The sequence below is a fragment of the Amphiprion ocellaris genome, chromosome 10 (assembly GCF_022539595.1).
Source record: "Amphiprion ocellaris isolate individual 3 ecotype Okinawa chromosome 10, ASM2253959v1, whole genome shotgun sequence".
Taxonomy (NCBI): Eukaryota; Metazoa; Chordata; class Actinopteri; family Pomacentridae; genus Amphiprion; species Amphiprion ocellaris.
In genome coordinates this window covers 28906190-28978044 of record NC_072775.1, presented here as the reverse complement: position 1 = coordinate 28978044, position 71855 = coordinate 28906190, and the positions used below count along the sequence as shown (strand labels likewise).

Sequence of the window (71855 nt, the reverse complement as noted above, 5' to 3'; positions counted from 1 at the left end):
CAATAACAAAAATAACAAAGTGCATAGTATTGTACAGAATAGAACTGCAACATAGCAGTGCATGGCATTTGATCAAGGCAATGTATTTCAAACTGCAGCACTCAGTTCAGGTGAGCCAAATCAGTTGTTTAGAATTTAATTAATTGAACTGGCAAACAACTTCATAGTGCACAAACAAATATAAAACAAAACTGCACATTATGCCCCTGAATAGAATTATAACAACATAATGGTGAAAGATACTTTATCAAGGCAAAATGCTTCAAAGTACATTTAACGATAATCACTTCATCCATTTTAAGACAGAAAAATCACTGTCATCTGTCACCAACAAGCTGATGCGCGTCAAATCCAAGTTGTTCTCCTCAAGGAACGAAGCAATTTTAGTGAAAAGAATCTCACCAGTAGTGTGCCCCTCCATAGGAATTAGTCCAAGGAGATCCTCACGAAAAACTTTCCCATCAACAAATCGCCCATAAAGGCACAGCTGTGCAACATCACTGTTATCTGTTGACTCGTCCACAGCGAAAAACATCACCTTGGTGTTCCTCAGCTTGTCCAAAAGCGTCTCGAAAATGTCCGATGCAAGGGACTGCACTCCCCTCATATCTGATGTGTCAGGTATTGGATTTTGCTTGATGGAATCAGTAATGCTTTTTCGGGTTTTCTCATCTGCTACCACCTCTTCAATGGATGCTAGCATACACTCCTGGACGGTCCCTGAGTCTATAAACAGCCTTTTCTTTTTACTCAGTATCCATGCGACTCGTAAAGATGCCGCCGTTGTTCTCTCTTGATCCGTACAGGCGCGAAAGAAAATGCGATGTCTTTGCTCATAACAAGATGTAAGGCCTGATAGCTTGTGCCTCCTAGCAGCAGAGCCCGGTGGGAAAGTAGCATCAAAGTTAGCATGCGTTGTCGTGAAATGCCGTCTTAAATTGTATTCTTTACACACCGCGACACACTCGTTGCAGATTAAACACACTGGATTCTTTTCCACTGCAATAAACGCATATTTTTCTTTCCTTTCATTGTTGAACTGCCTTTTTTTTAAGGTAGAGACAGACATCTTGTCTTCGTAGCGCAGCTTCAAAGAGATGAGTCAGAAGGTCAGAGTGCAGCACCAGAGCACGGATGGGCAACTTTGATTGGTCATGTGTTGTCCCTCAAAATATATGTCCGGCCAAAACAGGTAGTTGTATTACCTGTTTTGGCATTATGGCTTAAACAGGTGCATACCATGAGAGAATGTAATCCACTGTATGAGACTACCCTTATATAATAATATTTACACTACATTCTGAGGGCCGGTAAAAAATCACTCGGGGGCGGGACCCGGCCCGGGGACCGCCAGTTGAATAGCCTTGATGTATTATATTAAGAACTCTTCTTACATTGTGGAATCCCTGACAACTTTGAACAAAGCCATTTTGGTCCAAATGTATAATGGTTGGTTGGACTATCTCATAGCTAGAGCCTTGGCTAAAATTTTTGCATCCGAGTTCAAGAGTGATTGGATCTGTAAGAACCACGCTCAGTTGGCAATTTACCTGGCTTCAAAATAAGAGTGATCAGAGCACTTGGTAGTGAATTGGGGAGAGAACCCATTTTAAATGACTCCACATATACATCTAACAGTGCACCTATTAATTTTTCTTTAAATAATTTATAAATGTCTATTGGTCGGCTGTCAGGTCCAGATGCCTTACCACCTTTCATGCTAGTAATTGCATTAGAAAAATCAACTAAATCTAGTTCCTTGTCTAGTTCAATCTTTTATCCTCAGAAATATAGGGAATGTCCAGTCTGTCCAGAAAATTGTTTTGGTTTTCCAGATTTAGTGGGAAGTTTGAATTGTAAAGGGTTTGTAGTACGAAACTAAAATATTATTAATTTCTTTGGGATCTGTAGTTAATTGTCCCTGTTCATTCCTAATTATGTTTATGGCTCTTTTTGAGTCAAAAGTCAAGCTTCTTTATTTGTCAGGCAAGTAATTTGCTCAGCTTTTTACCCTGATCATAAAAAGTTAGCTTCAGTCTTGTTAGACTGTCTTCAGCTTTTATTGTGGAAAGCTCCTCATATTCTGCTTTAAGTAAAGTCCAAGTAGCGCTTGTTTTGTTTGATTTGAATTATCAAGAAGAGCCGCTTTCTCTAATTTCCTGATTTTGGAGTCTAAGTCATTCTATGTTTAACTTTGTAAATTTGGAACTAGTAAAACTAATCATTTGCCCTCGAATGTATGCTTTAAATGCCCCCCGTCTAATGGCTGCAGTTGTCTGATTAGTGTTTAAAGAGAAGTAGACGTCAATGTGTTCACTTACAATTTTTATGAAATCAGAATTATGTAACCATTTAGGAAGCAGGCGCCAATTAGGAGAACATCTGTTTAATTGAAAATCATTGTAAAATAGCGAAGTTGGTGCATGAGTCAACAAAACAATGCTATCATATACGCAATTATTTATATTTGGTAACAGAAAGAATAAAATTAAAAAGTAGTCTATTTGGGAGTGTGTATTAAGTGAAGAGTGACATGAATATTCATTTTTGCTTGGATTCTGAATCCTCCATGGGTCACAGAGGTTCAGGTCCTTTATATATTGATGTATTTTCTTTCTGGTTTGTAAATGACAGTTGTCCAACCCTGATGAACAATCTAGCTTTGGATCTAAAGTACAGTTGAATTTTCCTGCCATTATTATTTTACCTGGGAGGGTGGCTACCAGCAAAAACAAATTTTCAAAAAATGATGGATTGTCGTCGTTGGGGCCATATATATTAACCACATTAATATTTTCTCTTAAAAGTGTTCCCTGAACTACCAAAAATCTACCGGATGTATCATGGATAGTGTTATTAACTTGGAATGGCACAGAGTTGTGAATCAACATCATTACCCCACCTAGAGTGGGAAGACAAACATGAAGCCACCAAGTAAGTAAATGCAACTCCTGAATAAAAACTATAGATGACTCAAGTTGCTTAATCCTAGTAATAACCTGTTTTAACTTACTACTTACTTTTAACTAATTTAAGCATCCCCCTCACATCATGATTTTTAAATTTTTATTTGAAATAATCTTAAACTAATGTTGAGCTAGATTGTACACTTATTATCATTTTGAGGCATAGCAGTACAAGATATGATAATATGAGGAATACACAAAAGCAAACATAAAACCTGCCATAACTAACTGTCATCCTGAACAGGAGAACAAACTCTTGTTTCCTTCCCCCTCCCACTGACCGTGGGGTGAAGTTAAGTGCACACACTGATCCAATGTGACCAAGGGAACAGTTAAACTAGACTAAGTACTCAAAGTAATAATATCCTCGACAAAAACAAAAACTAACCAGACACGAGTCTCCTGGCGAACACATGAATTCAACACGCACAAGCATTTATAACATGATACAAATCGTCTCTATTGCAGTGAAGTACTCTTCTAGAAAAGCCTACAGAATAGTCAATGTCCACTTCTCAAATATACAAAGGTAGGCCTGCTTTTAACAGGGCAAAAGAGTGTCACCTTCCATTATAACTAAATTAATATCAGCAATTCTGAGAACATTGAAGGAGTGATTTATAGATACACCAGGAAAGAGAAAATAGGAGGGAAAAATGAGCTAGGAGGTGAAAATGTGTCCTTTTCAGCATGTATGATTACTTATTGCCCAGCATATCGAGTGATAACAAAACTTACATGGTGCAGGATTGCAATCAAAATTCAAGTAGTTCATATTAGTTACTCTGTGAGTCCTCCGTGCGTTGGATTTTTTGGACAAACTTTTCAGCATCTGATGAAGATACAAACTCCTTTGTTTGTATATCAATTGTCACCCTAAGCTTGGCCGGGTAAACTATTCCGTAGCGGATATTCAGCTATCTCAGCTGTTGTTTTACCTCATCAAAGCACCTCCTCCGCCGGTGAAGCTCCGTTGATATGTCTGAGAAGAACATCACCTCTTGCCCACCGCACAATACTTTGCCTTTGGCCCTGGCTACTCGCATTACTCGGACTTTATCTTGGAAGTTTAAAAACTTCACGATGAGAACTCTTGGTGTGGGGGGGCCTATTGGGCTGTGATCGGCCGGTGTTCAAGATTAACTAGGGTTCCTATCAACTGGTGATACTAGCGTTTCTGAGACAGATGTTTCGTAGGCGTGGTTTTTCAGGACCCCTTTACCTACTGACCAGGAAATAAACAACGGAACAACTTCGTCTATAAAATGAGATTTCTGCTGTTCTATCCATTTCGGGCAATCTATAAACAGGGACGTAAACCTGATGCTGCAGCCTGGGTTCAACTCCAGCTCATGGATTTTTGCTGCAGGTCTTCTCCCTACTTTTCTGTCTACCTCTCTACTAACCTGTCAAATAAAGCCAATAAAAAGGCCAAAAAACATAGTATAGTCTTTTTTTTAGACTGAGAGGGATTCTGCAGATGGAACTTAGTGTCGAACAATTCAGCAAGATGATCTTATTTGGTCTGTTTTTTTTCATTCTTATTTTATGGTTTTGCATGTCTTGAATTGTGAGATTGTGTTTCTTGTCTGAAACAGCAGCTGGCCATCTAGTTCAAGGGTGGGCTAATTAGGGTTTAGTAACATAAATGATAATAATAATAGTAGTAGTAGTAGTAACAATAATAATAATAATAATAATAATAATAATAATAATAATAATAATAATAATAATAATAATAATAAATTTTATTTGTAAGCGCCTTTCTTGACACCCAAGATCACTTTACAGGTAAAACAAATACAGCAGAACAGATAAAAACCATAAAAAAGATTTTTTTAAATACATAGAGATAAAAAAACATATATAAAGAAAGAGGCAGCTAGAGTGAATAAATAATATCCTCATCTATTTACTATTGTTCTACGTGTTTAGAAATATAAATAGGCTACCATTAATTTTGTATTCTATAGAATCAGTGCATTGAATTTACAATGCATTGATTCTATAGAATGCAATGTTCATTAACTTGCAATGTCCCAGTAAAATAAATAAATCCAGAATAAGGAGGGAAAATGAGATGAAGCATATCGACGTTCTGAAGTGAGTAATGAGAAGTCGCTAGTTAAGATGTGGTCAGATGTTTTATAGAATGTTGTTGTTTTACTTAAAATGTGCATAAAAGTAAAACAACTCAGATCCAACTTTAACTGCAGTACTCTTTGAAAACAGTAGCAGTATTTCTCTTGCTGTTTCTGTCTGACCATCGGACTGAAGCCACAGACTGTCACAAGTTAATCTGGTGTAGATCATCACACTCTACCGCCGCGAAGTGATATTTCCATTCAGTTCGGTGAAAGTCCTCATTAAACTGAGTATTTTACTGGTAGACTGAACAGCCGTGAGTCCGAACAGAGCAATAACGATATGTGGAACCAATGTTAAAACTGACCAGAAGAACATTTCGGAACAGTTTATTGACATCTGCGTGGCATCGGTACAGTCACCTATGATCTATATTGCCTTTGTAACAGCTGCCTCGCTCACTGAATATCACCAGTTAATCGAAGCACCAGTTAATCTTGAACGCCGGGCAGCCTGTGCACTCTCTCGATGATAGGTGGTGCCGGGAATGTTGCGGAACCCAGAGCATCAGGTAGCCACTTCTCAAGGAAAGTGATTGCATCGTTCTCTTCCACTTTCCACTGCATGTTAACCAGTCAGAGATTGGATCATCGAGACCGATTTTTGAGGTCATCAAGCTTGTCCGTGAGGAGTTACTTGTTTAACTAAGGCATCAGTTTTGCCTTTCTCTGCATTAACTGTGTCTTCGACATTGCTGATACGCTCTTCTGCTTCATGCATGCGACCCAAGAAGTCTCATGTATCTCTCTTAACATCTTGAATTGCCTTCAGGACCCCTTCAATCTTGGTGGCAAAATCATTTCTGATCACGTCGAGTGTCTGAATAACATCCATGTTATGAGCCCTTTCAGCCTCCGTGACCTTTGACCGAGGCTTGGGGCTAGCATCACCTGTTGAGCTAGCTAGGCTGCTAACATCCGTATCGTCGTCCTCCTCGTGCATGAAAGAGCTGGTTTTAGATGTGGTCTTTACCTTTTTTGGTGACATGATATCGCAGGTGTACACTGCAAAGTTGCCACAGAAGTTTAGTATTCTTGTCCGTGGTGTTAAAGGATAATTTACAGGAGTTTAATTAGATATCACCAGCAGCTACTAAGAATAAGTGTGTCTAGTTCAGCACCATAACCACCCCTGTGCTACCTGCATTTTTAATTTGTTTCTATACTTATTTTCTATCTCCTCTGTGTAAACACTGCCTGCAGTTCAGCCTAGTACACTAAAAAAGTCCCTGAATTTTTGTCACATGATTGTTGGTTACAGCTGAGTCACTAATGGGTTGCTGGATGCACAGGACAGTGCAGAATTTTTTGTTTTTTACAGAATCTGGTTAGAATAAATGACTTATATTTACCAATTTTTTTTCCCAATAGGTAAGTTAACACCTCACAGATTATTAGTTGAAGGACCATGATGTGATGATTTTCTTTTTTTCCTTTTTAAATTTTTTTTTTGACAGTTTGTAGCTCTGAAAATGGTGTAATTTGGACATAAAACAATAACAAATCTTTTAAACTTGCCAGCAGGTTTGGGGGTTCAGAGGTTAAAAATTTCCCTTTGCGTTGTGACTTTGTGAAGATTTACAATATCAGAAAGAAACACACAAGGAAAAAAAATGCTATTATCACATACAATTCCACATTGGTGAATATAACACTACTTATAAAGACAGTTACTTATTTATGGTCTCTATTGAAGGGTCAGTGAATATCCAGAGCTCAAAACGATTCCAGTTCAGTGATGCTTCTCAAAAGGTCTCTTTAAAGGAAAGCTTTCAGACAGATTGCTTTACCAGAAATCTGTAAACAAATATCCTCCTGAAACTGCCACAACAGCAGAAGTATGTGCTGTTTTTTTCCCATTCCTGCCTTTTGTCTATAGTCTCTGAGTGCAACATTTGATCAAACTACAATTTAATATAAAGCGAGTATTATATAAGTTACAATGTGTGATATGAATCTTAAAAAGGGAAACACCAGAACGCTCTCAAATCACAAAAAGAAGCAGAAAAATAGCAATAAATCCACTACTTCAATTTGAGTTTGAAGGCTAGAATGAGCGAGAGAGCGTGTGGGGGTGAAATAGATTGAAATGAGAGGGAGAGAGACGGAGGGGGAGTAAAATTTTGTACCTTTCAGCGTCAATTATCCAATTGTGTGGTGCCGACATGACAGAAATCAGAGCTTTTAGAAAGCCTCAGCCCCCCGCTGCACTGGCAGAGAGCTCAGAGCGTATAATGTGATACGACATTATAGTCTCGGCTTAATGCAGAGACACAGGGACTTATAAAATATGGAATATAATGCTGTGTGTATGTGTGTTCATAAAGGAGGCAATGAGAGATTGAGAAAGAGGGACAGAAATACAGACAGAGGTGGTGCAATATAGTTACTGTGAAGACGAGCAATAAAGAAAAAGATTCAGACGGGAAGAGATGCATTATGCAAGACTGTCAGAGGAAAAATTTAAAAAGCAGAAGGTTTGGGACTCTTTGAAATTTGTCCCTCTCTGAGTCTTGATTGCCTTTTTATTTTTTCAAGCCAGGTTAAAAGGTAGATTAGCCCAACATAAGGGTGTATGTATATTTGATACCGTCATGCTCCATATTTAATACCCTCCAAATTCCACCTCAGCAGATTTTAAGTAGAAAAACCTGCTCGAGTTTTTATCACTCATGTACACTTGCTGCACCGTGCGTGTGTCTCATCTGACTTATTTATGAAGAATTTATTTCTTCGCCAGCCTGAAAAGTTGCCTCACAGATTCTAATTAGGCATCTTCTGCAACAGGAGAAGAAACAAAAGCCGAGATGTGTGAATATAATTCGTTTTGCCCTTTAGTCTCTTTAGTCTCTTTCAACCTCTCTTAACACCAGCCCATCTGTTTGCTGAATGTTCCTTCTTGACTACTTCTTGAGCCTGTTGTGGTTAATGCTAAATAAGATAAGACAAAGTGAAATTAGCATTATTGATCCCTGAGGTTAAATCGGATGATTGCGGCAGTAACGAGAGGAGTTTAGATAAAAATCAAACACACTGGAGACTCAGGTCTTCATCACAGTAATGGGAAGCCCCGATCAGCTGTGTTGATTAGGAGCAGATTTATGAATTCACAGATGTTTCGCCACAGATGCATCATCTTAACTTCATCTCCAACTCAAGTGCACCTGCTTTTCTGCAGACTACAAATTGTTTTACTATTTGTGTTAAGAGGTGCAACTTGTACCTCGCTCTCAGGATGAAGACTAAACGTCAGACTTTCTGTTTCAGGTTTGGGCGTGGAAGGAGAACGTCTGGGAGAAAGAGAAAGGCACCCTGATGGAGAGGTACACCGTGGAGCAGAGCAAACCTCCGTCACAGGGCGGGGCGGTGCTCTCCACCCTCACAATCAACAACGTCATGGAGTCCGACTTCCACTCTCCGTACAACTGCACAGCCTGGAACTCCTTCGGACCCGGAACCATGATCATCACGCTGGAGGAGACAGGTATAAGGGAGGGAAAAGAGGGAAATACGCTATCAGTTCAACCTTAATACAGGAGATCAATCATCCAGCATTGTCTGAAAGATCATTAATATTGTGAGTCAACCAATTATCAGAATGGTTGACTGATATTTAACAACTTCATGATTTTTGTGATTTTTTTTAAACTGACTCCTGATGTGATAAATGTATCTAACAATGCACTCCTTTAGCTCTGATACAGCTGTCTCCATCAATACTCACTCTGGTGTCTGATTATTATTATTATTTACAGTAACGTTGAAAAGTTTGACGTCACTTAGAAATGTTTTATTTTTGAAAGAAAAGCAGTTTTTTCAATAAAGATAGCATTAAATTAATCAGAAATCCAGTCTAGACATTACTACTGTGGGAAATGACTATTCTAGCTGGAAATGGCAGATTTTTAATGGAATATCTACATCGGGGTACAGAGGAACATTTCCAGCAACCATCACTCCTGTGTTCTAATGATACATTGTGTTAGCTAATGGTGCTGGAAGGCTAATTGATGATTAGAAAACCCTTTTGCAATAATGTTAGCACATGGATAAAAATTTGAGTTTTCATGTAAAACATGAAATCGTCTGGATGACCCCAAACTTTGTACGGTAGTGTATGTATCACAAGAAATAGCCAATCAGCACTAAAAGATAAATGTTGAAAAATGTTCTCTTTTAATTATTAGAATTATTAAATTTGCATTATTTTAGAATATTGTCAACAAAGTTTTATCTTGGAGTTTGTATAATTTAAAATTTTGTCACGAAAGATTTTTTTTTACTAAATATTGTTGCTTCAGAGCGAATTGTTTGTATTATAATGTTAAACCAAAGAAGGGACATACAACTATGTTTGGGTTTGTGACCTGATGAATAACATTTGGTAACATGTCTTAAAACATGCGACAACTAAAGAATGCCAAATTTTAAGACCATGAACAATAGTGGTTTGAAAAAGTTTTTAATTTTGCAAGTATTTTATCGAAAAAAATAGAAAATACAGTTAAAGTTCCTCTCTGGTCATTGATTAAATCCCTTGTCTCATCTGTGAATGAATATGAATATAATCATTTCCTACTTTTAAAATGGCTGAAATTTAAATCTACATCATTGCTATGTGCAGATTTATAAAGTCTCTGCCTCTTTTTACTTCCCATCCGCTGCAGCTGAAGCACATCAGCTCACCTACAACTCTGTATTCACCAGCTCTACTACACTGTAAAACTTCTGATGACTACAGAATTTCACATATTAAAACTCTTGTTAAAGCTGGAAACTAATTCAAATGAAGAAAAATGATACACAAAGCTCCACCCTGCAAGGTGACAGGATTGATTCTTTAGGTTTGTGACATATGAAACCTCAGAAAATCTAAATCAATGTTTTTTAAACTATCATTGGCAGTTCCAGACAGAGCGTTGGCTATTTATTTCATTCATGATATGTCTTTAAAAACATTATATAGGCACAATAACAAGCTTACAAAACTTCTCCAGAGGGGGTCTTTAAAATATTTGTTATGGATTATATATTTGCTGCATTTTCATAAGCCACTCCCTGTTTTGTTTTTATTCAATTCTCTACTAGTATGTACAAGGATGCAGGAATACTGGTGCCAGCAGTTTCATGCCACTCTGCTGTTTCATGTGTGGTTGCAGTAATGCATACAGAAACACATGAATGTGCCAGAAAAAAGCAGAGAATGCGACAAAAGCAACATGAAGCTAAACATGAATATCTTTTGCAAGCACTGAGTACATGAATAAAATGGTGCCAGAAACCTGTTTAGGATATGATTGCTGCAAATTCTACAGTACTATTTCATGCTCATGAATGAACTGTAAGTGTGATGTTTATTTTTTATGAGTTACTACTGTCAAAATTGGCACAAGATGCAATAATATTATGCTGCAAATAATCATGCCGCAAGTTTCAAAATTGGCATTGCAGATGCTTTAATAGGAAGGAATTCAACTCATCACATGGGCTTTAAAGGCATTAAAACTTATTTTCTGGATAAGTTTCTTCCTGAGATTCTGCATGGATGCAACAGTTTTGGTCATTTCATGTTAGAGATTTCAGTATTTTTCCATTTGCTTGTGCTCTTCTTGCTGTTCTGTAAGTGTAAATAGGTGATGCAATGTACTTTCATGCAGAAATGAACGTCTTAAATCAGAAATTAATGAGAATTAGTGGGTTGTTCGGTCACTGTCAGTCAAATGTGATGGAACCATGAAGATTATTAGCTCAGTTTTTAAGCACTAAACCCCAGTTTGTTTACAATAAAAAAATCCAGAGGGGACGTTTAATGTCCCCAAATAAGATGCTTTTCTCTTTGTTAAGAACTGAAGTGCCCTTGAGCAAGATTACTACACAGAGGCCTCAGCTGGAGGACAGATAGATTGTGATGTTAGTCTCCTCTGGATGGTTCCATGTTTTATTATGAGAGCTTGGTATGTCACATTACCTTGAGAAAATGGTTTCTCCATGCTCTGTCAGTCTTATCTTGCTCTTTTTCTTTCAGCTGTCAGATTTTGCCGGCTTCAGAAAATCTACCAAAACATCTTTCGAAGGAGAGAGAGAGAGAGCTTGGATTTGTCCTTACATGTTCACTAAAGGCATTTTTTTTTATCCCTTGTCTGACTAGCAGGCCTTATCAACAAAACCAGCCCTCAGAGATTCAATATTAAGCCCAGTACACAAGAGGATTTGTGCTTAAACGACGCAGGTTTCCGCAACAATGAGGCAGCAGCTGTCCCTCAACCTCAGCCCTCTCTTTTTTCTGCCTGTGTTTGTTTCAGATATTGTTCCGGTGGGAATTATCGCCGGTGGTACGGTGGGCTCCTCCATTCTGCTGCTTATGTTTCTACTGGCGCTCGCCTTCTTCCTCTACCGCCAACGCAAAGGCAGTGAGTGCTCTCAGTGGTTCCCTTTAATGTGTTTGTGTAGGGCCATGCACACACTCACTGTACATGTCCATCAGTCTTACTTTCATCCACTCACTGCTATCTGTCATTCTGCTTTTTCCACGAAGAAAGGTACATATGCCGACTGTATAGCATTTTATTCAAATTAGATTAATGAATATTCATAAAATATGGCAGACTGCCTTCAAACGCCTACTGTACGTTTCCCCTTTTCATTCTACTGACATGGAATTGTGTTATTATTTTTTTAAATAATGTATTTATACGCCACTTGTTAAAGTGCATAAATAAGAAAGGTGCAGCATATGTAAATGATAAATTCCTATATGTTATTTCTACAGCCTGCGGCAATCCAATTAGTATTTATGAACACAAACTGTGCTCCTACAAAAAGCAGAGAGCTAAAAAAAACATATGGTGTCTTCCAGTTGTTACATTCTGAGCTGCTCCACAGCAAATAAAGAATTGGGAAAGACAGTGAAGGTGACTGGCAGACTCCCCAGAGGGATTTTCTGGGGATAAGAGTATATTTTCTGGTGCGGAGCTGATAACACCATTACAGAAAAGATATCGTTTGGAAATAGAAACTCAAACAAACATCGCTGTGGCTTCAGATAAACAGTCTCTCATTTGCTGTGTATGAAGCAGCTCAAGACTTCACAGATTTAAATCTTTACTTTTAAGGTTTCTGGTTGGGGGAGTGAGCTGTTCATGTCGACAAACATTGACTGTTCTGGGGACACATTAAGCTGAGCATTTCAAATTGCACAAGGTAGTGTTTAGCATAGAAATACACTTTTTTTGTTGCCCTACAAACTACATTTTTGCAGCGATGCAGATGACAGTCTTGTCCCGGCTAAGTAAAGCCCTTTGCACACAAAATGCATTTAATTTCAGCCTCTTTATACTTAACTCTGAGATTCTTTAACCTTTATGTTACTGAAAACATCAAAGTCATGCTTGTGTCATGTGGGAAATGTTGGTTAATGCCATAGACTGTATATAAAGATGTACAAACCCTCTGCAACGTCACCCATAGATTTCCTGAGCAGTGATTTCAAAGTGGCCACACCCTTAAGTATGCATAACTTTAAGCCTTAATACAATTTAAACAAATGAGTTTTATAATAATATACTCCTTGTACAGTTGTCAGGAACAGGAAATTTAAATGTAGACACCAAAATCATTTTTGTATCAGGATGTAAGCATGTTTTTCTCTGCTTTGAAGTTCAGCTTTTAAACATGGAGTTCTATGGGGACTGACTCACTTTTAGAGCCCGCCTCTAGTGGCCATTCGAGGAACTGCAGTTTTTGGCACTGTTGATTTAATTTTTTAGTCCTGGAAGTTGCTGCTTGGTTAATATATAAATGGGACTAGATCAGTGAGTCATTTCAGGCTTTCTGTTCTCTAAATATGTAGATAATATAATTATGAAGGGTTTCTCATGTTAACCTGCTGTACATGTTGACCTTTAAGTTGTTGATGGCAATGTTGGGGAGGAGAAGAAGTCAGAAAAATGGCACTTGTCCTCTGAGTTTAACCAATCAGCAATAATACCCACACGGCAGTTTTTTAGGGCTGCTCACAAGTACTTTTATCTACAGCCCTCGAAGACCTTCCACAAATCAATTTTTTGCAGTCGGAACATGCGCAAAAAGAACAGGCTAAAACAACCTGCAAGTTCCTGCAGGGGAAAAATAACCTATAGCATCAGAAAATCTTATCTAGACATGAATACACATTTAAATACTCTTATTTACAACAAGAATCAGGATCAGCTAAAGCTCCCGACTACCTTCTGGCCCACCAGAAACACCACTATCAAGAAATTTCTAAATATTAAGTTTATTGACATCCGAATGTGGTGTATCATCATTGCATAATGAGGTTTGCAGACATATTCTCCTGGTATTTGACACAAAACTGCCGAACAAAGCTTTCAAGCCCCTATATTTAGATTCTTTCACATGATTATAATTTTTTTCAGTTTGTTCTGATGGTACAAGTTTACAAACAGCGATAGCAAGGAGCTGCTGAAGTCACAAATCTAAAAATCCCAAATTAGGACTTTAAACTGTGCATGATTTAATGAAGAGTGTAAATAATGTAAAAAAAAAATACATTATCTGTTCTGAGATCTACAGGGAGAGAGATGTACTAAAGACTTTTATCTTTCTCATCATTTTTACCCGCAATTCCTAATAAATTTAAATCAATGCAATTCAATTTTGATCATATAGCAATAAATCATAACATATGCCATCTCAGAACACTCTGCATAGCTCAAGACTTTACCATATACACAGAAAAATCCAGTAATTACCACTTAAGCAGCACTTGTTGACAGGAAGAACTCAAATTTAGGATTCTGTTTTAATGTCTCGAAATTAACACCAAAGGAATGTGACTTTTTCCCGCATCTTGCTTCATTATGGTTAAAACTCCAACAAGTCGAGTTGTTTTTGTTGTCTTTCTAACCAGACTGATAAATAAATCGGTAATTTATCTTGACATTGGCCCAGAATATAACCAGATTTTCGGCATTTCTTCCTTTTCAGGTCGCCGGGGTGTCACCCTCGGTAAGCCAGACATCAAGGTAGAAACGGTCAACAAAGACACCCACAGCCTGGAGGAGGAGGCGGCCAACGTCTCCACAGCAACTCGTATGGTCAAGGCCATGTACTCCGTGAGTAGACGCCCATCTGAGTCAGCGAGGGCCGCGGAGAGGAGGCGTATGGGTCAATGGCCTTAAATGTACAGATGCACCGACACTGAGGGTGACACGGCAGCAACGGCCAACACGCAGTCATGCAGGGAAACGGAGATACATGCACAAGCCCTCGGATGTACAAAAAATACATCAAAAATATATGCGCAAGAACACACACTGGAATCCAGATCAATAAAGTGCCTATTGTATGTACAATACAATACATGCGCACACATATAAAGAGGAACAAAAATGGACATTAAAGGTGCAGTTTAAGCTACCCATACATATTTGTGCACATGAAAAAACACAAAAAAACACACATACTCGTTTTAATGATGTGTTCCTTTTAGAAAACCTCCTGGAAGTCCTGGAGAACCTAATCGACGAAGCCCCTTTGAGGTGGTTTTAAAGCTCGGAGGGCCAAAACCCTCGTTTTTTTTTTTCTCCGACAGCTAACTCGTTTCTCGTCTACCAGTCTCTTGGGATGAAAAAGCTGAAACTCTTCTTTTCCTCTCCCCTCCCTCTCTCTTCCTTCTCCTTTCCTTTCTCACCCTCCCTCTTTCCGTGTGTGTGTTTCGTTGTTTGATGGTTTAGTTTCTGCCCTCTGTTTCCCTTTCTCCCTCCACTCAGCCATTCAAAGACGACATGGACCTGAAGCAGGACGTCAGGAGCGAGAGCGACACCCGCGAGGAGTACGAGCTCAAGGTGAGATGACTCAGCAGAGACGCTTTGGCATGCTGACACTGGCTTTCTCAGGAAAACACTTATCTGCTGCATCTCTGACATTGTGTCCTGCATGGTGCATGAGCTTTGTGATCCTGTTCATCTCTCAGGTCCTGGTAGGTGTTCTTTTTTCCTCAGGTCCTGCATTTACACTGCGGTTAAAAGCATCTTTTCTTCATTGTTGGTGTCATGTAGCTTTATGCAAAATGAGCATTGTGGTTGCTTTACTCTAAAGTCCACTGGGATAATCTTCCACTATTTGTAGCTTGTTTCAGTCAGGTTTCTCTGGGAAGAAGCCCTGCCTTTTTTAGGCATCATGGTGCCGTCGCTGAGTGCCACACCCACCTAAAAACCCTCTGAACCACAAAATCTGAACCACAAAATCTGTCAGTGGGTTTCAAGGGAATGTTACCTTTAAAGAAATCACCAAAATTACACCATTTATCGTAGGGTTTTCAACATTTTTCTTAAACTACTCATCTGTGACGTGGGAAAATTAACCAAATCTAAGCTTGAAATCATAAAATTTTTGCAACATTACTTTATTTTACGTCTCATTTAAAAATCTGGCAAAAATAAAGTATTCTCTTTAACCAGATTCTGTAAAAGCCTAAAAATTTTACACTTCTTGGCACAATGGTAAGGCCATAAGTAGCTCAGCTGCAATATGTCACAAAAATTCTTGGACTTTTTGCCTGAACTGGGTTCAGTTGCAAGCTGTGATTACCCAAAGCAGATGGAAGACAAGTATGTAAACAAATATGAAATGTGTTTGGATTGTAGACTCTTGGAGATATCTTCCACATGTTGATTGCAGGTTTGTTTTTAATGACATTACTGCAGTGTAATACTACACAGAAGACATTTTTCAGTTTTCTCTACTTCTAGCTATTGTTTTGCTGTTTTCATAGAGGTGCAGGATTTTATATCGAAGTTATTTAAGAGTTTTAGTCCAGGTAAGGCCTGAAAGAATAAAGGTTTGTCTTAGTAAAATGAAATTATTGTATCATAAGCTTTCATGGTCATACATGTACTGTGTGCTGCATCACTCGTACACCATTACATTCTTGTACATAGCATGAAACAATAGTAGAGCATCAACATTTCAACCTGCTATGAACCAGTTTTCTCTTCTCAAAACTACTTTTCTAAGATTGCTACATCTGATTTTATGTGAGATTTTTTGTTTGTTATACTGAAGTTTTCATATGTTTTAGAATCTTTTTAGTTCCTATTTTATTGATTTGCCTTATTTTGTTAATTTTACCTGTAAGTTTTTCTTGTTGAAACATATAAAACACACTAGAGTGCCTCATCTTTTTTGTAATCTGCACCATTCTACAGCTATTTAAACCCCAAACCTGAAACAAACCACTTTTGCTAACTTCAGACTAAGCTAACCCAAGCACAAAATAGATCACACATGATACACATCTTTCTATATGTCTGAATGGTTTTTATTATTGTTCCTCATATACAGGGTGGGCCAAAAGTAGGCTTGCAATTATCAACCACCAAACCTGTGCTTTCAAATTTATTTCTTATGTGATAAATTGCGTGGTGTGAAGGTAGGGGAGCGTTAAAGGCTCCTTGCCATGATGTGCACACCTGCTCTGCATTTTCACACTTCCATACTGCTTTAGTGTCCACTTTCTTTGCTCTTGATTTAATTTGTTTGCGATTGCTCACAATCCCTGTAATAAAAATTTTCAAAAACATAAAAATCGAAACTAAAATTGGAAGAAATAGCTTAATAAAATTTCCAAAACATGAATAAGGGATATGGAATACCGGTTTGGAATTATGGTTTGGATAAATTAGATCTAAAACATGAAACAAATAATGAAGCAACTGTAAGCCTACTTTTGGCCCACCCTGTACATTAAAAGAAATAACCAGACTAACTGACTAATATTCTCCCATCTGATCACAGGATCCAACCAACGGCTACTACAATGTCCGAGCCACCACCCACGACGAGGCGCGCCCCCAGTCCCGCATCATCCACTACCAGGGAGAGTTCCGCTCTCCGAACCTCAACAGTGGACCGGCCGGAGCTACGTCCAGCGGACCTCCAGCTGCCGCCAGCGGTGCCGTTCCCCCCAGCCAAGTGCCGGGCTCCAGAGCGGGCTGCTACGACCCCCGCCCGCCCTCCAGGATTTCGCACACCACCTATGCCCAGTTCAACACCTTCACCAGGGCGGCACAGAGCCAACAAGCGCCTCCTAATCCTGCCCTCCAGTCACCCGGAGATTACCCCGGAGACTGCGGCCTGCTGGACAGCACAACCCAACTGGCTTATGACAACTACGGATACCCTTCCCAGTATCCCAGCTATCCCAGAATGGGATTTGCTCCACCCATAGAGGAAGGGCCGTCGTATGAGATGTACCCAACAGGACAAGGGATCGGGCCTGGGCCAGGACCCGGACCAGGACCAGGACCCGGACCAGGACAGCAAAGTCCTGAAACAGGGCTGGGGAAGTATGGAAGCTCTACTCGCTTTTCATATTCATCTCCACCTTCTGACTATTCCAGCAGACACACACAACGGATGCAGACTCATGTGTGAGAAACATACTTATACATAAACACAAAAATACTTTGGAAAAGGCTTAAAAAAAAAAAAAAAAAAAAAAAAAAATCCCACCTTTGTATACATGAGCAGGAATCCTTTTTCCATAGCGACCACTGCATGGAATTTCAGTTCATTTTTCGCCCAGCAGTTACCAGCATCACATGTAATACAGTTAGCAACAGCGAGAGCCACAATCAAGAGGAAAGAACAGTCGAGCACTTTGAATACAGGAAGAAGAGGAGCTCAAGGAGGCACAGAGGAAGTTTTCTCCACCTGAAGTCCTCATCTTGCTGTCAGATCATCTCCCTGCATCTCCCACCTCATCTCTCTGTAAATATGCGCATATGGAGATTTGGGTCATATTAAAGTTACTTCCTTGTACAAAGAATGCAATGCAGTACGGTGAGCTACAGAAAAGCTCTGTTAGCCACACTTTTTTTTGCATTTTCTGACTCTTACATATTGCAAAACACACACAAATCTTTGAAAACGTATTTGTTTCTATGTGTTGCAGCAACGGGGCAGCTTGGACGATGAATTTATCTGGCACTTTTTGATCCTTCTTTTTCCTCAAGAAAACTTGCCCAATGGCCATTTCTTACAAGACCTACCTTGATATAAGTGGGACAAAGCTTCTTAAGGTGGTGCAGTGACTGAACCGGAGTGCCAATGCTTATGTGCCAACACACACAAACTATTGTGTCTTCTTTTTGTAAAGCGTGGACAATGAGGTGCTCTGGACGACGAGATTTTTGTACACGCCGCACCGAAAGCGGAAAGGAGCGGTAGCAAGCATCTCTGTGCTCCTTTTCCGCCTCCTCATTTTCCCATTTTTATCATCATGATGCATTTCTATACTTCATATTTCACTCGATGCTAAAAACAAAACAAAAAAAAGCGGTATTTGTGAAACGAGGTGCGATGGGAGCGCTTTTTTTCATCCCGGCGAAGTTTTCTGCAATTTGTACAAAAAGGTACCTCCCCTACCCTCAAGTGTGAAAAAATGTATTTGTTTCTCTCACTTGCACAGTAGAATAGATTTTTTTCCCATATTTATACGGAAACGTATGAAGAACTTGGCATTCAGAAGCATTTTATAGTATTTTTATAAGGAGTTGTGGACCAAAGGTTCAGCGTTTTGAGGGGGCACTTTTAACGTGTATATGGCTACGTGATCGTTGCTAGAAACCTTTTGAAAAAAGAGACGGATGGCGTTTTTAAAAGTGGATGTTGAATTAGAAAACTTGAAGAGCTTCACTCCAAAATGATGAATATCCAGCACGAGCGACTGTTTCCCTTTTGATGGATGTCTTTGTTTGGCATGAAACTCTTTCTTTAACTTCCAGTCTTGTGACTGGACTGCCTTTCTCTCAAACGTTGACGACGTTCGAAGTGATGGATGGAGAATAAGCAGCTGCTCCCTTTGAGCCACACTGCAAACTTTGTAAGCAATGGGAACATTCAAATGTGGTCTAACATATCAAACGCGAAGGTACAGAGGGTTCTATCTAGCTCATACGGTACTTTGTACTACATTTAAAGTGTGTGTAATGTGTGGCGGTTTCCTCACTGCGATAAGAAATATTTTGGTGGTATTTTGTGTCTGAGATTTTTCCGTTTTGTTGTGTCAGCTTTTGGTGTGTGTGATTGGCTTTTAACTCCACAGGTTTGTAATGATGTGCATTTAAAAGGCTGCTTCTCTTAAACCAAATTGGTGAAGAGCAGTCGAAATCATTTATGTTTGCACACTGACATCTCAAAAACTTCACCTTTCACAGTGACAATCATTTTGTTGATTTGACTACAAAGCAGCAGCATCAATCTTTACTATATCCTGACCTCAAAGTTGTAAGGTTCCACTTCTAATCGCTTTTTTCCCCTGTTTTTATTTCTTAAGGAAGATAATAAATGTTTTTTGCATCCACTTTTACCTTTTTTAAGTGCTCATCCTGTAACGGTTTACTGGACAGTCAAAGTTAAGAGCAACAGAAAGCAATAAGGAAGTCACCCACTTGTAACTTTACATGTTCAAGCAGTTAAAAACGAGAGCAGATGACGACGACACTTTAAATAAAACCTGCAGGCTGCAAAAAAGTGAAGCCAGAAATCTCTGCGCCTCCGGAGGTAATCATTGAGCATTTGTATTTATCAGCCACACTATCAATCCCTCACGGTATATTATGGTAATTGCGTGCAAAGGGGCAGTAAAAAGGAAAAAAAAAATTCATTGCCTCTGTTTAGAATAAACAGTGAGAAAGGAAACCACAAGCCATGCCGTTTCCATATATCAGATGGAACCTCGTAGCTCCAAGGTCACTATATAAAGCGTCTCAGTGGTTATGGAGGAAAGAATGGCAGATGGAGCACCCTTTTAAATTTATATGGTTATCACAGCCTTGGTATTGCATTCTATTACGTCTTTACAACCTTTTTACAGAGTTGTAGCTGCGCAGTATTTTGCATCTGACTTGCAATGTCGTTATGACCTTGTGTAGAAGGAGTAAATTTGACACACAGGAGGTACTGAGGCCACAAAAACAACCCCACATTGCAGGACCACCCAGGTATTTAATCAGTACCTCTTAAATATTTGTTGACAGTGGAAACGTATAAATATGTAAAAGACACCACAGATGCCAAAAAAAAAATATGCTAGATTTGGTTCCACAGTGAAAAAAATAGGGATTTGGAAGGAAATTTAGAGGAATCTTTCTTTTTCCACCTTATTTCCATCTCCACAATGTGTGCTGATGCTCCTTTGCTCTCTCTCCTGTGTCACATTATTACCAGTTTCCAAATTTAAAGGTTGAATCTGTCTCTTCAAGAAAAAAGAAGTCTTTTCTGAACTTTCCTTCAAGATTACAACATATGGGGCTTGTATATGTATCTAACTTGCATAAACGCATCTATGTTGAGGGGCTGGTTGTCTTTTTTCAGACAATATATTATGTTCACAGGCCTCTGACATCCATTTAGGTTATTTATTTCACAGTCTTTTCTTCTTTATTTTAAGTAAATCAGTATTTTAAATATTATTTTCTTTGCATTGCTTTGTTGCGTTCCTTCGAAGAGTGCAAAAGTGTGTGTGTTTAAACTTTTGAAGACATGTTTTATTTTGTATGCTTCTGGAGGTTCTAATTAATCAAAAAATAAATAAAAAAGAAACAGAGAGAGAGGGGGCATTTGTGGCCAGAAAAAACGACAGCGCAGCCAGGCCACAAATAGCCAAAACTTCGTCTCAACTAGGCCAACCCAGGCTAGAAGCAGGCCAGACCCGCAGCTAAACGCCCTGTTCCATGCTGTGCTGTGCCATGCGATCCTTGGCCAACTGAAGCGACTCGGTGTCCATTTTTACCTTTCAGAGTTTGTCGGTGGGTGCCAAAAGACTGAGCAAAAAATCCCCCGCCCCCCAAGAAAGAACTGAGCAGCCCAACAAATGCAGCAGCCATTTCTGTTCATTGTGTTTCTCACGAGTGACAGTGTGTGCATGTGTGTGTGTGTGTGTGTGTGTGTGTGTGTGTGTGTGTGTGTGTGTGTGTGTGTGTGCGCGTGTGTCCATACAAACACATGTACTGGATGCATCCATCTGTGAATGTACATGTGTGTGTGTGTCTGTTGGCAACATGTAACCCAAATGTGTTTTCATGTTTCTGGAAATGTGCTGACTTGCAGAAAGTTGGGTTTGACTGATGCTTTCAGAAAATGTCACGTCACCTGCTGGGTATGATGGAGGTGACTCCTGACCGCAGTTAAAAAAAACCTAGAATTGTATGGTTTTAAATTTGATTTTCTTCACAAATTGTGTATTTTATAGTTTGATTGTCTTTGTTGTGCAAATATAATTGATTTAAATGCAATATTGTCCACTGATCATGCTCAAAATTAGAATTTCTTAGTATGACACCTCATTTTTAGGAGTTAATGTGCTTTAACCCTTTGAATCTCATGCAGTTTATGCTGTTTTTGCTCCTGTCACATTTTTCCTCACTGTGGGCTCACGTTTCACTGCAATATAAGTCCTACATCTTTATGAAAACAGCACAGCCATGGCTAAAAGTAGAGAGCTCAAAGATGTCTTCTATGCAGTATAACAAAAATGATTAAATCATAAAGACGACAAAACAAAAATTCTTTTTAAAAAAAAAAAAAAATTATTTACAAAAATTGCAAAAAATAAAAACTGGACTCAGCATGTACAACATTCTTCCAAGTATCCAAAAATATTGCATTTAATTATCTAGTATTGATATTTTACTGCTTGATTTTTAATTTGTTTCAGTATTTTCCAGCTATTTACTCTGTGTAATCACAGCCTGCAGTTCAGCTAACAGGTCCCTGAATTTTAGTTATGTGACTGTTGGTTGCAGCTGAGTCACTAAGGGCTTCCCAGATGTGTGGATTAGCACAGATTTTTTTGGTTTTTTACAGAATCTGGTTACAGCAGGAATGTATTTTTTGAGAATTTTTAAATGAGACGTAGAATAAAATGAATTTGACAAAATATAACAATTTAAAGCCTAAATTTGGTTAATTTTCCCAGCAGAACAACTTAGAACACATAATGCACTCAAGTATTGTTGAAACGTTAAAAATCCAGCGAAGTAGTTCCTACTGTGACAAATGATAGAATTTTGGCTATTTTTCAAACATAACTTGCCCTTCAAATCCGCAAGCAGGTTTTGGGGTTCAAAGAGATTAATTCTATATCATAATTTGCCTTTATAGTAGCTTTAAACTCATGGGCAGATTTAAATGTGTCAGAAACAGTCCTATAATCACAGTTTTGTGCTTTTGAAGGAAATGACATTACACTTGTTGGTTAGGACTAAATGGAACAAAATGAAGCAGCTTCCAAACAGATATTAGCCACTATTGAAACAGAATACTAAAACCTTCAGAGCTAAGCAATCGTAATTAGTCCGGCTGTAGGAAGAGCGATACTCAGCTTCCAAAGAAGTGACTTTTCTGTCTTTCAGAAACAAAAGGAAAACAGTGCAAGTTGCTCAACTGCTCTAACTTCAGTCGAGGGTAGTTTACAAGCTTAAAACCTACAGTAGCAACCTAATACAGTGTTACTTCAAGTCAAGGCGTTTTGTGGAGCTACAGGTTATGCTAAGAAACAGATGGTTAGCAAAACGTTAGTGGCTCCTTCCTGCTCTTTCCTGGGTTTTAGGACATCTGCGCTTCAGCAACCTGAGCTAAACTTTCGTCTACCTCCGTCTGAAGTGTCCAAAGTTGCCCCTGACACCATTTAAAGTTGCCCCGTTAGAGGAGGAGGAGTCCAACAAACTTTGCTGCTAAAAAATCTGAAGGTTTAAAAATCTAAACTGCTGAAACGAGGCGCTCCATTACAGTACTGTGTCTGTATCTTGTATTCCCACGATGCTTTAAAGATTAGGAGGGAATAATGAGGGCTACATGTGGCATTTTGGAGTAACTTTCCAAAACTGTACATCAGTCAAACCCTAGCAGGAAGCAGGACAGCTGGTGAGACAGAGTGAAGGAGACGTCACGTGGCTTCAGGTCATGACTAAATCCAGCTGCTGAGCCGGAACAGCTGCACGAGTGAACAACATCAATCAATTGTTGTGAGCATATAATGACAACAATCAGTACATGAGAGAAGGAATCCATATTGCACTCAAAAAAAAAAGTGGGGCCACGCATCACGACAAAGAGAGGATCAGTGTGTGTGTTCGAACAAGCATATATATTCTCCATTTAAGTCCTTATTTTTATCCCTATATATTGCTCACGTGTGTTATGTTCTTGTTGGGTTCCTTTTTGTTCGTGGGAAAAAAAATGTACAAAACATGCAAGATATTACTGAAAATTTTCTTTTTTTCCTGTTTTTTGGTTTATTTCTGTTGGCTTTTTTTTTTCAAATTCTATGTAATTATTTTTTCACAGTGTTAGAGACAATAAAAGAAGACACAGTTTCATAAGAACACTGGCAGAAGCTTTTTTCATTTCACCTGCACACACCTGAACTTGAGAGTTGGTTTTGTTTCATGTAAATGAGACTCTAGAATGTGGCTAAAAGTATGTAGATTTTATTGAAATGCAGTTTGTGCAGCTCACGCTGCTGTTTATTTAGGTCAAACCATGAATGACTGCAGTCAAACAGTGGTTGTGACAGTTTCTCATGTCAACATGGAAAGTGAGTCTATGTTTAGCAACACAAGAATATATGTAACTGAATGTGAAACGGTGGAGCTCAAAACAAACATCTGCAGTCGATCCCTTTTTAAAAAATTAATTTCTCCTCCTCTTCTCCTGACTCTTATTCTGTTTTTCTCATCTTCTTCTACTATATATATTGTAGTTTTAAACTGTCTTGCTCCCGCTGTCATGAAAGAGCTACTTTCATTTCCTCCTATAAGGGTGTGTTGTTACAGCAAATAGATATTTGCTGTAACAGTATTTTTTTAAATCATTAAATAGCTGATTTTAAGACAGTAATGCAGTGAAACTTTAAAGTCATACATTCAAAAAATGAATGATGTTTTTATTTATTACTTTCAGTCCTTCACATATATACATTTTCTTTCAAATAATAGCAAATATCTGTTAAAAAAAGATTTTTTTTTGTTAAAAAAAGTCTCAAAATAGTGTAATTTTACAATCCAAGAACACATTTTTATCAAAAGTAGAACAAATCTGTAAAAAACCCCAAAAACTTTACATTTTTTATATAATAAATAAATATAAAAACAAATAATATATTGATCTACATTTTCTTCCAAATATGGGAAAAACAATGATATTTTTGCTGATTTAAATACAATAAAATACTGTAATTCTACAGTAAAAATATTGTAAAAGAACAATTTATCATTTGTAACAAAGATTTTTGATGTGCGCATTATTTACAATTTTGGTTTGTTTTATTCTTCTTATTTTTAGGGTTAACATGTTAATATATACTTTTTCTTTTTAACTAGTTCTATAATTCAGAAAACAGGGCAAAAATATGTCAAAATAACAGCAAATTGTTCAAAAATTAGAGCTAAATCTATTTTAAAACCTAGCTTTTTAAAGCAGACTTCCATTCTTCTCTCCTTCGTCTTGTCACTTCTGTTCACATGTAACTTTCTCCTCATTTCTCTCAACATCCTTCCTTTCTCTCATCCTTCATCACTCTCTCCTCAAACCATTTAGTTTTTCTCTGTTAGGTTCGCAAAAGCCATCGCGCAGGCAACACAAGGGCAGTAGATGACATGGGAAGGAGTGGAAAAGAGGAAGATCTCTTGACGAGGTGTGGGATACGGAGATGTTTAGAGCAAGCTTCACCATCAAAGTGGTCTATGATGTCCTTCCGTCACCCAAGAACCTCAACCAATGGTATGGTGAAGACCCTACATGCTCACTCTGCCCGACTCCAGCTACACTCAAACACATCTTAGTGGGCTACAAGACCAGCCTTGCTCAAGGCTGTCACACCTGGCGGCACAACCAGGTGCTGAAGCGTCTGGCAGTAGTGCTGGAGATGCAGCACGTGAGTGTTGCATCTCCAGCCTTCCGCCCACTTCGACCTGAAGACAAGAAACAGGTGGGTCAGGGTCCTCTTGGGCGGGCCCCAGTCAACTGCCCAGAATCTGGGCAGTTGGGAGGGGCCTGTGATTGGAGGATGCTAGTAGACCTGGACCAAAAGCTCTGCTTCTGGTCGCACGTTGGTTGATGTTGATTTCAGGTGTGAAATCAACATCAACCAACCTGCGACCAGACCTAGTGCTATGGTCAGCTTCGCTGAGGCATGTCTACATCATTGAGCTCACAGTGCCCTGGGAGAGCTCAGTAGAGGAGGCCTATGAGCGCAAGAAGCTGAGGTATACGGAGCTTGCTGCCGATGCAAATTAGCGAGGCTGATTCGTAGCCACCTCGACATCCAGGCTTCTCCGGGAGATGGAAGTCAGTGTCTGTGGATGAAGAGAAAGGACTCCATCTGTGCCTTCAGGTGAGTAGACAGCATCTAGGTGGTGAACCTCGGACACTGGGATTCACTGCTGAACCCTCTGGAAGTGTCGTGGACCTATCAGCAAAACATCGATGAAGGAGGGTGCCCACTTGATAACCCAAAGCCCAGAGGATGCCCTCACTCACGTGACCATCCCACAGAGTCTTAGGTGTCTCATGTATGCAAGAAGGGATATCAGCATCTAGTCCTATACAACAGATCTTACATCCTTTCTTTTCTCACTCTTTCACCGTCTTTTCATGTGCAGCTCTAACCTCTTGTCTCTGAATGCCTCTAACATCTTTTCCTTCTGTTGCTCTTCACCTCCTCGCTGTTCTCCTTTAGTCTCATTTCAATTCATTTCAAGAGGCTTTATTGGCATGAATATCACGATCACAGTACTAGCAAAGTATAAAAAATGACATGATCGAAATATGGTGAATTATTTTGAAGCTTTGTTTTACAGATTCTTCCTCTTTTTTTAAAACACTTTATTAAAAATTATTTACCATATTCCAGACCTTAATATACTTATTTTTTCCTTCAAAAAATAGCAGTTAAAATTAATTACAATTAATAAAAAATACAGATTTTGGATGTTGACAAAGTTTCGGCAGTATTGTTTTATAAAACTTGGAAATCGGCCAAAACCCTGGCTGTGACATTTAAAAAAATTTTTTTAAAAAACTATGTTTGCAGACTTTAACGCAGTAAAAATAGCCTTTTTAAAATGGTCAAACACTGTCAAATTAACTTAGAATTCCAATTATTAAAAATACAAATTTTGGATGTGGAAAAATTTTTTCAGTTTTGTTTTTTTAAAACTTTTTTTATTATCTATAATTTAACAAAACAGGGAAAATCTGTAACATAATTTAAAAAATTACTTACCATTTTTCAAGCCTCAGTTTACAAATTTTTTTCATAAATAACAGCAAATACAAGTTTTAAAAAACAAAAGCTATATGTTTGCAGACTTCCATCCATCCATCCATCCATCCATCTTCTACCGCTGGTCCGAGTCGGGTCGCAAGGGTAGCAGCTTTAGGAGGGAAGCCCAGACCTCCCTCTCCCTGGCCACATCATCTAGCTCCTCCCGGGAGACCCCAAGGCATTCCCAGGCCAGCTGGGAGACATATCTCTCCAGCGTGTCCTGGGTCTTCCCCGGGGCCTCCTCCCAGTGGGACGTGCCCTAAACACCTCACCGGGGAGGCGTCCGGGGGGCATCCTAATTAGATGCCCGAGCCACCTCATCTGGCTCCTCTCTACGCGGAGGAGCAGCGGCTCTACTCTGAGATCCTCCCGGATGGCCAAGCTTCTCACCCTATCTCTAAGGGAGAGCCCAGCCACCCTGCGGAGGAAATTCATTTCAGCCGCTTGTACCCGCGATCTTGTTCTTTCGGTCACTACCCAAAGCTCGTGACCATAGGTGAGGGTAGGAACGTAGATCGACCGGTAAATTGAGAGCTTTGCCTTTCGGCTCAGCTCCCTCTTTACCACGACGGACCTGTACAGCGCCCGCATTAATGCGGATGCTGTAGCAATCCGCCGATCGATCTCTTGCGCCATCCTTCCCTCACTCGTGAACAAGACCCCGAGGTACTTAAACTCCTCCACTTGGGGCAGGACCTCATCCCTGACCCAGAGAGTGCACTCCACCCTTTTCCGGCTGAGGACCATGGACTCGGATTTGGAGGTGATGATCCTCATCCCAACTGCTTCACACTCGGCTGCGAACCGATCCAGTGAGAGTTGGAGGTCCTGGCATGATGAAGCCAACAGGACCACATCATCCGCGAAAAGCAGTGACGGAATCCTGAGGTCACCAAACCGGACTCCCTCAACACCCTGACTGCGCCTAGATATTCTGTCCATAAAAATTATGAACAGAATCGGTGACAAAGGGCAGCCCTGGTGGAGTCCAACTCTCACTGGAAACGAGTTCGACTTATTGCCAGAGATGCGGACCAAGCTCTGGCACCGGTCATACAGGGAACGGACAGCCTGTATTAGGTGGTCTGTTACCCCGTACTCCCGGAGCACTCCCCAGAGGATTCCCCGAGGGACACGGTCGAAAGCCTTCTCCAGATCCACAAAACACATGTGGACTGGTTGGGCAAACTCCCATGCACCCTCAAGGACCCTGCTGAGGGTGTAGAGCTGGTCCACAGTTCCACGGCCGGGACGAAAACCACATTGCTCCTCCTGAATCCGTGGTTTGACTATCCGGCGGACCCTCCTCTCCAGTACCCCTGAATAGACCTTCCCGGGGAGGCTGAGGAGTGTGATCCCCCTATAGTTGGAACACACCCTCCGGTCCCCCTTTTTGAAAAGAGGGACCACCACCCCAGTCTGCCAATTCAGAGGCACTGCCCCGGATGTCCACGCGATGTTGCAGAGACGTGTCAACCAGGACAGCCCCACAACATCCAGGGCCTTGAGGCACTCCGGGCGGATCTCATCCACACCCGGGGCCCTGCCACCGAGGAGCTTTTTAACTACCTCAGCGACTTCGACCCCAGAGATGGGAGAATCTACGCCCGAGACCCCAGGCCCCGCTTCTGAATCAGAAGACGTGTCAGTGGGATTGAGGAGGTCTTCGAAGTATTCCTTCCACCGATTCACAACATCCCGAGTTGAGGTCAGCAGGAAAGGAGACAGGACAGTGCCCTGGGGAGCTCCTACATTACTGACCACAGTATCAGACAGGGTGTCCCCCAGCTGCACCTGCTGGGGTCTGCCAGACAGGTAGTCAGTAATCCAGGAGACAGTGGAGGAGCTGACACCCATCCTGAGCAGCTTGTCACTCATCAGAAAGGGCTGAATAGTGTTAAAGGCACTAGAGAAATCAAAAAACAGGATTCTCACAGAGCCTTTAACACTATCCAGGTGTGAGTTAGCACGCTGCAGCAGGTAGATGACAGCATCATCCACACCAATGTGGGCCTGATAGGCAAACTGCAGAGAGTCCAGGGTGGGGGTTTCCATAAATAACAGCAAATACAAATAAAAAACAAATACAATATTTTTGCTGATTTAAATACAGTAAAAATTGTGTGGCCAAGCATTGTAAACAACCAAATTATAATTAATATAAACGTAGAACTTTGAAATGGACATTATGAACAGTTTTGGTCCTTTTTTGATGTTTGTGTTATGGATTATATGTAAATTTTTATATTTTTTTCAATGATTTTACGCATTTTTGTCTGTAATTTTAAAAAAAACAGTAACATTTAATCATTAAAAAAATTACTGAAAAACTGTTTAAATATATTCATTTTTACAGTGCAATGTTAAGTTTAAGTCCAAATTTTGATTGTTGAGTCTATCTTCTCTAAAATACTCAGTTGTCCTCTTTTATCCACCTCTTCTTTAATATCTCCAGATTTCATTCTCTACTTCTTCTTCTTCTTCTTCTTCCTGGTCTGTGTCGTCCTTTCATCATTTCTGTCATCCTCTCATCCCTCAGATGCCTTCTCCTCTATCTTCCTCCTTCACATCTCCTCATCTTCAACTATTTCCTTTTCCTCTTCTGTGTTCTCTCATCCTGTCTTCTCCATTTTGAGTTCTTCTCTCAGATCTCAAACCTTCTCCTCTCCTTTCTTGTCTTTTTCATCTGTCCTCCTCCTCTCCTCTTCCTCCTCCTTGTCATCCTCTCTCACCAAACTCCTCTGTCCTCTTCATTTCTCTCCTCTCTCCTGCTTCTCTGTATATTTTTGTCCTCCTCTCCTCTGTTTTCATCTCTGCTGCATCACATTGTCAGTCCCTCTTACATCACTACAACTTTCCATACCTTCATCTTTGTCCTTTCCTTTCTGCTTTTCCTCTCCTCCGTCGACCTTTTGTCACCATCTATCATCTCTTATCACATCCTTTCAGATTTGGCTGTAACTCCTCAGCTCTCCCTTTAAACCTTCTCGTCTAAGGAGACGTCTAACTCATTTCCTTTCTGCATTATTTTTTTCTTTAACTTCTTCTCCCCCTCTGCACCCATCTTCTCCTCTCATTTCTCTCAAAAAGAAAGAAATGACAGCAGATAAAAGAAGGACAGAAAAGATAGACGGGTGGCTTCTTCTTCTTTTCTTTTTATGCTTTTTGCTCAGTGTGTAACAATGATTATCAGCTCCTCTCTCCTCCTGCTCTCATTGAGAAATAATGTCTGAAATAACCTTCAGCGCTGCACTCCCAGCATGGACCTTTCCCCCTCCTCACTCCAGCAACACTTCCATTTTATCCCCTTGTTCACATGTGAAGTGGCCGTTGTATGTATTACGGGCCCTACTCATGCCTAGCATCGCTCAAGATATATTATCATATTAGTGGGGAATGATGTAATGCGTTTCAAGACATTTGTCCTTCGTACATCCTCTGTCCCTCTGCAGATGATGTCACTGGCTTTGTGTCTGGAGGCAGAGAAGTTCTCAAGTGGCTTTTTTGATTTATTTTTTATCCCTTGACGTTGTCGCCATCTTGTGGTGGCAGAGCAGAGAGAGAGAGAGAGAGAGAGAGAGAGAGAGAGAGAGAGAGAGAGAGAGAGAGCGAGAGAGAGAGAGCGAGAGAGAGAGAGAGAGCGAGAGAGAGAGAGAGAGAGCGAGAGAGAGAGAGAGCGAGAGAGAGAGAGAGAGAGAGCGAGAGAGAGAGAGAGAGCGAGAGAGAGAGAGAGCGAGAGAGAGAGAGAGAGCGAGAGAGAGAGAGAGCGAGAGAGAGAGAGAGAGAGAGAGAGAGAGAGAAGGGAGAAGGACTGGAGGAGTAAATTAGGATGTAGGCAATTATTTATTACCCAACGAGAGGATAATGTGACTCGTAATAGGCGTCCTTGGTGTGACTGTACTGATGTGGTCTGCTGGGTCAGGGACAGCAGCATGGAGACAGACACCCGGGACAAGACTTGATTACAAATTAGGCCTAGACTGGCTGGTTTTCGGTAGCCTGTTGCCAATGACAGGATTTTAGTTTGACATTTGTTTAAGGCACTTATTTCATGCCAACCGATCAATACCTTTTAACTGCAGAGAAATTAAATATATTTAGAAGTAAATGAGAATTTTTAAACATAAATATTCTGTGTTTTTTAAACATTCCAGCTGGAATTTAAAAAAAAAAAAAGTTCTGCAAAGTTCTGTTTTAAGCACTAAGTTTGATTGAAGGTCCCAGAACTTTGTTCTAAAACACTAATTTCTTTTTGATAATATCTTTGTAACACTGTGGGGACATATTATTCTCCCAAGAACCAGGGGGAAAAGGCATCTTTCAATGTAATTTTTTTTGTGAATTCCTGCGTTTTTGGATCTAAAACAACAACTCACAATTTAGAATTTTATAAAAAATCTTTTAAATTTTACAGCATGTCCACTACAGTGGACAACAGAACAATTTTACCATAAAAATAACAGCAACACTTCAAAATCAAAATAGGCTGACAAGAAAACATTTCAATCCACTTTGTAATGAAATTTTAAGAAACTAAATCAAATAACAATAGTGTAGAATTTAAGGGGTTGAATGAAACATAGTTATGAACAACTATTTAATTACTTTCATGGAAAATATATTAAATCGTTCTCATGTCCATTACAGCTGAATTTATGAATATAAAGGGGCTCTTATTTTTCCTGACAAAATTTAACTGAACTCTGACCCCAATTTATAATTCCTGACATGTTCATAAACAAGGAAACATATGATTACCATTTACCATTTCCTGGCAAGCGCATTTTGCTGTAGTGTCCATTTTGTTTCAACGTGAAAGCAAAGTTCCACCCAGTCGCATGAGATGTCATTGGAAAGACCGGGATGTCTTCTATTGAGCACATCAGGATTTAGTAGGGTAGCTTAACTGAGTCAAAAGATACATCAAAAACAAAAATTGAATACACAGGACATAAATGAATGGGCCGGGTCTCAGGAGGTTATAGAAGAACTTTCTCAACATCCCCAGTTCTTTACATAGAAAATCAACATAAGCCCATAAAAACAACAAAAACAGAGCAAACAAAAAGCAGAGCAACCGCAGATCTAGAGACATGTAGATAAATAGTTGCATTAGGCTTAGACTTAGATGATTTCATTAATCCCCAAAGGGAAATTAAATTGTTACAGTAGCATGGATATTCAATAAAGGGGTAAACCTATAAGACAACACAGAATATTAGGGTATAAAGTAAAGGTAAAATGAAATAAGATAAAAAATATATAAAATATAATATAGGTAAAATCAACAGAATATACAAGAGTGACAAAATGTGCAAATTAAAAGTAATTACAACATACATATTAAAAACCTAGGTCATAGCAGGTGGGTTAAAGGCCAGTGCGACACCTTGTATCTTGTATGTACCTGAAAAAAGCAACAAAATATTAAACAAATCTGACATGAATATGTTAAGCGGATGACAATGAGGATCCCTGTACATAGTTTATCAGCGATTCAAAACACAAATGCATTCAGAAAAGGATCCAAGTTGCGTTCTGTCTCTATTTGAAGCTGGATTATTTGAGTCATGGTCTAAAAATCCCAGGCTGATCAGTGAGGAGTGTTGGCAGATTATTCTTCGTCAGTGTTAATGCTGTTCTTTCAAAGAGACTTTAAGGATGCAGAGATATATCTGATCAGGTGACAGACTCTCCGGTTTGCTCTGGTTGACATCCAGGCTTTGACAGAAGAAGAAGTCTGGCTTTGATCACTGCGTCGTTGCTTTCAGTTCTTCTAATAAACTACCTCCTGAAACTCGTGTGAATACGTAGACGGATTTCTGTGAGAGCGCCAAACGCTGTAAATTGGCAAGAGAGACGCAAACACTGTCGATTTGTGTTGGAGAGAATCGCGCTGGCATTCCTACCTGGAATGAAGTGAAGAGAGATTTGTTCCTCGGCTTCGTGGGTTTGAGGTCTGTGGATCGTGGATCAGGAAAGATTATGAGTGACTTGTAAGTCATCAGAATGCAGATGATGCACCAAAGCCAAATCTGTCATTGTTTGTCGGACAGATTTGGCGTCTTCTCGTTCCCATCGCTGCAAATCAGAGTAAAAGGATTCACAGTGGGCTCCTCAAAGGAAAAACCTTTATACTGTAACCACTGTGTCATCCAAAAGCTCAAGAAACAAGAAGGCCGAGCCAATGTCACAGCAGAACGGATTCTCTCCATGCTGTACATGCAATTCAACAATAAATCAGGCAAATGTGAATTCAGCTGGTATGTGATACAAAATTAAGACTGAAAACAATTGGAAGAATGAAAATACAGACAAATTCTAACAGTAGTCTACAGTTTTTCTAAAATAGGATTAAGTTTTAGGAGTCAAAGACAAGGATAACTATTAACAGCAATCTGCTGTAAAAACTGACATTGTGAACTGAATAAACAAACAAGACAAAAAACAAGACGAACCAGACAAAAAAAGACAACAATGGGACACAAACAATGCAAACAAGACATAAAAACAACACAAAACAACTCAAAGCGACAAAGAAAAGACACAAATTGACATAAATGAGACACAGAACAACAAAAACCAGACACAAAACAACAACAAACAAGATGCAAAACAATACAAAATGACAAACTGGACACAAAATTACACAAAACGACAGAGTAGACACAAAATGAGACATTAAAACAACACAAATCAGACAAAAATACAACAGAAATGAAACACAAAGCAATAGAAACATGACATAAAACAACATAAAATGAGACACAAAATGACATGAACTAGACAGAACGACAAAGAACAGACACAAATGAGACATAAAATGGTAAAAACCACAAATGAACAACACAAAATGACACAAACTAGACACAAAATGACACAAATAGAACCCCAAACATCACAGAATGACAAATTAGACACAAAACGAAACAATAAAATAACACAAATCTGACAAAAATACAACAGAAATGAGACACAAAAAAATAGAAACAAGACACAAAACAACACAAAATGACACAAACTAGACATAAAACAAGAAGAACAGACACAAATGAGACACAATGAAAATCAGACAGAACAACACAAATATGACAAAACAACACAAAATTACACAAAACAACACAAAATTACACACAACAAACTAGACATAAAATGAGACACAAAATGAGACACAAAACAACACAAAACGACACAAACGAGACCAAAAAAAGACAAAAATGAGATACAAAACGACACAAATGAGACATACAACGGCAAACACCAGGCACCAAATAAAACAAATAGAACACAAAACAACACAAAACGACAAAGACTAGACAAAACATTGACAAAAATTAGACACTAAACAATAGCCTGGGCCAGTGTTGCAGCAGAACAGATTCTCTCCGTGCTGTGTGTAAAACACAACAATAAATCAGGCAAATGTCATGTGAATTCAGCTGGTAAAAAAAATCAACACGGACAACAGTTGGAGTCTGTTTTAACAGCAGACTTTGGTCTTGAGTCTTGAGCAGAGCAGCACCTGTGGGTTACTCTGCTAAAAATTTAAACAACTATAATGTTTTGCAGCTAGAAGCAAAAAGAACGTTACAAAAACCTGAATCTAATCATCAGCCAGTGATGATGATTATCAGAGGCTTCCTCTCTGAGGATGTTCTTCATTCTGATGAGGTGGAAGTTGAGGTTGTAAATAGACTTCAGCAAAACTGTACTGTATAATTGATTGCAGCACTCTACAAAAATATTATAAAACTCTACAAGAATATTATAAAATATAAGGTTTACGGTTTAATACTGTACCTAGACTTACTAATAAAAAACTATATATCTGTAGCTGTAGTTTTGTGTCCTATTTGTGTTGTTTTGTGTCTCATTTGTGTGGTTTTGATTCTCCATATCTCTCAAACTCTGCTGAGAGATGAACCCCATTCCTCTAAAACATATTTCCTCAGTTGCTGTTTCGATAATGGTAATCCAAAATCCACCATCAGTGTTTTATTGGGTTGAGATCTGGTAACTGTAAAGGCCCGTTGTGGCCTGAAGAGATGACTCTCATCGGGATAAAAATTTTTCATCTTTGGAACTAAACCAAGTTGAACCAAACCCTACCAGGAAAATGACTCCCACAGCATAACAGAGGCACCAGATCCTCCCACTGTAGGGGTCAGGCTTTAGGTTTCTCTTTTCGTGTATCACCTGTTTGTATTTCTATGCTTATAAAACTAAAATTGTAAAAAGAAGAGATGAAAGAAATTCCAAAACAAATGTGTTTTAGCCATTAGCATTTTAAAGTTCCCAACAACCAAAGAATGCAAACATCTATATGGGCCATATACACCAATCAGGCATAACATTATGGCCACTGTCATAATGTTATGCCCGATAACACTGATTATCAGTGAATAACACTGATTATCTCTTCATCATGGCACCTGTTAGTGGGATAGATATATTAGGCAGCAAGAGAACATTTTATTAGAAGCAGGAGAAATGGGCAAGCAAAATATTTGAGCGAATTTGACAAGGGCCAAATTGTGATGGCTAGACAACTGGGTCAGAGCATCTTCAAAACTGCAGCTCTTGTGAGGTGGTCCTGGTCTGCAGTGGTCAGTATCTATCAAAAGTGGTCTAAGGAAGGAATGGTGGTGAACTGGTGACAGGGTCATGGATGGCCAAGGCTCACTGATGCATGTGGGGAAGGAGGCTGACCAGTGGGCTCCGATCCAACAGATGAGCTATAGCTGCTCAGATTGCAGGAGAAATTAATGCTGGTTCTGATAGAAAGGTGTCAGAAAACACAGTGCATCGCAGTTTGTTGCCTATGAGGCTGCATTGCTGCAGGCCAGTCAGGGTGCAAATGCTGACCTCTGTGCAGCGTTGAAAGATCAACAATGGACACGTGAGCATCAGAGCTGGACCATGGAGCAATGGAAGAAGGTGATCTGGTCTGATGAATCATGTTTTCTTTTACATCACATGGATGGCCGGGTGCATTGCTTACCTGGTGAACACATGGCACCAAGATGCACTATGGGAAGAAAGCAAGCTAGCAGAGGCAGAGGTTTTGGGCAATGTTCTGCTGCAAAACCATGGGTCCAGTCATCCATGTGGATGTTACTTTGACATGTACTATCTGCATTGTTGCAGGCCATGTTCACCCTTTCATGGAAATGGTATTCCCTGATGGCTGTAGCCTCCTTCAGAGAATAATGTGCCATGCCATAAAGCGGCAGTGGTTCAGGAATGTTTTGAGGAACACAACAACCAGTTTGAGGTGTTAATTTGACCTCCAAATTTCCCAGATCTCAATCCAATCGAGCATCTGTGGAATTTGCTGGACAAACAAGTCTGATCCATGGAGGCCTCACCTCGAAACTTCCAGGACTTAAAACATGTGCTGCTAAGATCTTGGTGCTAGATAGCACAGCACACCTTCAGGGGTCTAGTGGAGTCCATGCCTCGATGAGTCAGGGCTGCTTTGGCAGCAAAAGTGGGACCAACATAATATTAGGCAGGTGGTCATAATGTTAGGGTTAGGGTTTTAATTAAAGGCACATTAAATGATGACATGACTAGGCATTGCTTGTATTTTGAAATATGACGGCATTTGAATAAGCTTCACTGTTTACAAATTACTATCTACATACAGTAAGAGGAGTTAACGGATTATTAGTTATAGTTTGATTGTGCTGTTTTGATTTTTGCAGTTTCAGAGTCTCTCCATCTGTCTGGTGAAGACGGTTGTGTTCTCAGTTGGTCTGATCATCATGGTTTCTGCCATCGTCAGTGTCCACCTCATGGAGAAGTGCAAGAAGCAAAAATAAACAGTTCTCTATTCACCATTCTTGCATGTAACTGTGTGGTGGGTTGGCTTTAGAGGAACTTCATAAAGAACCAAAAAACTGACTTTATAGTTCTGCAATTGCGCTGCTTCTTGTTACATTCAGAGACATCTGAGGTGTTGAACATAGACCTACTAGAAGAGAAGCGGTCATCACCTCAAGTGCAGAGAGCCACTCACGTGAGCTCAACTGTCACCTATTATGGTATGAACTTCAACACAGTACTTTTCGGATTTTATGTACTGTACTTAAGAAGTAACTCTCCTCAAGTGAATAAAAAGAAATCATAAGAATGGTGCCATTATTTATTCAAAGAATAAGCCTGTAAGAGTTGCTAAAGCACATAATGTGACTCTTGTTTATTGTCTTTTCATACATTTACTCTCCAGACTGCTTCCTTGATAAAATGTAGAAATCATTTCTGCTTTTATCAACAGGTTTGAAGCAGTAAACAGAGCCTTGTTTGGAAAATCATGTGTTCACTTTTGCATGAGAGCTAAACTCTGTGTGGTTTAAACAGGAAACACCTATCTGTGAGATGACTTGAACTCTGTAGTGCTATTGCTGAACCTGAACACTTCACACTTCTGTGGTTTGGAGTCAGATCAGCTTGAGACTAAAATGTCTTTCTTTGTGACAGCTGGGCTGCTTCTCTGCATTCAGACACCAGGTAAGATAAGAACACCATCTAATTACTATGCTATCAGCAGCTACAGTAATGATACATGCTTTTTTATTCTGATTAAAAAATGGATCACCAGAGGAAGAACTGACCAACACATAAAGTTGCTTCAGCTTTTATCTTACAGGATTCACAGAAATTTGAGACTTAAAACATTTCAAGACCAAATACAAGTCACAAAGGAAGCATCACTGTGATCCAGACGGAGCAAGAAGTTATTTCTTCATATTTTTCTTTAGAGGGTCAACAGCAGTGTTTGTCCTGGTCAATGTTCAAAAATTTACTGCATGTTCAGAATTACCTGAAAAAACACAGATGGTTGAATTTAGTTCTGTTATGATGTCAACTGTTTTTACAGGGTCCAGTGCTGTGACTTATGTGGCTGTACAGAAGTGGAAAATGTTCTTCTTGCACAAAACAATGTTCTGATCTGGACATTCAATCAAAACAACATTTTAGAAAAATGTTTTCCTGACACCAAACCAAAAATCTCTAATGATTATGCTGGAAGGGTTTCTTTGACAAATTACTCTGTGAAACTGAGTTCGTGGGATCATTTTGTTGTTATTCTTCTCTTAAGCAGCACAAAGTATCAGGTCAGACACACTGAGTTTGAGGCTGCCACAGAGCACATGCTGATTTACTTTTCACAGCTCTGAAACTGTTGCAGCAATTCCAGATGAGCTTAACGCACATTTTAAACACGTAATATCAAAACTATTAAAGCTATTTATCATAAGGGAGATGGCTCAAAAAGAGGCAATCATTGAAAAGGAGACAAAGATAGGTTCTGCATTGTTTAAACTGATCATCAGAAATTATTTAGAAATGAGGTACAGAAATTCAGCATTGACAAAACACTATATATTGTGCTGGTTTTTCATTAATATTATGTGTATCCTTTCTTTACAGGGTCCAGTGCTGTGACTCGTGTGTTTGTGCAGAAGGGAAAAGATGTTCTTCTGGAAGTCAGGGAAAATGTTGTTCTTAAGGAAACTGATATTCTGTTCTGGAGATTCAATCAAACAAGCAGTTTAGTAAGACTTATTTCTGGGAGAAATCCAGAAATCTTCAAAGAAAGCATTTCTTTTCTGACAAATTACTCTGTGAAACTGAAGAATTTACAAACAGCCGACAGTGGAGTTTATGATGCACGAGTGTCAGGGGCTACAGAACGAAAACTGGTTGAATACAACATCGCAGTTCAAAGTAAGTTTCTTAACATTTCACACTCTTTAGTAGAGTAACTGCTGCCATGTTTCTGAAACATTTCACACGAACATTCCTCTACAGATGCAGTGTCTCCAGTTAAGCTAAATGTGGACTCTGTGTTAAGCAGCTCAGACTCTTGTATCATCATTGCAACCTGCAGCACAGCAGAGTCCGACTTAAGCAGCACTTTCAGATGTGTTCATAAAACCTGCAATCAGGACGGAGGAGAACAATCAGAGACCACAAACTCTGGAGCTTCTCTACGTATTTACCTGTCAGATGTATTGATCTTCTGCAACCACAGCAACCAGGTCAGCTGGACTGAAAACATGATAGAGATTCAGGATTTCTGCCTCCAACCTGCTGGTAAGACGAACAAACGGAACAATTTCCTGACAATAATCAACAGCTGGAGTTAAATTTATTGCAGTTAACTTGTATTTAATACATAAACATTTGAAATGTCCTTGTAAATAAGTTTTCAATGTGACTTGTGATGTGGGATTTTGAGATTGAATAAATGTTAAAACTTGGAAAATAGGATGTTTAAATCAGTCTCAAGCACAAACAATGATAAGATTGGACAACATGACATATAAACTGAATTCATGACTACACTGAACAATCCTGTGTAAACTGCCAGTCAATGGAAACCGATACAAGACGGCAAATTCTGAAGCATAAGCTCTCTGTGTGTGAGGTGAAACTAAGGGCTATTGAGATAAACAAAAAGAAAAACGGGGGAAAGCCAAGAGTAGCTGTGGAAGGGGAGGAGGGGTTGATTTTTTAAGAAAGGGAGGTGGTTAAACTTTGACATGATAACATCACACGCTCTGAATATGCTGATTGGTTTTTAAGAAGGATGGGTTGTGGTTTTCCAGACAAAGGAGGAGCATTCAGAAGAAGTTTGCAGAAGTCTATAAGACGATGCAACACTTTCTGTCGTCAGTTAAAATCTTGAGATTAAGGTTAGGGTTAGTAAGGTTAGGGTTAGTAAGGTTAGGGTTAGGGTTAGTAGGGTTAGGGTTAGTAGGGTTAGGGTTAGGGTTAGTAGGGTTAGGGTTAGGCTTGAGATTTTTCTCTTGTTTGTCCTTACAGCCTCTGCATTGAACAAACATTATTCACATCAGACTCTGAAGACTGTTTCAAGACTCTTTCTTGAAAATGTTTCCAAAGACACCAATATCTGATTAAGAAGTGATTCGGACTACAAGTTTGACAAAGCTATTTGATTATCACTGGCCTTTAGCAGGCAGACTGAATCACAACACCATAACTTTTTTGGTTTGAAAGTGGGAAAAAAATAGACAGTACACAAGTTTTAATTAAAGGCACATTAAATGATGACATGACTAGGCATCGCTTGTATTTTGAAATATGACAGTATTTTCTATCTCCATACAGTAAGAGGAGTTAACAGTTTATAAGCTATAGTTTGATTGTGCTATTTTGATTTTTTCAGTTTCAGAGTCCCTCCATCTGTCTGGTGAAGATGGTCGTGATCTCAGTCGGTCTGATCATCATGGTTTCTGCCATTATCAGCGTCCACCTCATGGAGAAGTGCAAGAAGCAAAAATAAACAAACAGTTCTCTACTTACCAATCTTACATGTAACTGTGTGGATCATTGGCTTTAGAGGAACAGAATTTCATTTTGAAACCTTAACATTTGATCTGCCCTTTATTGCTTTATCACTACTAGCAGGACTTTTTTTATTGAGTTCTTCCGTTAGTAGTTTGTATCATACACAGGAAATGCAGTGCTGCACCAAAAAAGGCAGAAGTTACATTGCAGGATTTAATATGTTTGAGGAATAAGTAATTGGTAATTGCAAATGTTTTATGAGGAAGTAAATACATGCAACACTTTGATGAGTAGTTTGCTTCAGGGATATTTTCAACACAACTGGACAAGCAACAGTTTAGTAATATGAATATTGTTTCTTTATATAAAACTCCACAGGGCATGTTGTAGCAGAATGATGCCAACACTGAGTATTCTTCATTGTTTTATTCATTACTGTGTTCTCTGTGCAAATAAAAATTTGTACCAGTATTAAAACTTGTAAATAATTTTCACTCAAAATCTGTATTTTTACAGAGTAATTCCTTCTGTTACAATGTCTGACCATGAAATTACAGTTTTACTGTGTAGATTTCAGCTAAATATATTTCAGTATACTACAGATATGTCATGAATTTCAATTTTTATTTAATGTTTTTTTTTAGATTTTAGTTTTCAACATTACAGTGTTCCACTGTTTTTTCCACAGTTTTTTTCTTTTTTTATACCAGAAAGAGTGCTGTTTTTCTGCCAGTCTTTCTGCTAGATTTTTGTTTTTATAGTTTTTGTTTTTTTCTACAATGTTGACTTTATATGTTGACTTTTGCGATGAGATCACAGCTAAGTTTTCCTTCTGTCTGCAAATAAAGATAAACTTTCATGCAACTCTTTTTCAGTCATATGTTGGTTTTGCTTTGTCTTTCTGACAAAGCAAAGTTATATGTTCTTCTAAATGTTAATCTAAAATCATGTTGGTTTCGACTTCCACAGGTCCCCTTATCAGCCTTTTCTTGGTGCCATTTCAGACAATGAAAATGAAAGCTTTGGTATTTTTAACCATGTTTTCTGCTTTGTTTTTATCAGTAAACTTTATTTTAGATCCTTGGTTATTTGATTAGACTCCCAGGTTATTGATTGTTACCATGAAGTTTGAGGAATGATCCTCAGCTGACAATTCATAAATGACATTCAACTAAAAGGAATTCTTGAATGAAATCTAAACTCAAAAAACCACAAGGATGACTTTGAAAAGTTTAAAGCTGGTTCCAGCAAAAATATACCTCTTTTAATCCATATTTTCAAAACAGCTAAAACATTGCAGCACAAACTTGTTGAGTTTCAGCAACTGCTGCCATGACAAAATAAGTTAATTCAGGCTTTTAGACACTGTACAAGTACAGAATTGAAATATACAGGACCAGTCAAAAGTTTGGACACACTTTATCATTCAATGGTTTTTATTTAATTATTTTCTACATTGTAGATTAATACTGAAGACATCAAAACTATAAAAGAATACACGTGGAATTATGTTGTAAACAAAAAGTGTCAATCTTCAGTATTAATCTACAATGTAGAAACTAATACAAATAAATAAAAACCGTTGAATGAGAAGGTGTGTCCAAACTTTTGACAGGTAGCATAGGACTCTGATGAAATTCTTTGTTTGCAGTAATACAATCTGTAAACTAAAATCCATAAAACACATTCAGAAAATATATTAAACAACAAAGATTTTAAAAAAAAAATAGGAGCTACAATAAGAAATACAGAAAACACTGCAGATAACGGTATAAACACTTCAAAGCTACATCTCCAAACTGTAAATTGTTTCTTGTAGAATACAGAAGCATCACATTGTCCATTGTCCTCCACATTAAATTCACTGTCTTGCAATCCCTCCACTGTATTTCAAAAATGTGTACATCTTTTGAGAGGTGGTTACTGCAGTCAGGTTCCCAACCTGAAACTTCTGTATTGTTCCATAAGGACCTTTTACTTCCCTGGTTACCATTCAACCAAATACTGTATTGGCAAATGATTTTTTTCAGTGCTCCACTCTAAAATGTAATATTTGGGCTCAAGAAAACACAGCAGTTTGCATCAACCTTTTTCAGTTTCTAAGAAAATTAAATTCAATCAACAAAGTACGTTAAGCAAAGGGAATTAGTTTCTCCTTAACAATGCAAGGTATGTTTAAAGACCAGTCCTAACTATTTGAAATTTTCTATGCATGTTAAGGTGAAGAAAATTTAGGTTGTCGAGTCGATTTCATTAAGTTATGTCAACTTCAATTAAGTTTTAAATCAACTAACAGATAAATTTGACTTTAAGCTACACACAATATTAAGTTGATGCCATTACCAACAATAACATGTCGACCCAGTCCATCAAAATAATGTTTTTTTTTTCTTTATCCATGCTACAGCCTGACATTCATAGCTGTGTACAAAACTATTAACTCCAAACAAAACCCCGTTAGGCAGCAATAAATGTGTTACAGTACAAGAAGCAAACAGGAAACTGATGAGACTGGTATGCAAACTACAGTTCCTGAAGATTTTTGCAGGGCCTGGCTGGCTTCTCTATCTTGGCTGGCTTATCTACTGTAGTATACAGACTCTCTGGCAGTGGGTTGTCTCTTGCCTCAGCAGGTCTAGAGTGAAGCCCTACCAAGCTGTAGGTGGACGTTGGAGACACACAGGAAGCATCACTGGGTGGACTCTCATCCCGAGTTTGGGTAGTTTCAACCTGGAAAATAAATTACAGATCACATTTTTGGGAAATACCCTTTGCCATTTTTACTGATTGTACATTTAATTTTCAAGAGTTCCATTCACAGCAGATCACCCGTATCCTTCAAAAACTGCAGTTTTCTAGATCTTGGACTACAGATGTGAAAACTCTGATCTTTGTAACGTCACAATAAATTTGTATTTTTTCATCAAAAATGCATAAAATTGCTTTAAAACACACTTGTATGTGTTGCTTACATAGACTGGATATAAGATGCTATGAGATGATATACACCGATCAGCCACAACATACTGACCACTGATAGGTGAAGTGAATAACATCGATGTTTGACATGTACCACCCACCTAAACATTGCAGGTCAAGCATCCCCCTAACCCCCAAGGCAACAGCAGTTCTTGATGCCAGTTGCCATCCTCAGCAGGACAATACACCCCAACACACCGCAAAAACTGTTCAGGAGTGGCCCGGGGAACATGAGAGAGCTAAGGTGTTCACCGGGGTTTCAAACTCCCCAGATCCAAATCTTATTGAGCATCTGTCGGATGTGCCAGGATAAGCCTGATCTAGGTAGGTCCCACCCTGCAACCCACAGGACCCACAGAATTCACTGCCACCATCCCAGTGCCACAAGACATTCCTAGAAGTCCTGTGTCCATGTTCCACTAGGTCAGAGGAGCTTTGGCAGCATAAAGGAGACCAACACAAAATATATTCAGGTAGCCATAATGTTACGACTGATCCGTGTATGCGGTGTGATTCAAGGACACTACATACTCATAGTGTAGTAACTTTTCAATCATTTTATAGCCTCGCCCTGAAACAAACCCTGCTTTATCATCTTTTAAACTCTAAATGGGATCATAATTTCCTAAATAGACATCTTACTGCAAAAGAGACTTAAGACTAGCAGTTAAAACCAAAAAAACTTCAAAAAACGTGTTACAAATCAAACAGGAAGTTGGGTCATTTTCTCCTAGCCCTCTAAAAACTCTGACATTTTGAAACCAGAGGAGTTGCCCCCTGCTGGCTGTTTGACAGAATGCAGTTTTAAGGCACTTTAGAACTGCTTCACTTTTCAAACCTGGGGGCTACGTCCATCTTACAAAATCTACAGTTGTTCATTAAGAGTAGAGTAAGGTGTGACACGGCTTTGCTGTGTCACAATCAAATAAACTGTGTGGAATTAAAATTAATTTCTTAGCCAAGAGAAAGCACAGCACACTACAAAATAAACACAAGCAAAAAAAGAAGCATATTCTTTTGCAGAATTTACTATGCAACTAGTACTAACTAATTTACTATCACCTTGAAAAGTTTCTATGTTGGAGTCCTTGAAACACGTGCCTGTTTGTCACAACAATGTTTCCTGAAGAATATGGAGGTAATTTTCTTTGTTTGAAGCACTAGTATGCCTGGCAGCAAAACAGCCTCAGAGTATAAAGTCAAATTGGCAATTGGCTCAGAGGAGTCAGCAGCTGTAGTCAATTGTATTGACTCACAAGATGTTAAGAGGCCATATCTCTAAGAAATATTAATTAACACAACTGTCTACATCACCAAAACTGGTAAATCAAGTTGCTGTATGTATATTTTTGACCCACCACATTTTGTCATATAAAAGACATATAATAAGTCTATGAAAAAACCAAAATGCATTATAATTGTTTGGGACAAAGACTCTGAAGTCATGGAAAACTCAGGACGACCATGAGTTACATGGTGTTTACAAGTACATGTAAACTTTTGTTCAGGACTATAGGGCAGATTTGTCCAAAGTATTTTGATCATAATATTTTCTTATCTATATTAATGAAAGATTTATTTCCATTTAGGTGGCACATTTTCCCGTAAAGGGAATATGCAGAGGCACAAAACCTTTGGCTCAGTAGAGCGAGAGCGACTTCCAAAGAAATCACATGTAGGTTGCATTTCCTGAAGTTAGCGCAAAAAACAGATGCAAAGGTAGAAGAAAATAAAACCGAGATGATGTGATGTGCATAAACACCTTTAGCTGAATGTAAATGAGACTGTTGCAGTTTTGAGAAATGTGCACCATTTCTAACATATATTTGAAGCTTTGCAAATGGAAACACACTTTTATTAAGTCACCTGCTCCTAAAACTGAAAATTTTGTTTCTAATAATAACTCAAAATATTGGGAAAAATGCACATAAAGGACATTCAGCAGTGTGACAACATATACCCAGCATAAAGAAACATGTTGCGGTTTTAGTAGGACTTCAGGACTAAGTCTGGCTAGATGGGTTGTGGTGCATCTGGAAATTCAACAAGTTCATTGGATCCAAAGCATCCGAGCACAAGGAAGCAGCACGATCAGGGACAGAAGCACAGGGCAGGCAGAAGAAAAAGCCAAAGCAGGAACAGCGACTGATGCAGCTTTGTAAGGAATCCTGGTGATATACAGAAAATGTATGATTTAAAATATAAAATTGTTTGGAGGTTGACATGCATAGCAAATGTGTGTTTGCACATGTTCACACAGCATATCTATACAGTGAAGCCCCTGCTTTTAAATCTGAAAAAGTTTCTTCACTTTGACTGTTTTTGCAAGTCAATCACAAACTGCTCAACAAAGGTACATTTGGGTGAATGGTATGATATTTGTTAATAAATAAATAAAAAGATAGTTACCTGAGGAGTTGCATAGATTGTATTTTCATGGTTCTCTGTGTCATCTGCAGGTCAGACATAAAAACATGTATGATTTGACATGACTTCTAATTTACTCTTTCTACTTTCTGCACCTTTACATTATTTTATCACTGCCTACATCCAGTTTCAATTCTGTGTATGTCTACGTAAATCCATCCTCACATTAGAGCATGATTTACTGCCCAATACCTGGAATTTGTTGTTTTATGATGTTGGTGAATCCTAGAAGTAGATTTTTTTAAGTGCTTCAAACAGCAATGCATATAGAAATCCCTTTTTCATCCCCCCTGTGATCACAGCTCATAAACTCATACTGGAAATAAATGGTCTGAAAGCAGCACAAAAACTAGACCAATTCCGATTTTTTGTTTCTAAATTCCACTTTGGTGTCAGGTAAATGTGAGAGCTATATTATAACCACAATAAAAAAAAATTGCATATAGGAGGTTTTAGTTACAGAATACAGTGTGGTCGAAAAAAAAAGATCCGCTGGGATTTCCTGAAAGGTCTGAGATTGTTTATACAATTTGAACTGAATTGCATTATAGCACAAACATGATTGTTGGATGGAGCAGATGAGCTTTTCATAGAACATAGAATTCCTACGTGCAGTAAATAGTGGGATTTTGCAGCTTTTGCACACTTGGACTTACTTACATTGTCTTCTCTTTCGACGATGAAGTCCAGCGACTGCAACAGCTAATATGAAGACAACCCCACTCACAGTCCCAAAACCAATGGCAATGCCGTTGGTAGGAGATTGAGCATACTCTGTGAAAGAAAGAAAGAAAATTATGCCTGGTTTAAGTCATGCAACATAACTAAGAGTGTGCTTCTGTAGCATCCCATCTAGGAGGTCTGAACTTGAAAAATTCTGTAACTGCACCGCTTTTTTTCAAGCCTGAAATCTTTTCAGAAACATTTCTGTAAAATATTTAGTGTTTCTGAAGAGCCATCATGTTTGTCTGGTTTGAAATCCAGGTAACATATGGCTCACACTGAAAGTGTTGGTTCAGTTAGGTGCAGACAGAATTTCTGAGCAGTTGTAGGAGTTTTTAGCCTGTATGTTTTCTTTGTTGCTTAATAGTCATGGGAAGAAAAAAAACTCACAACTGCTGTGCTGGCACATCTATACATTCACTGATTTTCCATTAAACCAATGCAAGTTATTTTTAAACAAACACAATTTCTTGGAGACAAAGTTAGAATACAATTTTCTTGGTAGCAAACCTGCTCTGATGGGATCACTAGTTGAATATGATCAACTAAAGCCTAATGAGTGGAGCCAGACTGACACACTTTCAAACTACCAGCCATCCAAAAGTCAATGGAAAAGTAACAGTTCATTATGTTAATATTATTATTGTTATTATTATTGTGATAAATCTAGCGTGTGCATTGATTGTTTGCCTTCCAGTCTTACCAGGATCTAGTTTGAGAAAGGCTTAATTGTTTAGTTTGTTCAATTTACCAGCAGGTTGGAGGCAGAAATCTTGAATCTCTTTCTTGTCTTTGGTCCAGCTGACCTGGTTGCTGTGGGTGCAGAAGATCGATGCATTCCACAAGTAAATACTGAGAAAAGCACCAGAGTTTGTGGTCTTTGATTGTTCTCCTCCGTCCTGATCGCAGGTTTGATTAACACATCTAAAACTGCTGCTGATATCAGAGTCCGATGTGCTGCAGGTTGCATTGACGATACAGGAGTCTGAGCTGCTTAACACAGAGTCCACATTTAGCTTAACTGGAGACACTGCATCTGTGGAGGAAAGTTAGTGTGAAATGTTTCAGAAACATGGCAGCAGTTACTCTACTAAAGAGTCTGAAATGTTAAGAAACTTACCTTGAACTGCGATGTTGTATTCAACCAGTGTTCGTTCTGTAGCCCCTGACACTCGTGCATCATAAACTCCACTGTCGACTGCTTGTAAATTCTTCAGTTTCACAGAGTAATTTGTCACAGAAACCCTTCCAACGTAATCATCAAAGATATCTGGTTCTGCCGGAGGAAAAAATCTTACTAAAGTGTTGATTGCATTAAATCTCCACGTAAGGATATCCCTTTTTTGAGGAGCAAAAGATATTGGGACTTCCAGAAGAACATCTTTTCCCTTCTGCACAAACACACGAGTCACAGCACTGGACCCTGTAAAGAAAGGATACACATAATATTAATGAAAAACCAGCACAATATATAGTGTTTTGTCAATGCTTAATTTCTGTACCTCATTTCTAAATAATTTCTGATGATCAGTTTAAACAATGCAGATCCTATCTTTGTTTCCTCTTCAATGATTGCCTCTTTTTGAGCCACCTCCCTTTTGAAAACTAGCTTTAATAGTTTTGTTTAAAATGTGCATTAAGCTTGTCTAGAATTGCTGCAACAGTTTCAGAGCTGTGAAAAGTAAATCAGCATGTGCTCTGTGGCAGCTTCAAACTCAGTGTGTCTGACCTGATACTTTGTGCTGCTTAAGAGAATAATAGAGACAAAAAACTGATTCCACTAATTGTCTCTATAGCCAAAACCTGCAATTTATTGCTTCTATTTTGTGTAGACTCAGCTTTGAAAACGACAAGAGAGAATCAAGAAAATAACATATAATTGTTTAAGTTCTTTCCTCATAATTTGGCATAAACACAGAAGGCAAAGAGAAATAAAACAGGCCTGATTTCGACACAGCGCCTGACACAGAGCTAAAAGTAAAGTGAATAGTGGATGCAACTAAAAAAAACAGAACTTCTAGTTAATATTTGATGTCATGTTGACAGACATGCAAATGTGTCAGCGGTTGGATAACGAGTTCCCTATGACATTATGAAGTCTGTGTGTTTTCAACCTGACCAAAAAAACGTACAAAATCAAATAATGAAATTAAAATGAATAATAATAGCAATATTATTTTGTCTTCTTATTCAAGCATTCTTGAGAAACCAATTCAAGAATTTTTCCTTGTTAAACAACCAGAATAGAGACAGTAACTTACTGATGATAAATTAAAACCCAGTCTTGGTGTGTTCATCGTCACACAGCAGTTTAATCAGTTTCTTGTACAAGCTGCTTTGGCTTCCTGTCATGTACTTCATCCATTTTACTTACTGTGTCTTTCAAACAAAACATTTAAATGTGACATCAACCACATTTTAAACATAAAATACAGCAAGTGTTTAAACATTAGTAGAAAAAAATAAGTCTTTACCTTGCATAAATACCAGAATAGATACCAGAACAACAGCCCATAAAAATGCAATGCGCGCCATCGTAACACTCTATGAAGAAACAAGGAAGTAAGACACATATCATATAGTCAAATGTGCAAACACTTCCCTTCCTGTTTGAATGGGGGTCTCCCCTTCTCTCCTCCAAACATTATTTGGGTCATTGTGGCCAAATAGCTCAATTTTTGTTTCATCTGATCATAGGACTTTCCTCTAAAACTTTTTTTCGTCAGTGTGATCAGTTGCAAACTCTAGTTGAGCTTTCAGGTGTTGCTAGAGGAAGAGCTTCCCTCTTGCATGGCAGTCTCTCAGCACATGTCGATGTAAAAAAACATTTGACTGTGGACACTGACAGCTGTGTTCTAGCAGCTTCTAATTTTTGCAGACTGCCATGTAATACAGAAAGAGGACCCAAAGTGCAGACATGGTCAACTGACAAACCCCAGTTCATATAAACAAAAGCACAGCAGCAGGAAAACAATAAGAGTCCAAAGTCAACCAAAAACGTCAAAAACAAACAATAAAGTCACCTTGAGCAATACAAACTTATTTACCCAGATGATTAATCATATTTTCAATTTTGACATTGCTTGCTCTTTAAATGTAACATGAAAGTTAAATAACACATGCAGAAATTATTTTGGATTTTTTAAAAAAATGTTTTAAATATTGGCAATTAATTTACAATTGAGGGACCTTTTAAATTTCTGACATAAAAATAATATTAAATTAGCAGGGTTCCTTTGTCGACAGTAGTAAATAATTCCAGCTAGCTAGCATTACCTCAAGCTAATATTGTAATAACATTAATAAGAACAATATTAGCTTAACATTAAGTCAGGTAGGTAGTCATTTAGGTACATAAAGTTTTTACTGCTGGTTAGTTATTACAATGGTGTACTAGATGGTAAAGCACATCATTTATCAGAAAAATATCATTAGCAAAGCTAACATTCTTCCTTAAATGTGCTACTCTCTTACATATTACAGAAAAAGTTTGCTATTTTTTGTTCAAATGAATAAATAACCATCCACAGGACTCTTGTGTTAACAGTAAATAAATGTTTGTATATTCTGTTAAAATACCACAGAGATTTATTTTGTGCTGTCAGACGATTATATGATCTTGCTTAAGAAATGCTTCGTTTGATTTCCACCCACAAGAAAAAATATCTTGAAACTATTTAAAGATTAGTAACTATCATCCAAGAAAATACCTAAAATATAAATGACTATATCTACTGGTAAGAAGGGCAAATATGGTGGGGTGGTCTTCTTACACTGTATACCCTGTCTGGTTTGGCTAAAGGGCAGAGTAGGAAATAAGAGGCACACCGTACTCCACTCCTTTTAAATTACTGATCCATTCTATTATTTTGTAATATTTTTATTTTATCTCATGTTTACACCAAATGCAGTGTGGTTCAGCTTTGCATTAGTGAGTCTTATTGTTACGGAGCAGGTCAGAGGCTCAAATGCAGGATGACAAAAGACCACCAAAAGCAATATTTTAAATACAACAATACTTGTATACTACAAAACTAATATTTACACCAATACACAAGGGAGTGCTAAAAGGCTAACAGGAAGTGAAGGAAGTGAATCATACACACACACACACACACACACACACACACACACACACACGTAAGGCCTTCAGTTAATTTTATGTATATATATATATATATATATATATATATATATATATATATATATATATATATATATATATATATATATATACATATATATATATATATATATAAAAAAAACAATTACAGAGAATACCCTGATCTACAGGTACACAGAATTATCAAGGCATGGACCAACTACAAGAGAAGGAGTAACTTAGCCACCAGGTAAAGAGAGGAGCTGAAGGATTGTGGGAGAAGTGTGGCAGATGAGGCGTCGCGGCTGGGATGGCTTCAGTAATTGGTGCAGGCCAGGTGTGGGAATGGCCTGGTGATCCGGCAGAATCTAGGTAGATGGAGTTGATATGAATCCTGGAGTATTGGCAGGCAGAGCGGTACGAGCAGGGGTGGTCACGGACTGTACAGAGAAGCAAAAACAAGCGTTCAAAGGGTGTGTGGGTTCGACTAACTGAGTGTTATTAAACAGTCTGGCGCCGTGTCGTGGTCTGAGCCCAGCTTTTATGGAGCAGAGTGAAGAATTGATGGGTACCACTCCCTGTCGTAGGTGTGCACACAGGTATTTAACCAATGGCCTGCACCTGTACACACTCCACACACACACTGCCACAATTACGCCCACGGAGGAAGAAGAGAAAGGAAGCAGAGAAGGAAAGTTACCAAATAGCTGGAGCTGTAGATGGAAGGCATGACACCCTTTTTGTCACTGACTCTGGGTCAGTCTGTAACATGTGGTTTCCAGCTTTTTCAACCATTTTTTTCAACCATGCAATGTTTCTAATGAAAGACTTGAAACAAAATGTGACCTTCAACAATCAGCTTTATTTTTAAATTTTTTTCAGAGAAAATAGTCTGATTCGAGCTCTCCATTTGCAATTTAAACACTATTAAAACTCCAGAGCTTGATGTTAATTGAAAACATGTTACAAATACTTTGTTTCCACCCCATTCATATCTTTCATACTCCTTGCATTCAACTGTCATTTGTGTCCATCGCTGTCTCACTTTCATAATCTCATCTCTCAGCACTCACCTCTGCTGTAGTCATCTTACAAGTCTGTGTTTTCTAGACAGAAAAGCAACAGGGACGTCTACACAAGGCCTTCAGTTAATTTGACAGTGTTAGTAACTCAGCTCATGTGCAATCAACGAGTGAACTGCAATTACCAGAATTACTTTGTATGTACAGTAGCTGAGATTATCTGGAGATTATCTCATTTGTCAGTTTACTTGAAGCCACTGACACATTGAAACTACAGTTACAATTGGCTTTGCAGGAAGGAATCATCTGATTTTAAATTTATTCTAACTGCTTCAAATTCAATGATTTTCAGTGTGTAAGTGCTTTTAGTAGTTGTAAAAGAATATCTTACTCAGGTAAAATCTCACACACAGTCAGCTAACCTTCCTAAGGTGCAAATGTACATCATGTACTTACATAAAGTGCTAACATTACATTCTGAAAACCACAACAGTCATACATAACAGGCAGTAGACACAGCACCTTAAACACAATATTCAGTTGGAAGTTTGTGTTCTTTCCAGTTGTAGAGCTGCATTGTCATACTAGAATGTGCAGTGTAAAGTCTACAGTGTGCTGTCATGTTCACTTTTCAGCAGGAAATGTAAAAATATCAAGACAGTGTTGAGAGGAAATTGGGGGTGGGGGTTTAGTGAGCTGTAGATAAACTTGTGTTTTCACTGTAATAGAAGCTGAAACTCAGCGTCACATGACTTTATAAATATACTGATCAGCCACAACCCTAAAACCATGGAAAGCTGAAGAGCGTTATGTAGATCATCTCGATACAATACAATGTTATACAGGGAAACCTGGTGTTTATGTGTATTATTTTCACATGTACCACCCACATAAACGCAGTTGCAGACCAAGCACGGTCCTCCAACAGCCCTCCCTGAGGAGATTGTACCTCAAAACAGTGAATTAACTACTCAGGAGCAACTCAAGGAGCATGAAAAAGAGCCTTAACAGTTGATCCAGCCTCTAAACCCTGCAGATCCCAATGATATAAGCTAATCCCTGGTGGTGCCACCTTGCAGCTCAGAAGATCCAAAGGATCCATTTCCAACATCTTGGTACCAGACACTACATGACATGTGGCCCTACACAAGCTAGGTGGTTTTAATGTTGTACCTGATCAGTGTAAACATGACACTAGCACTTACATTTATATGTGTATTTACAACACATTTGCATGTATGTTAGAGGAGATGTAGAAGGCTCTAGCCATCTTCTCTGAAATATGTGGGTGTTTCCTGCTCAGCCATACTAACCTCCCCAACACCCCCATACACTCCTCTGCCACTCAGAGCATGAAAATATACAACCACACTGTCTCATACTTTTTTTGCAGGTATGTTTCCCCCTTTGTGATGTGATATTCTGTTTTCTGGAAAGCACCTAAACAAGCCCACCAAGGTTTCCTTCTCCTCCACAACTTGTTTTAATTTGTGTCTTTGTTTTTTGTGCGTGCAAATAAATAATCCACCCTGTTATTTTTACAGTATATGTGAGATGAATGGGCTTTGTCCACATTCAGATGTGAAAAGTAGCTGCTGTTATGTTGTGTGTTATGCCATGAATACAGTCAAACCAGTGTATTATCCCAGCAAAAATATGACATTAACAAATTTGACCATACAGTAGTCCATAGTCTTTCATAGTAGTCTCTCCTATATGCTTCTGATATAAGCTGAAACTGTCTAGAAAGGCAGTCTCCCAGTCTGTTTTGATATGATGTTACGCCAATTTGCTATTGACCATGGTCTTGAAAATCTGTTGTGTTGCCTTCTATGAAACGCTCCCTTCTCAACCAGCCAGTCAGATCAGACATTACTGATGCGTACACTGAGAGGAGTGTCCCTGACCCGGCCTCTGTCCTCCCCTCGCTGCTCCCTGTAGCTCTGCTCCAGACGAATCTTCTCCGGATCAGACACTTCAGGTACAGTTCCGCCTCCGTTGCTCTGATATCCATGCTGGGGGCTGGATGGCTTAAAGATGGGGGTGGTCTTGGTCTTGGCCACTTTGTCAAAGAAGGCGAAGTCCGCTACATATTTCCCTGATGGGGAGAGGGAGACTACCGGGGGAAATTCGTAGCCCCAAAGGATCTCGTCTGGCAGGTATGAGGTGCGAACCTGGCAGGTGGCGGAAGTCGGCTCTACTGTTGCACTCATGATCACCAGCAGCTCAAAGTCAGCCAGTTCTGGATCCGTCCAACCGCCACCTGGTTAAAAGGATGAGGCAGAGCATGAAACTCAAGCCCAGCAAGTAGGGAATGCTCCCACAGCATTGACTAACATTACCAACAACTTTTAATAATCCATTTATTATCTATACACCGCTTAATCCTCATTAGGGTGGCTGAGATAGATAGATAGATAGATAGATAGATAGATAGATAGATAGATAGATAGATAGATAGATAGATAGACAGAGACAGACAGACAGACAGACAGACAGACAGACAGATAGATAGATAGATAGATCACGGGGTGAGGCTGGAGTCTATCCCAGGTGACTTAGGGTGAAGGCTGGGAACACCCTGGACAGGTAGCTAGACTACCACAGGGCTTTAATTGGAACTTTCAAAGGATGTTTTGGAGGATGTTGTCAGGCTTGTTAGGTAGTATGGTACAAAATGTTGTGAAAAAATGTTTCCAAGATGTTAGAATGTTTTTTATGAAAACATATATGATGTGACATATTAACAAAGGTGGAACATTTTGCCTGCAATGTTCTGAGAGTGTTTTGGGGATGTTGTTGAGAGAATGCATATAGGACGTTCTTACATAAAATGTTCCCACAATGTTATATGATAACAAAGGAATGATCTTCTCAATGCATCATCCGTCAGATGCTTAAAATGTCTTTCAACAGCTTTATCCTTCCTAAAAGAAGAGCATTCTGGGAACTAAAAGAACACTTGTTGTTTTAAACATTACTGGAACTTTGCAGTATTTTTAGAACAAAAAAAATTGTAGCTAGGAAAGCCCACTGCAGAGCTTTCGACCACTTCCAATGTTCTTAAGTAGTGTTGCTACAAGCCTTTTGTTTGCAAATGAAAATTGGTATTGAAGGGAGTAAAAACAAAAGCACATATTATTGAGCTGCAGGATCAATGAAGGGTTGAAGGATGCTCATCAAACTGAAGCATGCATTTCTTACATTCAGTTTAGAAAGAGTGGCTTGATCACGAATGGAAACTCCACAGCAAGCGAAGAATCAAGTGAGTGGTTAAAGCTTTCGGTTCTCCAACCACAGAAAGGAGGAACTGTGAGTCTGTGAAAAACCTTGTCACAACTTTTCTCAGTAATTACAATCTTTCTATTTCAGAGTTCTTACAAGACTTCTAAATTCTTTAAACTTTACATCAAGAGGACTTTACATGAAGTAAGTTTATTGTGAAAGTCCATGTTTGCACACTATAGTGAGGCAGTATCACTCCCTGTATACTCAATAACAAAGGGGTCTCTGAGGAGCTGCAATGCTCTTTTTAAATATCGGTGAACACACTACAGGTACACAGAGCTGAAGTAACATCATAAATCAGTCTTCCAATCGAGCTGTGTGGTTAAGAGAGGCAAAATGGACAAACAAATGGGGCAGTTATTGTGTTGCTGCAACTGGGGACACCGAAGTGTACAGTAGAGCCAGTTTATATCATCTTTGAAAGTAATCTTGTGCATTCTCATCTGTAGTGTTAAAATGAACTCCAAGCTGAGGTTTACTTGAAGCACACTAGTTTGTAAAAAGTTTGGTCGAATCAAACCTAAAGGTAAAAATGTCTATTACAGTTTATGTTTTAACAGTCTCTCTGCAAAATTAAGTTCAGGGACAAACTACCAGACACAAGAATGTGAACATCTATTGGCGTCTGAAGTGATGCGTATGATACTGTCTTATGAAATAAAATGAAGGAAAAACAACTTTGCAGGTTGCACAATATGGGTTGTTCATCCTGTAGCCTGTCTTCGTTTCTCTGTGTTGTGCATGGAAGAGCTTGTTGGGTTTCAATAGGTCAGTGTGACTCACAAGTTTCTTTCACTTTGTGCATAAAAATAACAATAAAGTCCCTATTAGGTGGTTTGAAGGGTGGTGCTGGCATTAACCAACCAGTCTCGCATAGTCAGTCCATTCTCTGACACAGCACTACGCAGAATGGTCTGGCTACACCCCATTATCATTCTGCTACAGGAGAGAAAAAGTTCTGGTGTGTTTGTATTTCTGTAAACCAATCACAATAATCTTGGCTGGGGCTAAGAACAGGATGGTGTTCACTCAAAATAGCAACATGGGAGTTGTTGTGGTGGAATATTAGCATGCAGGGAGGCAAGAAGTGTTATCATAAGGGATGACTCACCAATAAAACTATCAAGGCTCAGCAAAACTCAGCCAACTAGATGTTATTGTTGTTTCCCATAGTGAAGTGGATTTTGAAAATGGTAGCACATAGAAATCAGAAAAGGAGTAGAAAGTTGCATAAAATGCACGGCCATGGACAAGTTTATACTTGCAATCTACATCCATTGAGTCAGACTAACCAATCATAGGACTTTTATCTAAAAGAAGAGGAATTCAAGTCCATGCTGAACCATTCTTTCACTGTTCAATTTTTGCACTTTGTTGTTTTTTCCGTTGCTGCTTTCGGATTTTATAAATGCCACAAAACTACTTGGTTAAACGGCACCAGAACTACTCTTTTAGGTTTGGAAAAGATCACAACTTGTCATACACTCAAACAAATTCTAACCACAAAGTTCTGATTGTATTCCAGGTTGCTTAGGTGAGGAGTCCGACCATAATAATAGCCTCTAAAAACTGAAAGGATCTCACATTTTTTTTGTGAAAATAATCTGTTTGCACTGTGGACCAACATAGTTATTACACATTTTGGTATGAGACTTGGCTGCTGCACCACTCTCTCAAAACAGGTACAGGGAGAAGGAGTTTCAAGAGCTGTTTGACTGCCACAAATGTTGGTTTGAAGCATACTTGATGCCTATAGTCCAAAGCTCTGTGGCACCGGTCACCACATAATCCTAAATGCTTCAGTAAAAAGCAACAGGACTTCCCCTCTCACCCCTCACCTAAGAGTTCTTCAGAGTTTAGAGAATCTACACAGACATTCTTCATTCTGTATTCTTCACTGCTCTCACCACCAAACTCACCTTTAGCTGCCCAGGCTCGTAATGGGCTGCTATCATCGATGATGTGGTAGAAAGTGAGGGGCAGGATGAGGAAGGGGCTATCACTGGAGGTGTCCACTTGAAAGGGCACATTCCTCTGATCCAGACGAACCGTCTCACCTTCTTTGGTCAGAGATGTCTGGAGCAGTTTTCCAGTCACCTGAACAATTTTTGCGAGTTATTTCAGTTTGAGAAATTACTCATTAAATCTACAATTATCATTATGACCTACCAACTTTACTGTCAAATATTTTAGACGAAGCCCTTTTATCTCTATTTAAACTTACCTGACAGCCAAGCAGCAGACTCTTGCGCATGTTGGCCACCCTGATCATGAGGCAGGGTCGGCCCTCGTGGGTCGACACCACAGCATGTTGGCTAAACTTCACCGTCTCACCTCGCTTCTTTGGCCGGGCAACCTGACCAGGAAAAATGCTCTTTCAGTTCTGGTTTGAATCTGGTAGTCCAGAGACCCCCAGTGACATTGTCTTTACTCACCCAACCCCTTCATCAACACTGACTCCATGCGTTACAATAATGCACAGCTTTTAAATTAGGACAAATATTTATCCGTTGCACATCTCAAGTTGTTTGCACCACATAACTTTATGCATTCTCAGATGAATAATTTGCTCATTCCTCCACCCACCCATTCTCTGTACACCACTTAATCCTTGGGGTAGCAGGGGGCTGAAGTCTATCCCAGCTGACTTAGGGTGAAGGCAGGGGACACCCTGGACAGGTCACCAGTCTATCACAGGGCTACACTTAGAGACAAAAATGCACACACATTCACACCTACGGACAATTTAGAGTTACCAAATAACCTCAGCATGTATTTGGACTGTGGGAGGAAGCTGGAACATCATATCTGGAGAAGAAGCCCAGGCTTGGATGCAAATTGGGGATATTGTTGCTGCAAGGTGACAGTAATTTGGTTGTTCTTGCACACTTGAAATATTTATTTTACTTTTCATTAGTTCAGATTCCTTAGATTTGCTACACTTGCAGTTTATTTCTCTTGAAACACTTACTGACTTGCAAGATTTACTTTTTTGTATATGTTAGCATTTCCTTTTATGCACCAAAACTCTATGTCACATTTCTCGTATGTGAATAACCTACTTAGCAATAAAAACTGATTCTGAAATCATTCATGTAAGTTTTGATTTTAACACAAGAACATGTGAATGTACTCTGCAATGAGCTGTCTGCAGTTATTTAAGACATATTTCTGCTAAAAGCTAACATAAATTCGCTTTTATATTCTGCAACACTTTGTAGAATTATGAAAGCTGCATAAATCAGTGCTTTCCTTTCACTGCATCTCAGTTTGCAGTTGGACACTTTATGTTTTGTCCACCTTGGCCAGGAAGGTCCCAGTGATGAAGATCTCCATGAGCATGGTGATGACCAGCTGCACTATGAGGAGGATTATCGCGGCTGGACATTCCTCAGTGATGCAGCGAAAACCATAACCGATGGTTGTCTGGGACTCCAGAGAGAAGAGGAAAGCTCCAGTTAGGGTCTGCATCTGCATCACACAGGGAGTGTGGTTTGATGGAGGGTCAAACTCTGGAGGGTTGAGAAGGCAACAAGAGGTCGTTGAAGTTATTCCACAATATAAAACAGATGATACATTGTGTGTTGTTTGCTTGTTTTTTCCTTCTGTGCACTTTATTAAAAGATTCTAGACATCATTATGTCTTGAAAACCAAACATTTCCAGAGCAGAATTTTAAAAGCGTGCATCGAATAAAGAAAATCTTGATATGTAACATTGCACAGGACTTATACACCAATCAGACATAACATTATGACCACATGCCTAATGTTGTGTTGGTCCCCTTTATGCTGCTAAACCCCTCTGGTGCTTTGGGTGTCCTGTGGCACCAGGATGGTGGCAGTGAATTCTGTGGGTCCTGTGGGTTGCAGGGTGGGGCCTACCTAGATCAGGCTTCTCCTGACACAGCCCACAGATGCTGAATAAGGTTTGGATCTGGGGAGTGTGGAACCCGGCAGTTTTTACAGTGTGTCGGGGTGCATTATCCTGCTGAAGATGGAAACTGGCATCAAGGACTGTTGTTGCCAAGGAGGGTGGGGTGTTGGAGGGTTGCTTGACCTGCAATGTGTAGGTGGGTGGTACATGTCAAACATCCACATAAATATAAGATGTAAGATGATGATTGATGTTATTCACTTCACCTGCAGTGGTCATAATGTAGCTGATTGGTGTATGTACCTTCTGTTATCATACTCAGATGAGCAACCACTGGAAGTATGAGAAGGGGAGAACCATGTGTTTTACTGAACATACTAAATCATTTCCTATGTTTAGTTTTGTCAGGGTTAGTTTATGCTCAATAATTTCAGGAAATACAAAAAACACCCACATCTGCACATCTCTGCAACAGTGCTAGAAATAACACCCTGTAAAAGTGTATACGTGGATGTAGATGTGTCACGTTGCAGAGCGTCACATTGTGTGTTTTAATTTTACCACATATGGTACAAGTTGTTTGTTCAACACCTAACAAAGTAATAAAGCACTTCTCTCTCCTTCTCTCTCACTGAATTGATTAAATCGAAAGTAACACAAACAAGATTTAACAAAAATATCAAAAGAATAAATTGTAAAGACACAAAAAAAACTCACAATGAACACTAGTCAGGATTTCAATGTGAATTTTTCAAAAGCTGAGTTTTGATCATTTAAGACTTTTAAGACTTACTTTGTTGTAACCACCAAATAAAATGCATTACAAAGTTAACCTACAAGTGTCAGTAAAAGGTAGCTGGACTTTTTTGTTTCACCTCTCATTCAAAGGACTTACTCTGTTTTTCAGAGAAACGGAGAACCTCTTAGGATTACTATCACCTGATTGACTGAGACCCACACAGATTTGTAACAAAACACTAATTTGTTAAATCCTTTTGAGGATTTTTTTCAGTTGTAGATTAAAGAGACAGATGATACTGATCATGAGTTGGTAATTCCCCAAGTCATGTTGCACTGGATAAAATGAAGTTGTAATTTCCGTGCATTTAAAATTTCCTATAATTGCTATAAATATGGAACTATATAGGTCATGTGCTGCCAACAATAAGATTCCAAGAAACTGTAATAGCAGCAGTTGTGTTTCAGTATTTAAAGGTTACAGCATTGACTTCTCCCAAAATAGAATGTGCCATCTGCACCTCCAATATATTCTGTAGTGTGTTTTGTGTAGCTAAGAACTGAGTGTGACTCTGCTTGTTCCTAAATTACAACAGGCTATTATTTGCACATTACAGGATGAAAATGTTCACTGATGTTCCTGGTAAAATATAGTGTAAATGTGGACGTCACTGACTTCAAATAGTCAAAAAACATTCAACTCTGAACGTCATTGATCAGTTTAAAAATGTCTTTTCAATGTACAAAGACTCATGTGATGGCAAACACTCATCCCATATGATCACACCTGTCTACTTGCATCATACTCTATATTAGGATGTTTCTGTTTTCTACAGTCTGTTTCCATTGGTGTGGAAAAAAATCTGAAACATGTTTTGTGCTTTTTTTAGTTTGACATTAGTCAGTGACATGCACACTGAGGTACACTACCATTCAAAAGTTTGGGGTCACTTAGAAATGTCCTTATGTTTGAAAAAAAATCTGTTTCTTTCAGTGAAGATAACATGAACATTAAATGAATCAGAAATGCAGTCTAGACTTTGTTAATGTGGTAAATGACTATTCTAGCTGGAAACAGCTGATTTTTAATGGAATATCTCCATAGGGGTACAGAGGAACATTTCCAGCAACCATCACTCCTGTGTTCTAATAATACATTGTGTTAGCTAATGGCATTGAAAGGCTAATTGATGATTAGAAAACCCTCATGCAATTATGTTAGCACATGAATGAAAGTGTGAGTTTTCATGCAAAACATGAAATTGCCTTGGTGACCCCAGACTTTTGAACGGTAGTATATAAACAAAGTTTTGGCAACATATCATTCTGCACAACAAGGAAAAGGTTTGGACACCTAAAAAGAAAATGGATTTACAATTTAATATTTATAACACTGAATATTCATGACTAAATGGGCAACAATCATTTATTAAGAATTTAACTGTCAAATCTCAGTTAATGCTACTACTGTGTGGATGCAGTAGAATCAGATTTGAATGGCAGTGATCAATTATTATATTGCAAAAATGTGGATTGATGACTTATACATGTAGATCACCTCCTTTTTTCTTTGTTTTTTTACAAGTGTATTCATATAAGACATAAAATACTGCGCTGTATGTGAATAATATCTCTCAGGTTTGGTGTGTAAATGAAGCTGCCAGAAGCATTGCTGGACAGTGAGGTGATTTTGTCATTGACGCCTTAGCTGAAGGTGCAGATTACGGCCCAAAAAGACTTCTGCATACCCCAGACAAGAAGTATATGTTTGTGCTATTTATATCTACATAGTGGTAGCAGGAAGTAGCTGCTTAAACTGTCACTGGAAAACGGACTGACATTTAGATGTTGATACTGATCTCTGTCTTCTGGCACTTCAGTATCTGCTAAAGTGGCAAAAGACTGTTTTGTTTTGATACATTTGCTGTAGTTAACTCCTATGAGTCACTGCAAAAGGTGAAGAAGTGTAGTTTTTGTGGAGATGTTTTGAAGTCAAAGTTTCTGGATGATTCAATTAAAAGAGTCCCTTTAATCGCACCCACCTATTTTCCTGTGTGCTCTTTGTTTTCGCTTATTTTTTCAGTTTCGTTGTCTGAAGTTTTGACACCAACACAATGGGGGAATGAGAATTTCGTTTGTGTAGCTTGTAAAAAATTACACTGAAAAACTTAACAGCAGATTCAGGAAGAGTGTGTGGTGTTTCCAAAAGTCCTCTCTGTCGTTTCATTGAAACTAATGTCTACTGAGGAAATGTTCCCCATAAAAACTATCTAAAGTGACACCTGTATTTTAAGTAGATTGGAAACGTAGGAGGGTACATCACACTGCACATCAACTTATGACCTGTTGTTTGCTTTTTAAAATTGCCTCTGCTATCTCACCCAGCAGGTCTCCGTGCACCAGTGCCACCAGGTACCAGAGCACCCCGAACAGAAACCAGGTCCCCGCAAACGTGGCTGTAAACAGGAAGAACTTGTAGCGCCACTGCATGTCCAGAAAAGTGGTCCAGAGGTCGCGCATGTACAGAGCACTGCGCCCGCTGACGTGCTCGATGCGCACGTTGCTACGTCCATCTTTGGACAGGACACGCCTCCTCTTCCTCAGAGTCCCGCCCCCACCAGAGATGCCACCGCCCAGTAATGGTTTTAAAACGTCTGTCTGCGTCTGGGAGTGGCAAACTTTCTGAGGGGAGGAGCTGCGAGAGGACGGAGGTGTGGCAGACGTCATCTGGCAATAACAAAAATCCAAAGTTAAATTTATTCCTCTGTTTAATTTGTCAGCTGGTGTTAAGTGTTGTTAGCAGGCTCTTCTGAGATTTGGGCTTTTTTTGGAGGTGATTACTTAACCCTCTGAACCTCAAGCAGTTTGTGGGCATTTTTTGCTCCCGTCACATTTTTACTCACTGTGGGCTCATTTTTCACTGCAAAATAAAGTCCTGCACCTCGATGGAAACAGAACAACCGTGATTAGAACTATACTCAAATATGTCTTCTCTGGAGTATAACACGGTTATGATGCTATAAATCATAAATAGGCCAAAACTAAAATTGAATTTCTTGAAGTATTTATTTTTTAAAAATTGAAAAACCCTGGACTCAGCACAGTAAAGTTTTTTCTAAGGGCTCACAGGTGTTACCAGAAAAAAAGAGGCGCCACAAGCTATTAATATAGTTCTTTTTTACAATTTCTGTAAACCAGGTGGTATTTAAACTATCGTGTACACTGAGTGAAAAGATATTTCACCATGCTGAATGTATCTTGCAACAACCTGCTCCATACCATTTCTGAGCAGTACTGCATTTGTTTTTATTAGTCAGATATGTTTTATTGTTCTCTGATTGTAATGGTTTATGTTTTGGCGAGAATCTGAATGAGACATGAAGATATAGATAAAACGATTTTGATGAAATAAACACTACTGTTGAAAAATTTGTTGTCACCCAGACAATTTCATGTTTTCCATAAAAACTCACACTTTCATCCATGTACTAACATAACTGCACAAGGGTTTTCTAATCATCAATTAGTCTTTCAACACCATTAGCTAACACAATGTAGCATTAGAACACAGGAGTGATGGTTGCTGGAAATGTTCCTCTGTACCCCTATGGAGATATTCCATTAAAAATCAGCCGTTTCCAGCTACAATAGTCATTTACCACATTAACAATGTCTGGACTACATATGAGTTTAAATAAAATGTTATCTTCATTGAAAAAAATGCTTTTTCTTCAAAAAGAAGGACATTTCTAAGTGACCCCAAACTTTTGAACCATAGTGTAACAAAAGCAGTTCAGCTTATTTTTGGCTATTTTACCTAACAATACATTCAGTAGTTATTAAAAGTTGAAAATATTACATTTCTTTCTGGCTTCACAGTTTCTTGATATGACAAATGGTGCCATTTTAGCATTTTTTTTGAATAGCAAACATGATTTTCAAATTTGCCGACGGGTTTCATGGCTCAGAGGATTAAGCTGACTATACAAAGATTCATTATCTCATTAGAATTTGTAAAACATTTTTAAAATACCCAGCAGTACTGACATCATCTGACATCTGGATGTGATCTGATACAACAATGCTGACTTCTCATGAAAATTGGGGAACTCTAAAAATGCACACAATGACTGTAGGTTTTGGTAACTCCCCTGCAGCCACCTGCTCTCAATGTAAGCGGAAAATTCCTTTGAAGCAAATCTAAGGTTACTTGGAACTAAACCTGTGCCTGGTCTTCTACTGGAGATGTGCCAAAATAAAGTTAAATGGTTAACATCAAGCTGTTACTTTTCATTGCAAACCACAAAACCATAATTTTAATCAGTGAAAAACATTTTTAAAAAAACAGCTGAAAACACACCCACACTAGAGTTTCTGATTATTCTGAAAAATATTTAAAAATAAATTAATAAATTTGGTGTAACTATATTGGGATTTTCTTGAGGAAGTAACATTCCCAAACACCACATTTTATTGCACTTACAGATAATGCAATAGTGTGGTTTCCACTCCCATGAATTGATCCTGAGTCACACTCTCAAATTTCACAATGTCTTCCCCCTGAATTGGGAATGGACTCTACCAGGTATTTTCAGTAAATAATAATATTCAACAGTCCCAGGAAGAGATGTAGTAATCCAGAATATATCAAAACACATGTGTGGGGACGTAGTGTGTGTGTGTGGTTCTCAATCTTGTGGCTCATGTTATGATTTAGAAAAGTTTTCAGAAGCCTGCAGAGCTCAGGAAATATGCTAACAGTCATCCTGTCATTAGTTTGGGGACAGAAAGTCAAGAGTTGTGACTAAAGTACAACAACTGCAACAGATTCTAACAGCCTGAGAGAGATGTCAGGTTGCTTAAAACATAGTAAGCAGTATGAAGTGTCATTTGGTAGGGGATGTCCAGAAAGCCTGCTTGAGATGAGCGAAACTCAATAAATATTAAAATTACAACAAAACAAGTTGTGTAAAGAATGAAAATAAAAGACTCAAAGACAAGTTCAATCTGGACTGCTTTGTTGTCTTTGCATATTTCGCCCATCAGTGCATTTAGTGGTCATTGTTTTGTTGGTTTTGGAAATTTACAAAAATATTCCAGCCTAGTCCTTTCTTTCTGTCTGTATCACACCATTACACAAAAAGGGAAATTTGCTACTAAACCCCCTTTTAGACATAAAAAGCATAAAATTGCTGATTCATCATTCTATTAAAATGATGGCATCCTGTCAGACATTGTTTACATTAATGTTCCTCATTGCTTCATTCAGACATACCCATAAACGCACATGATTTGTTATTCCCACAAGATTAGACAGTACATCAAGTCATGTTTAATACATAATAATGCTCTAATAAACAAAAGACTCGAACTGATCTAGTAGCACACTTGTGAAGCTGTCCAAAAATAATCTCATTTATTTAAACACCGGACATTCTGTTCTTGTGTAATGATAATCTACATACTTTACCAGAAGTAAAATTAAAATATCCCCACAGCAGTGATGAAACTCAGGATTTAACCTGAGGATGGCCGCTATATAACAACCTGCAGTTTATAAAATATGACTGTATGTGACGGCTCACCTGTCTGAGGGGAAGAAAAGTACACATTGTGACGTGGCATTAGATCCTGATCTATCCTGTCATCATGTCAGGGACAATGTATAGTATCAGGTAAATTAATGAAGTTACTGCTGTTTTCAGGGTAAATGTAGGCAGTTCTCTCACCTTATATAGACCCCACTGGTGTTTAATAAACTTAGAGGAAAAACTCCCCAAAACAACTGGAAGCGACAAATTAAATTTCAGCTCCTGTTCATGTTTTGTCAAAATAAAGGTTATATTCCTTGTTCGTGAGTCTTGGTAATCTAGACTGCTAAAGTCTTCATCTTCATCACAGTCAGACTTTACTTTTATGAACATTTCAATTTGGAACAGATGTGTACACTACCGTTCAAAAGTTTGGGGTCACCCAGACAATTTCATGTTTTACATGAAAACTCACACTTTTATCCATGTGCTAACATAATTGCACAAGGGTTTTCTAATCATCAGTTAGTCTTTCAACACCATTAGCTAACACAATGTAGCATTAGAACACAGGAGTGATGGTTGCTGGAAATGTTCCTCTGTACCCCTATGGAGATATTCCATTAAAAATCAGCTGTTTCCAGCTAGAATAGTCATTTACCATATTAACAATGTCTGGACTGGATTTATCATTCATTTAATGTTATCTTTTCTTTCAAAAAGAGGGACATTTCTAAGTAACCCCAAACCTTTGAAAGGTAGTGTAATTGTAGGGTGAGAAAGGGGTGTTCTAATAATTTTGGGTACACAAACTTTGTCTTTGGCTCTCGCTGTGATGTTTTTGGACCAATATTAGCACTGAAATGTATAAAAAAAAAAACCTTCCGTAAGTCAGTTCATAGAAATCTAAGTACTGCCATTTGAGTGTAGCTGTAAGTTCTATAGCTACATTGCATATAAGCTATATATAAGTTTTTGCAGTGGGCTGCAGTTAGAGTTACACTTTGTTGAAAGTGATACAGAAATGTTGCTCAGTCTGACCTTCAAAGATTGCTATCACTACTTGTACAGGAAAGTAACCAAATGGGTTGTTATTGACATGAAGGTGACGCATCCAGATGCTGTCAAATTAACAGAAATAACTGCATCAAAGGGGCTTGAGAAACAACATTTTCTTTAGGAAGAAGTTGCACTGTTTTTCTTTTGACTTTGATAGTTGTCTGAAGCAAGCAGCGGTCAGAGGAGGAACAAACATTTCCTCATTTCAGCATCTTAAGGCATCTCCTTGTCGTGCCACACAAGTATGAAGAAACTACCCTGCCATTGACCACTGTTTCTTTAGAATATATAGTACAACCTTGTTTTTTACCCTTTCATAAACAGGACACCTCTCAAGTATTCATAAGAAGGTCTGAGGTGAATGAGAGTCATTTTAAAAAGGCAGATTAAGAAAATAATCACAATCTGAAATATCAGTGACACATTCTTTCCGGACTCTGCTACTAAACCTGTGAACCACCAGTTGAGAACCAAAACCATACACACAAAAAAACACTCACAGTGACGCACAAAACTAAAGAGTGAGTATGAGAACTGGGTAATGCAAACAGTCCTGCACCTTAAATATGTCATTTAACATCTTTCAAACAACTGAGAAGGTTTCTAGTCACACTAGTGACAAAGTTCTGGGGATGATTTAGAGTCCTGATGATTTCACCGACATCTTTAGGGTCCAAATTTAACTACTAGCATTTTTGGATTTACTTCTGTGGGTGCTAGAGATTTAACAAAACAAATTTAAAGGAAAATGGTAGCCTCACACATCTGTTAGCATGGCTGTAAGTTCCTTACCAGAACTCTATTATGTACATAATAACAAGTGTGACTGGTAAAACTAGTTTCTGATGAGTTTGAATGATCAGTCACATATTTTGGCAGACTGATTTTTAACTTATGATTAAGCATTACTCACCTGCACATCACTGATGCTCATTTTGTGTCATCTACAAGCCAGCTTCAACTTTCACTCCACATCATTTTAGCTTTTATCCACAAGGCGGCACCCATTTCTGTCTGAGCTTAAATTCTTTGTGTGTGTTAAAAGCTTTTAGTGCTTCACACTGTAGGATGTTTGCATGAATGAATCTTGTCAGAATATTTAGATACAGTCCACCCCTGTCTCTCACAGACAGTCGCTTACTGTATCCCTCCACACAGTTTGACACGCTCACTTACGTTCAACAAATCATGCAGGCCAAAGGAGAGGACAACCAACAAAAGAGGCAGATAAGGAAAGGGGAAGAGAAGAGAAATAAGAGTAGAATTAGGATGAAGATGCACTACATTAACCCAACAACACAGAGACTCATTTGTCAGCCGGAGGAGAGAGGAGAAACTTAAATGACTCAATTAAGGTACAAATCTTTGCTTGAAACTCAGACGTTTATCTAGATAAAGTTGTTCTTTAAAAAAAAAAAGAAGAAGAAGCTTACAGTTGATTCTAACCAGAGAGGCCTTTTGTGGACAAAGAGTGAACTTCTGACTGGAAATTGGAGATGACTGTAAGAGTTAGATGGGTTAAGGGCCAGTTTGGCTCTCAGTGCGCTCCGGCTTTTTTCAGGCTGACACTCGGGTCTTGTGCATTCTTTTTCTCAGGTGTTTTTTACCGTGTTACCTATTGCATCCTCACAAAGTGTCTCTGTGTGACTTTCTCACACACAATACACCAGAACATAGCATTTTTTCTGATGTAAAAGTTGCAAACTGTGCCTATCTGGCCAAAAGTAAATGGACATCCATGAATGTTATAATTACTTGTGATTATTGAGCATCTATTTTCAGTCTTATGGTTGCCAGTTTTCCATGAGAGTTTGGAAACTGGTTGCATGGATTTAATCACATTCAACAACTGATTAGGTAGTATCCTTTACATAAGTAAAACAAAAAACTATACTACCTTGTGTTTGTATGCCGCCACCAACTGGTGAAATTGCAGTTTACATTCATGCCCATCCAGACTCATAAAGTATATGTAGTGAAGACTTTGAAGACATTTACCAGGTGAGCACCAAAGATCACTGCAACCAAAGCATGGTTTGACAAAATTTGAAATATGGCCACAGTCTTCTCTTTCTGTTCCTGTTCCTAAGCAATGGGACAAAAAAAGTGCCTTTGCAGAACATCATGATCTCACAGTGATGTTGACCTTTAAGCATTTGGGTATAAAGTCATTACTTCATTTTTTTTAAAATATCAGACATTTGTGTGAAATTTTGTCAATATGTAATTTTCCACTGCAGGAACTTCCTGGCCATTTTAAGGAGGGTTGAACCTTTTGTGTTCATGTTCCATCTACAGGATTGGCTCCTGTTGAACCTTTTCAGGGAATAAAAACGTACCCACTCCATGGTAGATATTTCTAAATGACCCTAAAAAACTGCTTGGCTGCTCTCGATTCTGATTGGTTAAATTTAGAGAAGACAAATGCTGAAAGGTTAAAGTTGGAGAGGACAACAAGAGTCATTTTTTCTGCCCTCTTGATGTCCTCCTTCCGTAGTAGTTTTCTCCTCTTTAACATCACCCACAATCTTTAACACAAAATTAACCATTTAGCTAACATAAAAACCCCTCCGTTGTTGTATTTGTCCATATAACAGGTGAAAGTAACTACTATTTGTCCTTGTTTTTGTTCTCTCAGAGTTCATTTTCTAGTCAAAGCGGATCCTGCACCTCAGTGGAAACACAAAGGTTGATAGGGACGATTATTAGGTTGTTCCTATAAACATTCTCCAAACCTCACATCTGTCCTGAGCTTCCTAAGGGGACAGGCATCTGTAATTCACATATTAAATGTTGACTTATGACCACAAACATGGCTTTGTGAAGCCAGAATGATGTTGACCTTTGACCACAAAATCTGATTAGTTAATTCTTGAGTCCAATTGGATGTTTGGGCCAAATTTGAAGAAATTCACACCAGACCTTCCTGGTTTGTCACATTCATAAGAATAGGATGGATGTGAGGTGATACTGATTTTGATATTTGACATTTAAATACATTTATCTGCATAGTTTAATAAAGAAATGTGTCTTAACAAGGAACAAAAGACGTTGATATTTTCTTTGAATCGGGTTGAGGTCAGTGTTCTGGTCAGGTTGGTTAAAAAACACTCCACACCAAATGTTAGAAAACTTTTTTTTCATGGACTTCCCTTTGTGCAAACATTTTGTCTCATATTTGGATCTACAGAAAAGGATATAACTATGCCCAAACTATCAAAAACAGAGAGGTCCACATATTTTTGGCCACGAAGTGTAAATCAAAATAGCTCCTTTGCAATGCTGACCATGATTACATAACCAATCAGCTTTAATTACATTACACTTTTGTGATTATGCAAGGGTGAGGGCCTCCAAAGCTTCAAAATCACAATGACACCATTGAAAACTTCACTCTTTCAACTCTGTATCACCCTCTCACCCAATCTCCTCTCTTCAGTCACACACACACACAAATACACTCACGTGTCCCAGAGTAAAAAAAAAGAAAAAAAATCCCCACAAATTCCACTATATCAGATAACTAATTGAGTAAATGGGAGTAAATGAGGGTGAAAGGATGAAAATATTTTTGACCAACCTCTCCAGTAGGATGTATTCCATCTCCATGGCAACACTACAACTTTACAGTACCGTCCTGCAGCCTCAGTGAGCCAAATCCAAAAACTGAATCAAAACTTTTTCTTTTGGCAGACAAAGGAGCAGTGAATGTTTTCCTGATCTCCCCTTTTCTCTCTCTCCCTCTTTTTTCTACTTTCCTCTTTCTCTCTCATTCCTTCTCTCTCTCTCCTCTGCGTACACAGGAATGCTTTGTTGGGAGCCGAGATAAAAGAAACAAAAGACGCCATTGACAAAAACGACTCTGTGCCCATCCATGTGTGTGAGTGTGTGTGATTATGTGAGAGTGGGATTGCAATTACATGTTTTTGTTTTTTTTTTTATGTGTATGTGACGGTAGGCGTGCGTGTCTGACTGCATGCATGTATCTGATATTTGAAAGCAAGTGCACAATAATGTGTGTGTTTGTGTGCTTGTTGTGGTCACATCGCGAGGATCTATATTCATTTACACAGTCACGTTGTTGGGACGCGCCTTCCTTTTGGGGACAAAGCCAACTTGCGTGACATAAACCACAAAATTTTAGGGTTAAAACTCGATTTAACGGTGGGGTAAAGTTTGGTTTATATTCAGGTTCGAGTAAGTGGTTAGAGTTGGTTTAAGTGAAAATGAATGTAAGTCAATGTAAAGACATCCAAAGTGATGGAAAAGCAAGAGTGTGCAAGTGAAAGAGGGAGAGAAAAAAGAGAGGGAGAGATGAGTGAAAGGGAAATTAAGAGAATGTAAGAGAGGAAGGGAAAGAGAAAAAGATCTGTGACAAAAGGCCCTCGTTAGTATTCTGGAGTGAGGAGTAATCCCCCTCTTCAGTCACACACTCTTTTGCTTTCTCTCCCCCCTCAGTTTGTTTTGCTCTTACCCACCTCTCTCTTTTTCTTTTCTTCTGTTACCTCAAATAATTTCACTTCTGCATTACCAGAATTTCATAAGACACCCAAATAAACTACAATTAACTTCCCATTTTCCAGCTTGTTTCTTTCTCTTTCTCCAGATGCTGTTACGGACTTTCTACATTTCATGTATTTAATTTTGTTTAACACATTCTAAAAGTATTAACATGCTTTCAATCATATGGTAGACAAACATTTAGCTATAAAACACACTACTCTGGTAGTGATGGGGATGTAGTAGAGATTAAAACTGCAAAAGTGTGTAATATACATTTTGTAGGGCAATACCAACTGCTTTTTAATGAACAGATTGATTAATTTAAATATTGAATTAAACTGCTTTTGCACACAATTGAAACTTAGATTTTAAGTCTTAGATTTTAACTGATTTCCACTTTATTTCTTATTTTGACTGCAACTTTTAGTACTGTTTTCTTTGCTGACTTTAGAGAATATGTTCTGCATATATATTTCACATTGACATAATGAATTTGTGCAATAAAAAAGCCGATTATATTTGAGTGTTGAACGTGTTTTTTAAATCTATGAATCCAGTTTGGCATCTGAAGTTCCTGTTGTACTGCACAAGTACGCGCCTCTTCTGAATCTCAGCTCACGACTCTGCAAGTATCTCAACACATGAAGCTATTTAGAGAAATGTGTCAAACTTAGAAGAGTTCATAATGTGACTGTGAAAAAACGGGTAACCTATTAGCCTTGAACTATGGAAAAACAGTGGTCTTCGTGAGAGAAAATTATTATTTGCTGTTTTATTACTCAGTTTTCTTTCTTTCTTCTTTTATATCACATATGAGATAACTGAAATTTATTTGTTGAGTAGGAGGGCATAAACAGTATCTCTCCACAGTAAAGAGAGATTCTGTGCAAGGAAATGTGAGTTATTTGTGTTTACTGGTAATTTCACATTCACCAACATTTTTAAAAATTAGAAATTCCTTGAGTTTATTGAAAAGAAATGCTGAATCTTTAGTTTTTATACTTTTTAAAGTTTAGGAATACAAATAGTGAAACAAAATAATATTAACACACACATAAATGCATATATCAGCTAATAATAAATGGAATACATCATCACCTAACAGTTTAGAGAAAAACATTTATACTACAATATGCAAACTGAAAAATACATGTACCCTATTTATTGTCTAAACATTAACATTTCGTAATATAAGAAACAAATTGGTTTGATTGCTGTACTCTTGTTTTGCGTTTCAATTATACTTACAGTGGACCCTGTTGAGAAATTCATTTGCTTACCTTTTCAGTGCGGATTGCAGTCTAATTGACTCATGCAAAGAGTTAGGAGCCCGGAGTCTCAGTCTGTGGTCCACATGTCTACTTTGTTATCATACGCATGCTCACAGGACACAGTTGGGACTGTAATTCTGCAGGAGTAACTTCAGCTGCCTGTGTCCCACGACACTGATATACTACCAAGGAGAATTATGGAGACAGTCATTGGCTCATCGGGTTCCTTTTTCTGACCCGAAGCCCAGTCTCACTGCCCGCTAATTCTTCCCAAAGTGACAAGACTTGGCTTTATAAAAGGCCTCTCTCTCACTCACTTTTCCTTCTTTCCCTCTGTCACTCTCTCTCCCTCCGTCCTGAATTCCTGTTGGGTCCTGCTCACAACTGTGTAATTGCTGTAATAATTGATCGCCACTCCCTGCTGTCTCAATTCAGCATTAAATTAACACAAAATGCCACAAATGCAGATTTAAAAACTGGACTCAAAGAATGAGGTTCAAATGTTTTTCAGCCTTTTTTTATTTTGTGCTTTTGTTGTTGCATCACTCCCTCACAACCAAAAGTGGGCACATA

General features: G+C 38.7%; 4 protein-coding genes across 7 annotated transcripts in view; 2 read left to right on the top strand and 2 right to left on the bottom strand.

The window, feature by feature from the left end:
* kirrel1b (kirre like nephrin family adhesion molecule 1b) overlaps positions 1-19478 on the top strand; it is a 108070-nt gene extending 88592 nt beyond the window's left edge. The window contains exons 11-15 of one of the 2 annotated variants that reach the window (XM_055014239.1): positions 8378-8594; positions 11413-11520; positions 14099-14226; positions 14884-14958; positions 16910-19478. In XM_055014239.1, the coding sequence (XP_054870214.1) occupies positions 8378-8594; positions 11413-11520; positions 14099-14226; positions 14884-14958; positions 16910-17548 (1167 nt within the window). In that variant the 3' untranslated portion in view covers positions 17549-19478. Of the gene's footprint in view, positions 1-8377; positions 8595-11412; positions 11521-14098; positions 14227-14847; positions 14959-16909 lie in introns of both variants that reach the window. The other variant, XM_055014238.1, reaches the window with a different exon arrangement.
* A 17383-nt stretch (positions 19479-36861) lies between these two features.
* On the top strand, positions 36862-40738 carry LOC111564915 (uncharacterized). Its single transcript, XM_023264784.3, has 4 exons — positions 36862-36956; positions 37881-38177; positions 38262-38546; positions 39643-40738. Exons 1-4 carry the CDS (start codon positions 36908-36910, stop codon positions 39792-39794), a joined length of 783 nt encoding a protein of 260 aa, XP_023120552.1. The 5' UTR covers positions 36862-36907; the 3' UTR covers positions 39795-40738.
* Positions 40739-40990: 252 nt separating this feature from the next.
* LOC111564911 (uncharacterized) lies at positions 40991-49913 on the bottom strand. Of its 2 annotated transcripts, XM_035945728.2 has the most exons (7): positions 48368-49913; positions 47014-47316; positions 46645-46929; positions 45831-45944; positions 45153-45196; positions 44704-44911; positions 42359-42494 (listed from the first exon to the last, which is right to left on the bottom strand). In XM_035945728.2, exons 1-6 carry the CDS (start codon positions 48426-48428, stop codon positions 44747-44749), a joined length of 972 nt encoding a protein of 323 aa, XP_035801621.1. In that variant the 5' UTR covers positions 48429-49913; the 3' UTR covers positions 42359-42494; positions 44704-44746. The 2 variants fall into 2 exon arrangements, with proteins under 2 accessions (XP_023120548.2, XP_035801621.1); XM_023264780.3 differs by lacking the exon at positions 44704-44911 and having other exon boundaries at positions 40991-42494; positions 48368-49890.
* A 924-nt stretch (positions 49914-50837) lies between these two features.
* Positions 50838-71570, bottom strand: LOC111564909 (ATP-sensitive inward rectifier potassium channel 10-like). Of its 2 annotated transcripts, none has more exons than XM_023264776.3 (6): positions 71292-71570; positions 61300-61645; positions 57606-57817; positions 56530-56661; positions 56225-56402; positions 50838-53280 (listed from the first exon to the last, which is right to left on the bottom strand). In XM_023264776.3, the coding sequence occupies exons 2-6, from the start codon at positions 61643-61645 to the stop codon at positions 52883-52885; spliced, it is 1266 nt and encodes a 421-aa protein (XP_023120544.1). In that variant the 5' UTR covers positions 71292-71570; the 3' UTR covers positions 50838-52882. The 2 variants fall into 2 exon arrangements, with proteins under 2 accessions (XP_023120544.1, XP_035801625.1); XM_035945732.2 differs by lacking the exon at positions 71292-71570 and adding an exon at positions 69089-69242.
* Positions 71571-71855: the final 285 nt, after the last annotated feature.

Excerpts from the sequence above, each read along its gene's own strand:
- LOC111564915 (XM_023264784.3), top strand. The coding sequence starts at position 36,908 with ATGTCTTTCTTTGTGACAGCTGGGCTGCTTCTCTGCATTCAGACACCA. Across the intron at positions 38,178-38,261 it reads ATACAACATCGCAGTTCAAA|ATGCAGTGTCTCCAGTTAAG; the intron begins GTAAGTTTCTTA and ends ATTCCTCTACAG. Across the intron at positions 38,547-39,642 it reads TTTCTGCCTCCAACCTGCTG|TTTCAGAGTCCCTCCATCTG; the intron begins GTAAGACGAACA and ends TGATTTTTTCAG.
- LOC111564911 (XM_023264780.3), bottom strand. The coding sequence starts at position 48,428 with ATGGCGCGCATTGCATTTTTATGGGCTGTTGTTCTGGTATCTATTCTG. Across the intron at positions 47,317-48,367 it reads TATTCTGGTATTTATGCAAG|GGTCCAGTGCTGTGACTCGT; the intron begins GTAAAGACTTAT and ends CTTTCTTTACAG. Across the intron at positions 46,930-47,013 it reads ATACAACATCGCAGTTCAAG|ATGCAGTGTCTCCAGTTAAG; the intron begins GTAAGTTTCTTA and ends TTTCCTCCACAG.
- LOC111564909 (XM_023264776.3), bottom strand. The coding sequence starts at position 61,645 with ATGACGTCTGCCACACCTCCGTCCTCTCGCAGCTCCTCCCCTCAGAAA. Across the intron at positions 56,662-57,605 it reads CTGGGACCTTCCTGGCCAAG|GTTGCCCGGCCAAAGAAGCG; the intron begins GTGGACAAAACA and ends TTTCCTGGTCAG. Across the intron at positions 53,281-56,224 it reads ACGAGCCTGGGCAGCTAAAG|GTGGCGGTTGGACGGATCCA; the intron begins GTGAGTTTGGTG and ends CCTTTTAACCAG.